Source organism: Psammomys obesus, unplaced genomic scaffold (assembly GCF_907164565.1).
Source record: "Psammomys obesus unplaced genomic scaffold, mPsaObe1.curated_primary_1811, whole genome shotgun sequence".
NCBI classification, from domain to species: Eukaryota; Metazoa; Chordata; class Mammalia; order Rodentia; family Muridae; genus Psammomys; species Psammomys obesus.
The window spans coordinates 13,201,074-13,264,780 of NW_026592118.1; the positions used below are offsets into that span (position 1 = coordinate 13,201,074).

Consider the following 63,707-nt stretch of genomic DNA (forward strand, 5'->3'; position numbering starts at 1 on the left):
AACTAAGTCTAGGTGACCTAGCTGAATTTCCACCCTGTCCAACTAATTTTCCTTCCTTCCTTCCTTCCTTCCTTCCTTCCTTCCTTCCTTCCTTCCTTCCTTCCTTCCCTCCCTCCCTCCCTCCCTCCTTCCTTCCTTCCTTCCTTCCTTTCTTCCTTCTTTCTTTGTGTATGTGTGTGTGAGAGAGAGAGAGAGAGAGAGAGAGTTTCTCTGTGTAACAGCTCTGGCTGTTCTGCAACTTACTCTGTAGACCAGGAAGGCCTTAAACTCAAAAAGATCTTCCTGCCTCTGCCTCTGCCTCCCAACTACTGGGATTAAATGTGTGCACTGATTAAAGGCTTGTCCTAATTTTCTTAAGATTTTCTTTTTTGAGACAGGGTTTCTTTATGTAGTCCTAAAACTTGTTACACTATGTAGAGGAGGCTGGCCACAAACTCATGGGGATCCTCCTGCCTCTGTTCCCCAGACTCTGGGATTAAAGGTAGGCACCACCACGCTTGTTTTATGTTTTGGAATTTTTTGAGACTGGATCTCATGCAGCAAAGCAAGTTCTCCCACCCTCCTTGAAGGAACTCTGAAGCCCACATCTCAGTGTCCTTAGCCTCATGTGGCTCTGTGGAGTGGGGAAGCCTCCTGCTTCAGGACAACTCCTCTGCCTCTTGACAAAGCCAGAGCCTATGGGGGTAATTGAAACCAAAGAAAATAGACCTATTCTTTGGGGTGGAAAAATTCAGATGAGGAGGAGGAAAGTAAGTCCTCTCTTGCAAGACAGGGGTCTTCTGTCCCAGAATAGTCGCAGGGGACAGCATTCTACCCTAAGAGCAGTGTGTCCGTCCACCAACTAGCCCTTGACCCTGCAGCTTCCTTGGGTCAGTGTCCTTGCTGAGAGGCATGGCCAGGTGCACAAATGTCTAACTGAGATGAAGAGAGCCTCCAGAAGCAGCTGGACTAGACAGAACGGCTTGGATGGAGGGCCTGCGGCCAGCAGGAAGGAAGGGCTATTTAGGCAGGGGTGTTATGGTGGTTTCCTGTTGTGGGGAGACGGGCTGACAAGGCTGAAGAGTGTGGTCCCTGAGTAGGAGTCTTAGGGCCACTGGCTCACCACTGTGAAGTTCTCAGGCCCACAAGGCTGGCCACGGTAGCGGCAGTCCAGCAACATGTCCTCAAGGGAGTGGCCGGCTCTGGCGTAGAGTTGTACCATGTCAAAGGTGGGACTGGGCATGAAGCCAGGCGGTGCAGGGGGCTGGCCCAGGGCACGAAGGTAGGCGGCATGTTCCGCAGGGTCCAGGCCCAGAAGCGCTGTTCCGGCCCAGTGTAAGTCATTGGGTGTGAGGCGTGAGCGGCGTAGTGGGTTGATGTTACACAGAGTGACGGCTGGGAAGGTAAGCTGGTGGCTCTCACGCTCATCTAAGGTGGTCTTATGATGAAACTCCCCATAGTAGCGCACCCGCTCGGCCACCTGGTAGAGGAAGGCCGCCAGCGACAGGAGCACAGCTGTGGCCCACATCCCACGGCGCAGGGTCAGGCCTCCAGGGCCAAAGACGTGGCCCAGACCATGCATCGTACAGCTGCTGGCAAACACCCGGATGTCTGAGGCCTGTCGCCTCGGGGCCTCCTCCAGTCCGGAGGGGGGTTTCATAGCTGGAGCCCAGGAAGGGGTCTGCTGACTGGGTACAGGGCTTCCAAGGAGTGACAGGATGTTTTGTAGGGCTAACGGAGGGGGGGAGCTGAGATGGGATTCAGGTGGCTTAGCAGAGGACTAGGGAGGGGAGAAAAGGAGAAGAAAGGTGGAGAGAAGGGAGGAGCCAAGACTGAAAGGTGAAAGTACTGGCCTGGTAGGACAGGATGAGGAGAACTTCGGTCCAGCTCTGCTTTCCCCAGAACAGGCAGGCGTTAGCTTCGTGGGGCTACGGCTCTGCAGTAAAGACCAGGTAGGGCGCAGGAGGTAGTGGCAGGCAGGGGCTGCAGAGCAAGACTGAGCTAAAGCTGCTGCAGAGGATTAGGTTTCAGCATGAGGGGGGCTGGGGGGCCAGCAGAGCAGTCTGGAGGGGCAGGGAAGGTCCCTGGGGCCCCAGGCTGAGCCATTAGTGCAGCATGGGGGGGAGTCACTGCTGTCAGAGACCAGAGGCGCCAGGAGGAAACCACAGCAGTCTAGGGTAGGGCTTGAAGGAAACCCAGATATACATTGGGGTTGGGGATGTCTTTGGGCCCCTTTAGCCCTGAGGGCTACCTGAGGGTCAGCTGCTGAATCTTGATCCAGCCCCTCTCTCCTTTTGCCTCTCCTGCCCTTCCATGAACCCACCTGGCATCATTTGTATTTTTGCAGAGTGGACTTGGCTCTTGACCAAGTTATAGAGTGGTGGGAGGTTTGGCACAGGCAGATTTTCTCTTCCTATGACCCCAGCATCTTAGCAACACTGCATGACTGGGCCTCTCTTCAGGTTCTATATCCAGAGGCCTTCTGCATACTGAGCGTCCTCCTCTGCCTGGGGCCCCAGGCCGCAGCTCATTCTCACACCCTGCTAGTGGTGAGGCTGTCCTCCTTCACAATGACTGTGGACTCTCCCGCCATCCTCAGGGTGTCCAGGGTACCCTGTGACTTTACATCTCCCTCTCTCAATTAACATAGTCTAGGGATCATGACCGCCAGCACCCGAAAAGCTCCCTCATTTCTGAAGGTGGTCCTAGTCCATCATGTGGAGGTGCTGTCCTGTCTTATGTCTTCTCTGATAACCACTGGAGTTTCCAGCCTTGAGCACCTTCACTATCAATGGCAGAGAAACTCCCGGAGACAGTTCCTGGGTTGAGGGCACTGCCTTGCTAATTTGATAGATGTCATCAGATCCCCTACCCCAACCCCAATAGCAGTTATGCCATTTTGCTTTCCCATTAATCTTGACCAGGGAATATGCCTGGAGGGGATCCAGGCCACTGAGTCATCTCCCTGTACCCTACCCTCCTCGGGGCAAAGGCAGCATGCGGTCCGAGGCATGGAGCTACTTCCAGGAATTCAGAAAGGAAGGTAAGGAGAGAGCTTCAGGGTGGGGTGTGTGCTTCCAGAGCTGGAGGAGACAACCTAAAGCTCAGAGCTAGCTGGCTTAGATGAGTGAGTTCAAGGGACTCAGACAAGAAGGGCCAGTAGCCCAAGGACATCTGCACGGGTACCTGGTTCTTGTCACTGTCATGTTCTGTACTGGGTAAACTTTCATTTACCTCATGTATCTAGGAATTGGGCAAAACCTTGTATGCTCAGAAGTAATCAGACATTATTTGATACACTTTTCTAATGTTTATTTATTTATTTATTTATTGGGTATGTGTGTCATGTATACGGAAGTCAGAGGATAACCTTTGGGAGTTTCTCAGGCACCACCTGAGTTTTAGGGGACTGAACTCAGGTTTGCCAGCAGGTGTTCCCACTTGTTGAGCAATTCCACTGACCCCAGGATTGTACTTGTATTCCACGTCCTTGAAAAGCACCGGAGACTGCCAGCTTCATTTGGTGGCTTCTGGCCATGAGTGGTGGGGACATAATTCCACCAACCAATCAGGCACACTGCTGCCTAACTGTATGCACACTGGTCCTCCTAAGCAAGCACTCAGGGCTCACAGTCTCAGAAACTGTCCCAAGCTTAGTGGCACAGGCTAGGCAAGTAACATCTTAGGAAGGATAGCTGAGTAAAAATGGCTTGTGGCCCAGATGGTGACCACTTTCTGGGGCTACTACACTGTGGTTTTTAAGGGCATCGTTACGAAATGCCCCACTTAACTTCCTTGAGAGCAAGTGCAGCCAAACTGCTTTTCTCTGAGGGAAGGGGAAAGCCAGGTGACAGGGTAAACAAAGCTACAGGGTGGGGTCACCAGCCGTTGACCACAGCGTCCCATTCCCTGGTGGGCAGTCATCCTGTAGCCATCGGAGCTGAGAATCTGGTGACTGTGCATGAGGGGCCACTCGGCTGGCTGCTCCGTGAAGATTTTATGTCCCAACTGGACAAAGGGTAAGGCCAAACAGGGGCGTTTCTATGGAAAGCAGAGGCCGTGCCCTAAGTTTCACTTGGCAGGGGGTTGGGGAGGCACTGGCCAGGAAATGCACCCCAGAATTCTGCTTCCTGGACTGTCACTAGACAGCAAACTAGGGCGCTATGGACTAGGGTTCTCGGGTTCCTTGTCCTCATGGCAGTATATGCGGCCCTAAGCACAAGCCCCACCTCAGCTTCTGCACTCAGCTGAACCACCACCTTTCCTACACTGGCTCCAACAGCAACCATTTCTGCACCCTACACCCCTCACTCCTGAAAGACCGTTCTTCTTTGCCACATGAAAAGTACAAAATACTTGTCTGGCTATGGAGTTACAGCACCTCTCCCCTGGCCTGGTTCCTTTGTCTGCACAGAGTCCTACAACCCAGATGTGGCTGGCCAGGGATGGATTCTCAGTGGGAAGTGACCTACAGTACCAAGGCTGGGGCCATGATCCTTTAGGAGTGAGGTAGATCAGCAGCTTAAGAGAAAGTCCTGATGCTCTGAGGCAGCAGTGCAGTGTAGAGGGTCTTTCTTACACCTGAGAAGCCAATGGAGGCCCTGGCTTGCCTCATTTGCAGCTTTGGGGCCACCAACTCAAGCCGCTCAGGCTGTCTGCTTAACCCCTTTAAGACTCCCAGGGTCCTTGTTACTCATGTCAGCCTCATTGTATTTTGTATTGGCCGTGCTTTCTACCTCTGGGACAGCTCTCATGAGGCCAGGCTAGCATCAAACTCTCTATGCAGCCAAGGGTGGTCTCAACTGATCACCCTGCCTCCAGGCCCCATCTGGGCTTACAGGTGTGCACCTCCATGCCGGGTTTGTACTGGCTGGCCCTATGCCTTGCTCTGAGTGTTCTGGTGTACACGTGGCCCAGTCTCAGCCCCTTCAGTGTCTTGTCTTTGGCTCTGCAGTCTCACCAGGTCTGACTGAGGCACACAGGGCACAGCATGGTAGCGGGAGCTTCTTGTACAATGGACCACTACCATTTCATTCTGCCAGAAGCCCGGACTATGGCTGTGTGGAGGATGGGCCAAGAGACACATTTTGGATGCAAGGGTAAGGCTGGCGGTGTATGGGCCTACTTAGGGTGGGACATAGCCTATGTCTGAGGTCCTGGGTTACTCTCCAACCCCGGGTTTTATTTTTCTATTTGCAGTACTAAGCATTGAATCTAGGCCCCAAACATAGCAGGCAAGCACTCTGTACTAAGCTTCAGCCTCAGCCTCTTTCAAAATTTCTTTTATTACATTTATTTAGGTTTTTCTTCTTCTTCTTTTTTTTTTTTTTTTTTTTTTTTTGAGATAGGGTTTTACTATGTAGCCCAGGATGGCCTTGAACTCTTGATCCTCCTACTTCTGTCTCCCAAGTACTGAGATTACAGCCCATTCTACCGGGCCTGTCCAGACCATGAATTTTCAGTGCCCCAGAGTGAGTGTTGGGTAGAGCTGGGTCAGACTGAGAGGGTCAAGCAGAGGTGCTCAGCGACTCTGCCTCACTGTGTACATCCCGGTGACCACAGAACTGAGCCAGCATGGCAGAAGCAGGAGGGAGGAAAGCCACCTTCCTACCCCAGCTGTTGGACTCAGTCCCTTTAACGAAACAGGAGTGTAGGCTACACCCCAGCACACTGGCCCTTCAAGGGCTCTGTCTCTAGCAGGCCTCCAGCCCCAGGCTGATGCCTGGCAGTGACCTGCCCTGGGGGGCCTCTCAGGCTTTCTGTTGGTAGCTCCTGGGGTCTTCAGGCTTCTCTGCAGGTGTGGCTGAGGTCAGCGGGCTATCCAGGGCTTGTCTCCGGATAAGCTCTGCGTAGAGCCCACCTTTTTTAAGGAGTTCTTCGTGGGTCCCAGCCTGGAGACAGAAGGAGGCTCATTTCAACAGAGCTAAACTCAGAGCACCAGCAGGACTGATCTCCATCACCTGGGAGGCTCATAGCCACTTAAGGTGATGTCCCTTCTAGGGACTCTTGACAACTCTGAACTCATTTTACAGGAACTACCTTGGGTACAGCTTTATCAGTCAGTGCCCTCTCCTACTCAGTTGACACTGAGAGGTCTGATGCCTCATCTCCTTCAGCTTGGGGCTGTGGGGTACACATGCATGCACTCTGATTCTGCCCTGACTGCTACTGGAAGAGTCCTTGACACAGTCTCTCTGCAGCTTAGCCCCTGGGTGGCCAGCTCTGCCTCAGTCTCCTCACCAACACCATATACATCCTCTGGTCCTGGGAGCCTGCAGCTCAGCTTTCCCAGAGGCCAGAGGCCAGGGCTTATCCAAGGACAGAAAGACCTTGATCTGCTGGGGTGCCGTTCCCAGAACATGACCTCAAGCACCTGGAACCAGGCCAGGCTCATATAGCTTAGCTATGCTACCTGAGCCACTGCCGATTCCCAGCCCGACTGACCTCATAGACCTGGCCATTGGCCATGACAACGATGCAGTGGGCTGCGCGGACAGTGCTGAGCCGGTGGGCAATGACCAACACAGTGCGACCAGCACTGGCCCGGTCCAGCGCCTCCTGTACTACCCTCTCTGATTCTGCATCGAGTGCACTGGTGGCCTCGTCCAGGATCAACACGGTGGGCTGCTTGATGAGGGCACGTGCAATGGCTAGGCGTTGCTTCTGGCCACCAGACAAGGTTGTGCCCCGCTCACCTAGGGAAAGAGCGCACAAGACAGTGGTCTAAAGGGATCCTTAGCTCCACACTTGGAGGTGGCAGGCAAATGGCACTGGATACTTACAAACTCCCATCAGGCTCCTCTAAGGACCCCACCCCCAGCCCACCCCATGTTCATACTTGTCAGTCTGCCTGCTCCAGCATGATTGTGCACCCAAAACATGTGTCTTGCATGAGTGTCCCTTCCTAGGTGGGTCTCTGAGCTGAATGGGCAGCTCTCACCAGGTGCCTACAGCAACAACTCTCTTTCTGGATCCTGGCCTTGGCTGCAGTAAGACCACTTGGCACCCAAGCATGGGCTGCACAACACAAAGATACTAAACACAGAGCGATTTGAAGCCATAGAGGACAGAAGTGACAACCTGGGAGCCACAAATAACCTCAAGGGACTGCAAAGTGATGTCAGGATCACAGGTCAATAAGGGGAGCAATCCAGGGAAGCCCCAACAAGCAAGAGATACACTGGAATTAAAAGAACAAGGAAGTGGCAAAGGAAAAGATGACAAGGGTCTCCCATCACAACAGCACAGAGGGCTAAGCATGTGAGCACAGCCATGTCAGGACCTGGAGGGACTGCTAAAGACAAGCATAGCCAAGCACTGGGCAGTACGTACTCTGTATATGGTACATACAGCCCCAGAGACAGGCAGAGAGCTATGGGAATGGCTACCAAAGACTTAGGCTGCCATGGGCACAAGCTAGTATGCCATTGTATGGTCCGGTACCCTGAAGACAGGAAAGGCCTGCACAAGACACCTGCCTGTTGTGCTGAGGGATGCCACCAAAGAACAGAACTACAGCTGTCCAGAAACCAGAAGAGCAGGGACAGTTTTGAGAGAAGCCCTGGTTCCTGTCTCGGGCTGTGATAGGCTCCAGAGTGTACAAGTGTGTCGCCAGGGTTCTCTCATTTACCTTTCTTGTATCCCTCATCTCTCAGAGCCCTGCCTAGCCTGTTATGCCTGAGCCATACAGGCTGGTGCTCTTCTGTCTCTGTAAAGCCATCTTTGTCCCCTCAGCCACGGTTTGGTTTTTCCTGGCTTGACTGTCTCCTGGCTGCCCCTCTGGAGAGTCAGCCTGAGTTGCTCCATGCCCATAGAGCTAAGCTCCTAGGCCTTACCACTGCCCTGCTGACCCAGCTGCTTCCCACCAAGGGACCCACCGACCATGGTGCTGTAGCCATCAGGGAATCTGCTGATGAACTCGTGGGCATTGGCTTCTCGCGCAGCTGCATATACCTCTTCATCAGAAGCTCCCACTTTCCCAAATCGGATATTCTCCATGATGGTTGTTCCAAACAGGACTGGCTCCTGCAGGGTTGAGGGGGACGGGGACACAGAGATAGTATCTACAGGCTATACTCTTCAGTCAGCCTCAGAAGTATTACAGGGAAACAGAGGTCCCTCCCACAGAGGACACAGACTACCTCACTACAGGTCATCATGGACAGGCCCTATAAACTGATAGGAGGCCATTTGAGTTTCGGTCTCTTCCTGCATGTGGGTAGCTGCCCCTGCTACAATGGTATGCTGGCTTTATCTCAAATCCACAAAGAAAAAAAATGGCTCCTTGTTGGGCTTGGTGGGTGATGGTCACTGGTAGTCTTAGAACCACTGCTTTGGGATCCTAAGACTGCAGCCCACTGGAGCAGTGTCTATGCCCTGGAGTACAAGGACACAGCTGCAGCTGTCTAGGAGAGGGACATCCTGGACCCAGAGGATGGCTAGGCATCGTGAAGGCCATGGACATCCTCAGAGGAGCAGGGAGGAAAGTGGGGAAGAAAGAAAAGAGGTCCCAGTCTTGCTTTTCAGACCCTCCCCAACCTCTGCCCTTCACCTGGCTGATGAAACCTATAACCTGGCCCCGGAGCCAGGAAGGGTCGAGAGTACGCAGGTCATGCCCATCCAGTGTCACCATGCCAGCTGTGGGGTCATAGAAGCGCTCCAGCAGGGAAGCGACTGTGGTCTTTCCTGGAGCGGCGAGGGGGAGGGGGAGTTGGGGGGAGAAGGAGGGTTTTGGATAATCTCCCAGCAAAGAAACCCCTGTAGAACAGAGAATGCCCCATCCCAGGTAAAAGCAGGAACCACTAATGGCTTGCTATCAGTCCTGCTTCAAGTGGCTACCAAAAACTAAACCAGAGGATGGAAGATGGTGAGCTTCCTCTTACCTCCTCCAGACTGGCCCACAAGAGCCACAATCTTTCCAGGGGGCAGCGTCAGGGTGAAGTCCTTGAGTACTTCGAAGCCAGGGCGGCAGGGATAGCTGAGGGTGGCCAAGAAAGCCCTAGTCAGAGCAGGCTCCCGGCCCTTACTTCCCTAAGTCCCCTCACAGGGGCTTGTTCACAGGGAGCAGTTAGTTAAATGCCACCTGACATGCCCTCATTCTCATTCCCAAAGACCCCTTTTCTCAGCCTACCCACCGATGCTGACCTGAAGCTGACATTCTGGAAGGTGATGGAGCCACGGAGGTCCTTGCTGGGGATGTAGCAGCCCCCCGTCAATGGGATGCAAGGGCTCAGGGCCATGTAATCAAAGACACGGGCACCTGCACTCAGCCCACGAACCACCTGCAGTGGGAATGGAGTTCATGGTCGAGATAAAAACTGGGGCTCCACGGAAGGGGACTTCTGGGTACCGGATAGGGCTGCAGTGTGTCCAGGGCCCTCATGATAGACTGCAGAGTGGAGCCAGACTGTGGTCCTGGGGTTCAAAAACCCTGTTCTTTTCTGCCTCTGCTCATGCCCAACCATAGGCAGTATTCACAGCAGCCAACACACACAAACACAAACACACACACAGACACAGACAAAAACATGCACACCTTCTCTAGTGATGGATGAGACTATCCCAGACGTGGGCACTTACCTGACCAAAGAGGACAGAGAGGCTGGCCATAGACCTACCAGGAGGAAAGAGGGTTAGAATAGGTTAGCAAGAGCTAGAGAGAAGGGAAAATTGTGGTAGGGGAGGCAAGGACACAGGGCTAATGCACAGAAGGCCCCCAGGATCTTATGGCTACAGGAGCCTCAGGACCCTGTGACACCTGTTCTGTCCTCTCTTCAGTTACACAGTACCAGTTGTCTGCTGCCTAAGCTAGGATCTGCTAAGCAGGGGAGAGGGGTCCAGGAGCCAGTGGGTGAGGGGCAAATGCCTGGAACTCAGGGGCAGGCCCACATGTTTTCCAGGCCTCCAGGGGACAGGGTGAAGGCCACCCACAGCATGAGGGAGGACATCGGCCCACCGGAAGGGGCCTAACTGATACCATCTACCTGCTCTAACTGCACAGATGCCTTGACAGAGCTCACAGGGGTAAGGATAGGTCCGAAGTGGGAGGTCAGATCTAATGCTAGACTTCTCGGAAGCAAGGACTTACTTTTAAATTAAGGTGGAAAAAAAGTTAAGCCCTTCTGGACAAAGAACACAGAGACAGGGGGCCTAAAAGGGAAAGCCCTGAGGAGCCCCCAAAGCAAAATTCCCTGATGAAGATTTCACTGTGGGCTTGCCCTAAAGGTGGGTACGTGTAGAAGATGCTATGTGTTTATCTGTCTAGACAGTGGGTCACCTCCCTTGTCTTGGCAGGGCTGGGGCTGGTCGCCTGCTGTGAGCTACGGAGGAAGATGAGTCAACAGCCTTAGTCACCGTCCCCCGTGGCTTAGCCGACCCATGACTTGTGTATGCCACAGTGCGCAATGGGTCATTTCTGAGAAGAGGAAAGACTACCATCCCAGCAAGCTACGGACCAAATCTACTTCTTCCTGTGCTGGGTTAAGCACCCAAAGTTCTCAGGGAAACAGTTACGACAGACTCAGGGCAACAGGCACTTGCCAGGAGTAGGCAGGCTGTGGTGGGAGGACCTAGGTAGATGTGGATGGACCCAGCTCACAGGACACCAGTAATCCATGACAGCCTGGCAAAGGGGCCAGCTGCAACTGAAATCCAAACACACATGACTCATGGGGTTGCCCTGCCCTTGCTCTGAGAGCCGGCACAGTGAGGCCAGCTGTAGAGTATGATGAAGTAAACTGGCCTGGAAAGATTCCCTATCTGGGGACCACACATTCTCTGCCAAAAGGCACCCTTGGCTGGAGCTGTGACGCCCTGCTCATCTCTCCCTTTGGCCCCCAGCTCTGACACATGGGCCCTTGGATACACAGCAAGAACCAGGAAGAAACACAGTAGCTTCCTCAAGGAGACAGTTCCTCCAGGTGGCTAGTGGTGGTGACCTGGTCAGGGGCCTGAGACAGTCCAGGCTGCTCTCTGGGCTGCCCTGCAGTTATAAGCACGGCACTGCTTAGGGCTGAATAGTAGACTGAAAACAGCAGGCATGTAAGAACATGAAAAAGAGAGGTGTGTGCCCAGGTTGCAGAGCCAAGCCGTTCATCTGAGTCCTCAGGACTAGAAAGGACTGGAAAGTCATCAGGGGTTGGAGCCCACGCTGATCAGGGAATTAGGTCAGCATGAGGAATGCAAGGTAGCGGAGGGGACACGGTAATCTCCACCTCTTCTGCAATCAGAGTACCTACATGGAAAAGGCAGGAAGGAACAGCTGCTGAGCCAGAGGACAGATAAGGCTTCTGGGGCCAGAGGTCTGAGGGTCCTTGGTGTGGAGCAGAAGCTCTGGGAACCAGTGCACAGGGGTGTGCTCTGCAGACCCCCGCTGTGGTGGGGATGAGACTGTCCCACCACCCTTGAGTTGGCCTTACTTCACACTGGACAGTGTCAAGCAGACACTGAGCCTCTCCCTAAGAAACTGTGGAGTCACAGCAATGGCAAGATAGGCCTCTGGGCAGGGACCGGGCACCACTGATCGAGTGCCACCTCTGTGGGGAAGGACCAATTTGAGGAGGATGCTTCTTGACACTGTTGGTGCTAATACGTCTTTGCTCTTTATTTATCACAGCATACTCGCTCTTTAATTATTATAACATACATTTATATGTTGTTTTTATTTGCATATTTGCTATGGATGGGGAGAGCAAGGTAGAAAACAATATTAGGAAGTGCTTGGGTTTCGCTGAGGACGAGAAGGGGATTAGATTAGAGGCCTGCCAGGGCAGCCCACTGAGGATACCTTATGGCCAAGGTGGTAGATGAGCTCCAGGTGGCTGCACAGGAAATGAAGGCTACAGGAGTAGCATTTGTGGAGCAGGGGTCTGTGTCTCATTCTAAAAAGTGGTCTGAGGCCAAGACAGCCCTTAAAAAGCCTCTCAAGGAAGGTCTATAAATACCCAGTCCTGACACATGCCACAACATGAAGGGGCTCCCCATTTGTCCCCCCAGCACTGTGCTAGGTGAAACCAGCCAGGCACAAAGGGAAGGATGATGTGTAACTACACTTCCGTGTGGTCAGAGTCACAGAGGCAGAAGGAGGTACCAGAGCTGGGAGGAATGGGGAGCTAGTATTTATTTAATCGGAATGAATTTTATTTATTTATTTATTTATTTATTTATTTATTTATTTATTTATTTATTTTTTTATTCATTTACATCCTTGTTGTAGCCCCATTCCACCTTGCCTCCCAGTCCCACCCCCCTCCCCACAGGAAATGAAATTTTATGTCACTTTTGTAAGAAGACAGACTTCTGGTGATGGTGTCTGTGGTAGCTGAAAACACTGGGACATGCATAACACTACTGAAGCATACACTTTAAAATGGCTAGGGCAGTAAAATTCCCACTGTCTGTTTCACCACAATTAATTTTTTTTTCTTAAAAGCTTCTCAGGGACACTTGAGAGTTGTTGGGAAAGCTAATGGTGCTGACTGCATCCCTGAATGCAGGCCCAGTGGAGCCTGAGGAGGCTCTTGTGGAAGTTTTAGGGGCTCTTCCCTGTTGTGTTTCCCTTGAGGACCAGGGTTAGCGCTAGGCAACAGCCCTGCCCCCGAGTACACTGACATCTCTATTCCCCAAGTAAGCAGGGTTCTGGAAGTATTGAGGGGGTGTGGGAGGGAGAGTCCTGAGAGATGAGAGTATTCCCCACTCACCTCTGTACTGTCTGGGAAGCCACCAGGAAGGACATGAGGTCTCCCCCTTTCAGCTGCTGTCCAGCCACAAGGGAGCCCCCAACGAACAGGGTGCCCAAGACCATACCTACACAGAAAGGGGCCAGGCAGTGAGGCAGGAAGTGGCAAGGGATGAGGGCTGAGTCCCGAGTCTTAACCCTGCTCTGCAACCAGCTGACTCTCAGCCTTGAACTGCAGCCCAGGTACAGCAATATAGGCCTGTAACACTTACTCATGAGGCTGAGGCAGGAGAATCATGAGTTCAAGGCAGCCTGGGATACAGAAGAAGTCTGAAGTCAGCCTGGGTAACTTAGTGAGTCTCTATCTAAAAATAAAAGGGCAGGGATGATGGCTCAGTGGTTACGAGCACATACTGCTCATGCTGAGGACCTGAGTTCAGTTCTCAGCACCCACATCAGGCTGCTCACAACTGCCTCTAACTCCAGCTCTAGGGCCTCTGTGGGCAGACACATCCACATACAGTCACACATGTACACATACATGAAAAAATAAACAAAAACAGAAACAAACAAACAAACAAACAAACAAAAAACGGCTGGAGAAACAGCTCAGTAGTTGGATGCTTTCTTAACATTAAGGTCCCCGTTCTACCCCAGTGGCATGAAAATAAATAGGAGTGAGGCAGGGCAGGAGGACAGCACTCTCCACAAGCTAAGGGATGCTATCACTCATTACCTACAGGTATTGGCAGCTGGGGCACCTCGCCAGTGAAGGTGCTCAACGTTAGAACACCCAGGCAGGTGGAGACTGCCTGCTGCCTGTCTTTGCTCCCAGCTAGCCTATGCCCATGTCCCCTCCCAAGCTCACTCATTCACTCACAGTTGAAAGCGATGTTGGAGAGCCCTTGGAACAAGGCAATGCCCCTGCCCAGCTCTTCTGCCTTACAGCAGCATGACTCCAGTTCTGCTTCATAGCGTCTGGGAAGAAAGACCAGGCTGGGTACTCAGGAAGCAGCTGTGCTGAGGGTCAGGACAGGGGAAGGTGTGTGAGAGAGATGGACCCGCTTTATACTCTGCCTTCTAGGACTTACTCCTCTTCCCTCTGCTCCATAGCAAAGGCCCGCACAGTCCGAACATTGCCGAGGGCCTCGTCTGCTACACCTGTTGCCCTGGCAACCTGCATGAAGACAGGGAAATAGGGAAGAGGTTGTAGACAGGAAGAGGAGTGAGGAGGGTCAAGAAGAATGGGCCAGAGATGCTAGGAAGAAACAAGGGGAACAAGTCAAGAATTCCAGTACCTGCTCCTGACACTGGCGAGACAACTTTCGGAGACCTGAACCCATCATGGTACCCACTCCCATGAGGGCAGGTGTGATGACTGCCAGCAGCAGTGTAAGGCGCGGGGACAGCAAAGACAGGGACACCAGGCTACCAATCACCTGGGTGCAGCTGCGCAGTCCCTGAGTAGAGAGACGAGGGTGGGAGGCAAACAGCGTCGGCACCAGGTGGCCAGTGTCCTGCTGAAGGTGGGCGGGGCACAGCTCTGTACTATGAGGCCCCAGCCACAGGGAGAGGCCCTGGCGGTCAAGGGGCAGTCACTGGTTACCAAATGAAACCCTTTCTTCACCATCCAGGATCTGATCACTGTTGTGAAAGGGATGGGTGAGAATGTCCATGGGCCATACCCTTTTTATTCTAGACAAATCCAAACCTGTGTCCTGCCAAACCTGGGGCCAGGTGCTAGAGGGGCACACAGGGTGGGCTGTCAGTATGCAGTACAGTCATGCATGGGTTTGATGCTGGCTAGCAATCGGCACAAAGGCATTAGGCTGGGTCAAGTGAATTTGCTCCCGCCAGGGTCGCCCATAATTGCCTCAAAATGGCTTTCCAGGGGAGGCAGGGTTTCAGAGCCTGAAACAGCAGCCCGTCCTGACCTTGACACTTTGCCAGTGCTTCCCTTCAGATTCTTTGTTCCCTCTCTCATACCTTCCTCAGGGAGTAGCAAGTCTTGATCTACACTAAGAGCTGGGCAAGGCAATGTCAGGATGTCAAGGCTGGGGCAGGCAAGTCTGGCCTGCTGAATTTGCACAGGGCCCTGACCCACTGACCTGTGAGATGACAAGCTTGAAGGATGACTTGAACTCTTGCACGTCTGTAGTCAAGCGGCTCACTAGCTGCCCTGTCTTTTTGGCATCAAAGAAAGCAATGTCTTGCCTGGTGGTAAACAGGATGACAGCAGGTGGAGGAAGAGAGGGGAGTGTTACTTCAGAGCTGGTGGGAGCCCACAGTTACCCTGGCCCCACCCCCCTGCCGCTGTCAGTACCTGAGCAGGGAGCTGAAGAGGGCTTTCCGCATGTCCATGGCCATGCGCTCACCGATGTGGGACAGCAGCACTAGGTACCCGAAGGTCAGCAGCCCCTGTGGGAGAGACCTGGCATTCAGGGACGCCCCCCGAGGGCGGCTGTGAGCCCCCGACCCTCCCACCTGGCTGTACCTGAACACCATAGAGTAGGAGCAGCTGGGTGCTGAGCCTACTGGACTCAGAAGTGAAGCTCCCCACGCGGTCCCTCATGTACTTGGCCACGATCTCCACCAGCTGGCCGAGGAGCAAGGGGATCTGCACATTCACTAGTGCGGCGCCCAAGGCCAACTGGGATAAGGAGGACATAGGGAACGAACACTTGGAGAGGAGGCCATGTCACCCCCTCCCCAGCTCTGATTTTGGCTTTTCCTCTCCCCTTGCTGAGCCTGGCACTGTGGCTGCTCATGTGGTCACAGAAGTGCCTCTTTGAGAGCTCGAGTCCAGACCTCCAGCCCGTGACTCCTCACAGCCCACAAACTCAGCCTCCTCTTACAGGTCATCCTGATGCCCCAGAGCGTAGGAGAGCCCTTGCCATTTCCACAAGGGGGAAATGCTGTCCCTGTGCAACTTGGGTTTGGAGGCGCCTAGGCCCATCCTAGACTGAGCATGGAGGAGCAGGGAAAGCCTCACCACAATGGCTACCCCCAGGGCCAGCAGGTGGGGGTGAAGGAAATGCCAGAACAGCCTCCAGTTAAAGCGCAGCTCCAGGGCACCGGGTGTGGGGTGGCCAGGAGACCCTTCGGCCTCACATAGTGCTCGAAGGCAGAAACGGGGATGCTGCCACAGCACTGCAGGGACCACCAAGGTCCCCCCAACCCAATACCAGGTAGAGGGGCTCCGGCGGGAAGCTGGTGGGGCTCGAGGGAGTTGAGTCCGGAGCTGTGACCGCAGCCGGGCCACAGCCCGGAGGAGGCATGAGCTGAAACAGTCATCTGAGGACCTGAAAGTAAAAAAAAAAAAAAAAAAAAAAAAAGGCACTGACAACTGTGGCCCTGAGGCCTTCGAATGACTGACTGACCCTCCCATGGGCTGTGGCTGAGCATCTTCTGGAAGAATATTTTATCTGCTGCCTCTCCCAGGTTTTTTTTTTGTTTGTTTGTTTTTTTTCCAAGACAGGGTTTCTCTGTGTTAACAGCCCTGAAACTCGTCTGTAGACCAGGCGGGCCTCAAACTTACAGAGCTTCACCTGCCTCTGCCTCCGGAGTGCTGGGCTTAAACGTATGCGCCACCACCGCCTGGCCCAGGGATGATTTTATTTTATTTTGAGATAAAAAAAAAAATCTTTCAATATTCCCCAGCCTGGCCTTGAACTTTTGCTCTCAAGTGATCCTCCTGGCTCGGCCTTCTGAGTAGCTCTGACTTACAGATATGTGCTACCTCACCCAGAACAAATATCTTAGCACATTCTTAGGCAACTTTGATTTGTAAGACACCTGCCCACTTGTGGAGTGGCTGTGGAATGCAATGCTGTCAGAGCATTATCCTAGAAGCCTCTCCCTTGAGCACTGTCCTCCAGCCAGCAGCAGCCAGCAAGGCCCCCATTTAGCCTCCAGCAACCTAGTCAATGCAGGTCTCCAGCCTGCTAGAGAAGAGACAGACCATGACGGCTTCCTAGAGGAAGGCTCAGAGAGAATCCTGGGGGCAAGCTTCTTCTCCGTGCCTGGGCCTGCTCATGTGCAAGGTCACCAACATGGCAGACATGACCTAGCAATAGTGAGTTGATGGCCCACAGCTCTTGATCCTGGGAGATGCCTGTATTCCCACTTGGTAAGGAGAACTGAGAGGCGGTATAATTTGCTCCCACTGATGAGGTGGTCAAGAAAGAACTTTGTTGTCTCGTTGCAGACTCCAGGCTCATTCTACTGTCCTAATTTTGATATGGCCATGGCTATGTATGGTGGTCAGGGCCAGAGGGTACTTAAATCTTTGGATTTATTTCACCCACTACCCCACCTCCTGTTGGCAGGCCCTGAGTGTGTGATACCTGAAGACAAAGGGCCATATGTTCCTCTGCCACCGCTGACAGTAAACAGAAAGAAAACTGCAAAGGACTGATCTCAGCGTCCTCATGGATGGCCAAGCCCTTTTCCCCTTCAGGTCCCACGTGTAGAAAATGGAAACGCAGATTCAGCTGCTGACAACATCTGTAAACTTACAGCATCACAGACTATGGCACTGACCAAGTCCGGCAAAGTAAGTTCCTTCCCTGGGGTCATGCTAGTTGGCGTGAGGGTAGGTGGGGAAACATAGAGGTCAGAGAGCAGGTGCTGCTGTGTTTGACTGCAGCATCAGAAAAGACATTGGTGAATGAGTGCTGGCCAACTTCAGACTGGGGCACGTAGGAGTTGGGAGGATCAGGCAAGGAAAGCTCTCAGGAGTGTCCTGCAGTAAGAGTTCCAGCAACAATGTAGCTTGTACAGAGCTCAAGGGAAGGGAAAGGAAACAGGTGCCCTGGAAGGGCAGTGACCCCAGTCTCTGAAAAGCACCTAGACAGAAGGCCACCATGCTGGGTTTTCAGAGCCATCTGCAGTTGTTAGCATAAGGTATAATAAAATCAGATTTGTACTTTAGAGGTCATAATAGAGAGGAACCAGAGGGGAAGGACAGGACAGAGGGAACCTGTTTGGAGCAGAAATTATCTGGCCAAAAGTACACAGAGGAATGCTCAAAATAGACTAATGACGAGGAAAGACTTAAAAAAAAAAGGACATATAAGCAGGGCACGGTAGTGCATTCCTGAAATCCCAGCACTTGGAAGGCTGAGGGTAGAAGATTTCAAGTTCAAAGCCAGTCTGTGCTACAAAGTTAGACCTTATCTCAAAATAAAATAAAAGGGGGAAAGGGGGAGTAGGGGGAAGGAGAGGGAGAATGGAGAGATGGCTCAGAGGTTAAAAGGGCTGGCTGCTCTTCCGGAGGTCCTGAGTTCAATTCCCAGCAACCACACGGTGGCTCACAACCATCTATAATGAAATCTGGTGTCCTTTTCTGGTGTGCAGACAGAACACTGTATACATAATAAATAAATCAATCTTTAAAAAAAATAAAATAAACAGGGGCTGGAGAGATGGCTAAGCAGTTAAAAGCATGTGCTGCTCTTATAGAGGGCCTGTTGTGTCGTCAGCATGCTTGTCAGGAAGTCCACAACTGTCTGGAACTGCAGTTCGAGGGGATGCATTCCCTCCGGCTTCCCAAATCCTGTGCTCATGTGCGCACACCCATGCACACACGCATAACTAAAAATAAATAAAAGCCAGAGCGAGGCTTTGCTTGGTCCTTCGTGTCATGGCTTTTCATATTTTCAGACCCTCATTATAGATCTCACTCCCCCCCCCTCTCAGGGAAGCCTGTGCCTGGCCCTGTGCCACCTGCCTGGCTTTTCTTTTCTTGTCCACGATGCCTTATGTCTCTATCTATCTATCTATCTATCTATCTATCTATCTATCTATCTATCTATCCTTAGTTTTAGATAAAACTCACTCTCTTTTCTTCCTGTATCACTGTCCTAATTTTCCATCAGACAGTAACTTACTGAAGGGCAGAGGCATTTTATGCTCTAGAACTTAGGAAATCTCTGGGATGTCTATTGAGCAGATGTTTGTGGAGCTGTGCATGCCCTTGTTAGAGATGCGTGCAGACTGACCTCGCCATACAGATTTACTGTGACTGACACCGTACACTGCAACTTAATACAATGGCCCAGTACAACCCACTACCGTGTGTGTGCGTGCGTGTGTGTGTGTGTGCGTGTGTATGGCTGTGTGCACCAAAGTTGAAATGTCTTCCAAAGTACTACCCTTAATTATGAAATACATATTCTGATAGTTTCTGTTATAGTCCTTTCAAAATGGCCCCATCTGCTAAATTCCTTTCATGAACTGAAACGAACACATTCATCTATTTGGTCTTACCTTGTGTCTCTTTATGATTTAAATATTATCAACACCCTCACTCTTTTCTTTTTTTTTTTTTTTTTTTTAGCTGCAACTCTTTTATTTACCCTCACTCTTTTCTAAAGATTGCTTTCAAACCATTAATAATTTACCATGGCTACTTTCCAGCTTCTCTCATCTCCTCCAAGCCAAGAATCTAAGAAGGCATGGCAATTGCCAACAGCCGGTGGACAACTTCCCAGCACCAGGTCGTCCAGCTTCAGTGCTTGCCCTCCTTCCATCAAGCAGATGGGCTTTCCATACATCGCCCACCCTTAGCAATCTTCTCTTGGACTCCCCCAGGGAAACAGCTGCTTCTGGAAGTATATTTACAATTAAATTCTAGGCTCTGGGGCTGGAGAGATGGCTCAGAGGCTCTTCCTGAATTCGACTCCCAGCAATCACATGGCAGCACTGGCGCCCTCTTCTGGCATTCAGGTGTACATGCAGATAGAACACTCATACAATAAATAAATAAATAAAATCATTAAAAAAAAATCTAGCTTCTGGGTAGCAGAGCACCCCTATAATCCCAGCATTGGAGAGGCAGAGGCAGATGGATCTTTGTGACCTCAAGGTCAGACTGGTCTACTGAGTGAGTTTCAGGCCAGCTAGAACTACACAGTGAAAACCCTTGTCTTAAAACAACAACAACAAAAAGAAAAAATTAGACTTTGGATTCTTGCATGCTTTCAACCCATTTTTCTCTCCGGACCAATATGGGTTAGTTTTCTTTTCTTTTCTTTCTTTCTTTCTTTCTTTCTTTCTTTCTTTCTTTCTTTCTTTCTTTCTTTTTTTTTTTCTTTTTTTTTTTTTATCTTACCAAAAAGGGATTTTAAAAAGTTATTATTTATTTTAGCTTTTTGAGAAAGGGTTTCTCTGTGTAGCCATGATATCCTGGAACTTGTTCTGTAGACCAGGATGGCTTTGAACTCACAGAGAGCCTCTGCCCCTCGAATGCTGGGATTAAATGCTGAACAACTACTGCCTGGCTTGGATTAGATTTTTTTCCACCAAGGGAACTAGGAAATGAGTCTATTGTTCATGTATGGAAAAAAAAATTCTACCACTGAGCCACTGATTCAGCCCTCTTTACTTTAAATATTTATTACAATTTCTTATTTATTTATTTGTGCATGTGTGTGTGTGTGTCTGTCTGTCGAGCCCACCCAAGTGAGTGGAGATCAAAGGACAACTTGCAGAAGTCAGTTCTCTCCTTTCACATCTTGTTGGTGGCACATCTTTACCCACTAAGCCACCTGAATTGTTGTTTTTTACTCTGTTTTGACACAGGATCTTACAAAGTTGTTCAAGTAGGCCTTGAACTTAGAACATATGGTATACATTCCACTGTGTGTTAAATTTAGACTCAGCCTCCTGAGTAAATGGGATTACTGACCAGTACTAGGCCCAGTTCAGATGCCCAGCAAATGCATCTAGCCCTAACAATCAATTCCTTATTTGTTTTGTTCACTCAGAACTCACTATGAAGACTGTGCTGGCTTCAAATTCCCGCCAACCCTCCTGCTTTCCCCTGAATGCTGGTGATATTTCACTATGTAATTCTGTCTGGCTTAGAGCTCTCTATAAACCAGGCTGGCCTTGAATTCACAGGGTCCACTAAACCCAGCTAGGAACTACGTAAGTGTTTTGTTTTGTTTTAAGTGTATGTATTTGCTTATTTAGTGGGTTTGAGGTAGTGGAGGTAAAAAGATAATTTACCAAAACTGCAACTCTCCTACATATGAGTTCTTCGTTTGGTCTTCAGGCTTGGTGGCAAGTGCCTTTACCTGCTGAACTATCTCGATAGCTCAGGAATCACTTTTGATCATTTAAAATTATTTCGACTAATGCCAAGGCACTATCAATAGTATATATCTGCGGGCACCAATTCCAGATACGTGCAGATCTCCAGAGATGAATTACCAGAGAGCGGACGTGGGTTGTGAATGGCGCTCCTTGGTGGGCAAGTGATAACTGGGTGTGCCCAGCGGTCTGAAGTCGGCCGCGTCCAGACCGCTAGGAGATGCAGACGTGAGGAGCCTCCTGCTGGCACCCACACGCGCCATAAATAATTGAGGCCAATTCCCTGGGGAGTGACATTCCACTCCCTCCGTGCTAGCCTACAGCTCCCAGCAAGCCACGCGCGAGCCCAGAACTACACCTCCCGACGGGCCCCGCGCGCTGCCGGCCGGTCAATGGCCCACACTCCAAGTAGCTCTTGTTCTTTTACCTGGTGGCCGAGAACGTCTGGAAGCGCAAGGATTTTAGCGACCATCCTAGGACTGGACCACCCCGGATTCCGACTCGAAATAAGTGTACCAACATGTTGAGGCCCTAAGACAGGAGCAGGCAGCAACAGCAAGCTCACACTCATCCTACCGAGGGCTCCATGTTACCTACGGCCACATCCCGACAACCCCTTCTCCCCTCGGCGGTGATTGGAGAAAAGGCACATCAGTCTTGTCGCAAGCTGTGATTGGATAAAATCTTGGCTGCGGGCGGGACCGAGCAGAAATCTCTTTAGTGGCCTTTTAGTTCAGTGCCCTAGGGTCCGGTGACAGTCGGAGGGCGTGCAAAGTTCAGACTCACGGTCGGGAATGTCCTGACCCCGGGCCGTTTCCCTAGAGACTTCCCAGACATTCTTTGCGTGCCCTGGCATCTTCAGGGAGTGTAGAGTACTGCTTCTGGGAGAAGTAATGAGTGAGTGAGTTAAACAAACAAACCTAAACCCCAACCCATTCCAAACAAACAAACAAGCCGACGAACACGTGACATGCCACCACGTTAGTTTTCAACTCCTGGAGTCTTCAGCCACAGGCATTGAAAAACTCACCTTGTGGTCCTGATACTGACCCCTTAATTGTCATGAATTGTCGTGAAGTTAAAGTGCAACCTAAGATCTGACCTATAGGTTCTCTCCTCATTTGGGTCTGAATCACTGGCCTAAGATACCAGCCCAAAAGCAAACGGTCTGTGCACCAGTTGGGCGCTTACTCTTGCTATAATTATCTCCCACACTACCCCCAACTGAGTCCTGCTCCATAGCCCTGGCTAGCCTCAAACTCTTTATAGGCCAGGCTTATCTTGAACTCTCCATCCTTCCTTCCCAGTGCTGGGATTACAGGCTTGAGTCACCACGCCTTCTCTGTAATTATTTTCTTAACTGCCTCCTCCACTGAGTTGTGGCTTCTTGATGGGCGTGGCTCTGAAACATTCCTGTCTCACGAGAAAAGCATGCTCTTGTTTACTGACCACCAGGGGGCGCTGCTTCGGCCCTGCACTGCTTTCTGGTAATTTACCTGGACGTTTGAACATTGTTTATTAGTATTACTGGCATCATTATTTTAGTTATTTATTATTATTTATTTCTTAGTTATTATATTAGTTATTGGTGCTGCTTCTGAGATACAAATTTGCTTAAGCTGAGGGTGGCAAAGAGATGCTGTGGATATGGGAATTTAGAGTGAAACTAGACAGGACAATGAGCCAGAATTTGTTTGAGGTTGGGTCTGAGATCAGGGTGTATGTAAAGATAGTCTTAAAAAGTATGTACCATGAGAGATGCTCTGTGAATAATGTCAGAGGGAAGTACCAGTTAAAACCTCACTTAACCTATCTCTCTAGAGGTTTAAGAAAGATCTTAGGAATTTCCTGCTCCCCCACCCCATACTATTTTGTCACTTGTAAAAAGCTGTACCTTTACCCAGCCATGAAAGTATGGGAGTTATGAACTATTGTGACAAGTCCTCTGCCTGAAATGAGGAAGAAAAATAAGAAAAGCAAGCAGTCTGGATAAATTTGTGGGAAGTTCCATGAATGTCCTTCATGTTCCTCTCAGAAACATTTTAGAAAGCACAGTGTTCCTCTCCATTTCTGGGATACTGGCCTAAGTCCTGAAGGCCCTGACACCTGCTAGCTAAGTCAGCGTCTCAGACATGGGCTTCAGTAGGGCACTTAGTGACTCAGGACCTTGGGAATGGCGTTGGGCAAGCCATCAGACCAGCCACCTGGGCCTCCTCCCTGGTGAGGCAACAACACGGAACTCAAACTGAGCCAGTTCATCCGCACATACCCAAATTATCCTTCGAAGTCCTGTATCTCTTCCTATCTTCCTTTGCTGATGCCTCTCAGAAGGCCCCTGCCACCAGGTCAGGAGTTAGAGGAGAGTGTTTCAGGGTTCGAGAGGATAAAGAAGACATAATGGAACTCGCAAGGAATCAGGCTTTTCTCCTTTAAGCTCCTTGAATTATTTCTCAAATCCAAGATGGCTAGCATTCCTTCCTTTTACTTCCTTCTTGTTGTTTCCTCCTAGCTGAGTACAAAGTCAAGTGTTCCTCTTCCATTCAGAAAAAATATGCAAAGTTGTCTGTCTGTTTGTTTGTTTGTTTTATAGGGTCAGATGTAACCTGGATGGTTTCAGACTCCTGATCCTGCTGCCCCTGTCTCCTCCCAAGTGCTGGGACATCTGAATGAACCACCGTTTTGGGCAGGTGGTTTTAAATCATTCTCTGTTGATCAGTGCCCAAAGGTGTGGAGGGAAGGGAATATTAACTGTAGGAAATGAAGGTTAACATTCCATCCCCAACACTCTCTAACCCTCTGATAGGATTTTGTTCTTTTGTGCTTATTGTTTTTGTTGCATCTACCTTGTCTTTACTACTTGTGCCCTCAAGGGCTGAAAGCCCAGATCATAGGTGTCTCTTCTAGTCCCAATAACTCTTGAACCCCTGTCTCCCAAACTGGTGTCCCTCCAGGTGTGGAGCCTGGGCCTTGGCCTCAGGTTGCCCTGCAAGGAGTGTGAGTGATCACACAGGTGGCTGAGGGCTGGCATGCCTGAGGCCTGCCCAGCCTGACTCACCTGGTGCTGTTGTTGTCACTGTCCTTGCTGTAGTCTCTGCTCAGCTTCACAGACCTCTGAGGAAACAACAGCAGCCCAGTTCCTTCAACCTCTCTGGAGAAGTTGCCGCCTGATGGTGAGCCGGATGGGGTGGGGGGGGAGCAGGAGGCAGCGGGGGCGGTGGGGAGACTTGGGGCCCAGCTCAGTGCCTCTGCTCCCTCTGGCACTGCCACTGCCTGCTTCTCCATGTCGGGGACTTGGGGGAGGGAGGATCTCTGTCTTCTCTCTGTCCCCTGGCCCTCGTACAAGAAGCTACTCCTCTTCAGTGTTCCCTCCTGCTTCGGGGACCCCCTGCCTGGCAATTCAGGAGGCAGGGGCTTCTCAGCCTCCACACAATGCCTTACCCACCCCAGCCACACCCTCAACACGGGCCCATTCCACAATGACACCCACCTCTGCTTCCCCCACGTGGGGGTCCCACTCCACCCCCGCCCTGTCCTTGGTCACTCCCCCACCCTCCTGCCGGTGCCCCCAGGACCATCCTGGGCTGCGGATAGGCCCTCTGATCCCTGAGCAGGATTATGAACGGCTAGAGGACTGTGACCCTGAGGGGTCGCAAGACTCACCCCTCCATGGGGAGGACCATCAGCCCTTGCTTCATGTGCCTGAAGGACTCCGTGGTAAGTGTTGAGGTGTTTCCATAGAAAAAACTAATCATCAGTGGGATGGTGCCAAGTCCTGACTCTGTTTCTCCGTGCCCAGGCTCCTGGCATCACATCCAGAACCTGGACAGTTTCTTCACCAAGATATCCTTTGTGCCCAGCACACAGAGGGACATGGTGGGGGACTGTGGATCAGGGGAGAGTGGGGAAAATCTCTTCAGGAAGAGTCCACAGGCTTAGATGTATTTCTTGACAAACTTGCCACATTTACAGCTACCACCAGAGGAATGGGTTTGCCTGTATCCTGCTGGAGGATGTCTTCCAGCTGGGGTGAGAAGCCAGTCCTGTCCCTAAGTTCACCCCCCCCCCCAGTTTTTGTTTTTGTTTGTTTTGTTTTTTTCTTTTTGAGCCAGGGTCTGTTTCATGTATCCTAGGCTAGATTTGAATTCCTGTTCCTCCTGCCTCCACCTCCCAAATGCTAGAATTACAGGTGTGTACCACCATACCCAGTTTATGTGATGCTGGAGATGAAATCCAGGATTTCATATGTGCTAGGCAGACACTCTACCAATTGAGCTATTCCCCAACTCTCCTTTTCCATTCTAGTCTTTGGGACTCTGAAGGGTGAGGGGACCATGTAGAGCCTCAGCTTGTCTGGCAACTGGGCTAGGAGTCCAGGCCCTTAGGCCTGATCGTGACCTCTCTTTGCATCCCCTCCTCAGACAGTTCATTTTCATTGTCACCTTCACAACCTTCCTCCTTCGCTGTGTGGATTACAATGTTCTCTTCAACAACCAACCAAAGAACCGTACAAGACCTGGGCCATTCCACAGCAAAGTGACCTTGTCAGATGCCATTCTACCCTCAGCCCAGTGTGCAGAGAAGTAAGTGACAGTCTGGTGGATCCCCTGGACTAAATCTCACAAAAGGATGGGAAGAAAGGAACCTCCCTACACTGGCCTTTGGTCTAGACCAACTCTCAAAGTGTTTGGCATATTTAAAAACATACCCCAAGCTGGCTGAGAATCTCAAAGAGCCTTGGAATATGAGTCACATTTCTATTTACCTTATTAGAAATTAATGGTGAGGACAACTGTTTATTTTTGGTGCTGGGGAGCAAACCCAGGGCTTCTGGCATGCTGGGCAAGCACTGTACCATTCAGCCACATCCCTAGCCCTGAGGACAACTTTAAAAGTTAGGAATGCACAAGTGCCCATCACATGGGCCATGCTGATGTAACATCTTCACTTGTCTTATAGCTTCTGGAAATGAAAGTACAAAGAGCAGAGAGCATGAATGCTGTTTGTGAAAAGTTTTGATTTTGCAGGCACGTTTAAAGGCCTCAGTGAGGACCCCCCCCCCCCAAGCCCCACTGAAACCCACGGGCCTCCACCACTATTTTCTTCCTGTGGGTTTTCCACCTTCTTGTTATCCTTCCTGTCCAACCCCTTGCAGGATCCGTGACAGTCCCCTGCTGGTCTTCCTCCTAGTCTTGGCTGCCGGCTTCTGGCTGTTCCAGCTGCTTCGCTCAGTCTGCAACCTCTTCAGCTACTGGGACATCCAGGTGTTTTACAGGGAGGCTCTGCACATTTCCCCAGTAAGCCTGCTGTGACAGCATGGGCAGAGGACAGGACAGAGTGGGACCATACAGATGGAAGGACCAACTGAGAAGAGCAGAAAGATGGAGGCTGAAAGACACCTGCCCTGGGCCTGGAGTAATGTCAGGAGGAGCCACTGGCTCTTAGCAAGCTTGGCTCTGGCCCTGTGAAGCTTCCTTTACTCAGATGGGTCATGTACAATGACTTACAGTCACATGCTGGTGGTAAAAACAATGGCTGTTTATAGGAAGGACTGTCACTGGGCTTTCTGGAGCAGGAGGCATCCTGATTGGTTGAGGAAGGTCAGGCCAGAGTGAGGGAAGGGCCATTCAAGCCTCTGGGCAGGAAGTGAGGAAAACATGGGTGCCTTCAGGCAGTGGAGATGGACTTGCTTGCCGAGATAGATTTTTCTAGGACACTTGGAGTGAAAGCCTTTCTCTTGGCCTCTTCATTGTCCTCTGGTCATGTCCTTCTAGCTTTGCCCCTAAGTTTATTGTTAAGGGCTCTTCTTCAGTCCCCATCTCTTGCTTCCCTTAGCATGTCATGAACCTGGAGAGTAAGGAGGCACCAGGCACAGCCACTGCCGGGGCAGTTGACCCCATCCTCGTTCCTCCCTCTTGCCTTTCCTTTTCTCTTTCTTCCAGTGGAGGGGGAGATGCAGGGAGGAGTTGTGGAGGCTGGACCTGAGGAAATAGCTGGACTGGGGAGCCTGGGCTGAAGCGAGGCTTGCAGCTCACTGTCTCTCCAAATGAAGTGTGGGAGCAATCTTCTCCCAGACTCAGGCAGGGTTGTGTGAAAGCTAATCAAGTGGCCTGGAGTGGGGTGAGTGCAGCCAGGGTTCGCAAGGTTTGCTGAGGCAGAAAGCAGTGAGAAGGGAGAAGTGTCATTCTTTTTTATGTGGATTTGAAGGGGGCTCACGAAAGAAGCCAGGTCCCAGTCCCTGAAGTTTCCTGAAGAGGTGTCCCCAAGAAGCACAGGACTGACTAATGGCTTCAGAGTGGCAGTGATGAGCAGAACAATTGAGAAGGGGCAGAAAGAATGTAGAAGTGCTTCTGTCCTCAGAAGGGCTAGAAGAAGGCAGAATGCCAAGGTGGGGAGGGAGGCCACCAGAGCTGGAGTTTGCAGACGGCTCACTGAGTCATGGATGTTGCGTCTCTGTGGAGGACAGTGCAGGTCTCTAGGCTCCCCTGTCCCCTCTCCTCAGGAGGAGCTCAGCTCTGTATCCTGGGCCGAGGTGCAGGCCCGCCTCCTGGAGCTGCAGAGGAGTGGTGGGCTGTGTGTTCAGCCGCGGCCGCTGACGGAACTGGACGTCCACCACCGCATCCTACGCTACACCAACTACCAGGTGGCTCTTGCCAACAAGGGTCTGCTGCCCGCCCGCTGCCCGCTGCCCTGGGGGGGCAGCGCAGCCTTCCTCAGTCGCGGCCTGGCGCTCAACGTGGACCTGCTGCTCTTCCGCGGTCCCTTCTCCCTCTTCCGCGGGGGCTGGGAGCTCCCCGAAGCCTACAAGCGCAGCGACCTCCGGGGCGTCCTGGCCGCCCGCTGGCGGCGCACCGTGCTGCTGCTGGCCGCCGTGAACTTGGCGCTGAGCCCGCTGGTGCTGGCCTGGCAGGTGCTGCACGCTTTCTACAGCCACGTGGAGCTGCTGCGGCGCGAGCCCGGCGCCTTCGGGGCGCGCCGCTGGTCCCGCCTGGCCCGCCTGCAGCTGCGCCACTTCAACGAGCTGCCGCATGAGCTGCGCGCCCGCCTGGCCCGCGCCTACCGGCCGGCGACCGCCTTCCTGCGCGCGGCCGAGCCCCCCGCGCCCCTGCGCGCGCTGCTGGCCCGCCAGCTGGTCTTCTTCTCCGGGGCGCTCTTGGCCGCGCTGCTGGTGCTCACGGTCTACGACGAGGACGTGCTGGCCGTGGAGCACGTGCTCACCACCATGACGGTGCTCGGGGTCACAGCCACCGTGGCCAGGTTAGAGGGCAACCCCCCCCCCCCCCCAAGGAGGAGATCCTGGTGTGTGCCCTTTCTTTGACCTAGGCGCAGGGCTTCCTTGCCCTTAGCAGCCCCTTGTGTCACCATCAGCGCCCTGCACCCCCCCTGCAGGTCCTCCTAACCGTATCCCTCACCCCGTCCTGCCCATCAGGTCCTTCATTCCAGAGGAGCAATGCCAGAGTCGGTCCCCTCAGCTCCTGCTGCAGTCGGCCCTGGCACACATGCATTACCTCCCGGAGGAGCCTGGCGCGGCGGGTGCTCGGGCCAGCTCTTACTGGCAGATGGCGCAGCTGCTTCAGTACCGAGCAGTGAGTGCGGGATTGGGGGGGGGGGGAGGTCTGCAGAGGGCCGCCGAGTAGGCCCTATCCAAACGATCCGTCTGGGAGAAGTAGGGGGCCCTGTGGGCGAGGGTGGGGTGTAGGGTTTGTGGAGTGTGTGTGTGTTCAGGGCGAGCGGTTGGAAGCTTCAAACCGCAGAGAGTGTTCCTGGAGGCTTGTGTCCCTGATCACTTGTGCGGCCCTCCCGCTCAGCCTCACCCCTCCCTGCTCCTTAGGTCTCGCTCTTGGAAGAGCTCCTCTCTCCACTCCTCACCCCGCTGTTTCTGCTCTTCTGGTTCCGCCCCCGTGCTCTGGAGATCATTGACTTTTTCCACCATTTCACCGTGGATGTGGCTGGTGTTGGGGACATCTGCTCTTTTGCGTTAATGGATGTGAAGCGCCACGGGCACCCTCAGGTAAGAGCCCTTCCCATGTCCTGCTCCACTGCCCTGCTCCTGGCTGATCTCGAACGAGTCCCCCACTGCGGCCTCGATGTCCCCCATCTGGAAAATGGGGCAGCATTTCCCTGCCTACCTGAGTCTTGGTGTCCCTAACACCAGAAGGACTCCCTTTCTTGCAGTGGCTCTCAGAGGGACAGACGGAGGCCTCACTTTCTCAGCGTGCAGAGGATGGGAAGACCGAGCTCTCCTTAATGCGGTTCTCCCTGGCACATCCACAATGGCAGCCGCCAGGGCACAGCTCTAAGTTCCTTGGACACCTTCGGGGCCGGGTCCAACAAGATGCAGCTGCCTGGGTCGCCCCGGCAACACGAAGCCCTCCCACCCCAGGGGTGCTCAGTGACTGTACGTCCCCTCTGGTGAGTTCTAGGCCTGTCTACTCCTTGCCCTCCCCATCCTCCATCTCTCCCTGGCATTTCTGACTTTGTGTGTTGCCCTGGCAGCCAGGCTCAATCTATCATATCTCTTGCCCTCCTTTGGACCTTCCCTTATCCCTTCCTCCACTCTTTGGTTTCCTCCACGCTTTTGGCTCTCTTTTATTCAGCCAGAAGCCTTCCTGGCCAACCTCTTGGTGAATCCCCGCCCACCCCAGACGGATCTGAGTCCCACAGCAACCTGCCCTGCTGCTGCCACAGCCAGCCTCCTTGCCTCTATTTCAAGAATGGTCCAGGACCCAAGGTGAGGAGGGGTGGAGGCCTAAGGTACAGGGAGTCTGGATTGATGCTGACTCTCCAGGAGAGGATGCTAGGGGACTAAGGGGACTTAGAAGCTAGGGTGCAGCCTGGCCTGCCTCCCTTTGTGAGGGAGATGTCTCTTGACTGGTATATCTCGTTTTAGCTGTGTGTCCCCAGGAGGCACTGGGGGCCAGAAGCTGACACAGCTCCCAGAGCTTGTTTCTGCTGAGATGAGCCTCCACGCCATTTACCTACATCAGGTGTGTAGAGGGAATATAGAAAGAAAGTGAACGAAATGAATACTGGGGGAGGGACCCAAATCTAAAGAGTACCTAACAGGAACTATGGGCTCTCTGTACCTAGCTGAGGAGCTAGGCTTTGCTCTCCACCCCCACGTGTGAGGGAGTCCCTTATTCTTCTTCTTCCATCTAGCTTCATCAACAGCAGCAGCAGGAACTATGGGGAGAGGCTTCAGCCTCTTCCCCATCCAGACCCTGGTCCAGTCCTTCACAGCCAGGCTCACCCAAGGAGGAGAAGCCATCTTGGTCAAGTGATGGTGAGGAGGGTCCAGGATAGGGACAGGATTCTGGTGTTTCCTGAGCATCATGCTCCTGCTCACCCAGTGGCATTGTTCCCAGGTTCCAGCCCTGCTTCTAGCCCAAGACAACAGTGGGGCCCCCAGAGGGCCCGAAATCTATTCCCAAGGGGTTTTCAGGAGGCCACAGACACCCAGAAGGAGCCCCTACCTGGCTCCTTGCACTGACTGAGGACACCTCAGGTTAGTATTGCCCGCATGAGGGTCAAACAAGCAAGAATAAAGAAAGTTTGGGGTCCATTTTGGTGGGATGGTGGGAGTCTCTAAAACCTAGGTGCCTCGAATGCTTGCCGGCAGCTTTTTCTTCCCACAGGTTCTGGCTTTTCCAGCTGCAGGAGATTGGATGGGGTGGCATGGAAGGATGCCCAGAGCCATCTTCTGAACCCCATCCCCACCCCAGATGACAGGCCCAGACTACGTCAGTTGGTCATATCTGGGAGTCAAAGAGGAGCTTGCCCCGAGAACAGAGAAAGAGTAGGAGATGACTGTGAGCTGAGGTAGCTTAAAGACAGGCCCCACAGTAAGGCACTAGCCCCAACTGGTAGCTGTGGAGCAGTCGCCTGGGAAGAACCTCCTCCCCTCCAGTGTCCTCAAGGTGGAAGACAGGGTCCAGGCAGTGGCCACACTCAGGGTTAGGGAGCAGTGAGGCACTTGGCCTGAAAGGCAAGTTCCTGTTGGCCTCCCCTTTGAGTTCCTGTGGGACTAGGGGTGGGGGATATGGAGACTGGTGAGTGGAAAAACCGGAGGGCTGCTGGTTTTGGACTGCAGCAGTCCTGTGACGCCACAGGAAGTGGGTGGGGCTCCCCATCCTGTGTGAAAAAAGTAGCAAAGATTGCTCACGGCTGTGCTGTACATCTTTGCCATGGGAATGTCTAGCATGCCCCACTCCTGGAGGCTGAGGGCTGCACCTGGTCACTCAATCACAGAACTGTCTGTGCTTGAGTTTGATATTCATCTGCTTTGAAACTTTTTCAGAGTACTGGGTCACAGAGAGGTGTCTAGAACTCACTGTCAAAGAATTACTATCCCAACATCTTTACACATTAAAGCATGGAACTGAGTCTTTTTTTCAATCATTGGGATTCACAAGAGTTGGGTTGGGCATCTCACGACATCTGGCATGATCTTTTATGATAAATCTTCAATAAATACCGGAATGACTTTGACATTAAAGGTAAGATACTCCAGAGACGGAAAAAGGGAGTCTACAGTCCACCAGAGCAAATACCACCGCCAGAGGAACTTTCAAGATTTAGGCGAACCCCTCTCCCTGCCCAGATGAACTGGAGAGAGAATTCTTAAATCGGCAGCCTCGCGACTGTAGGCATTCTCCAGAGAGGGTGGCAGGCCTTCGTCAACAGAACGAAGTGACACAATCCCTCTCTCCGGGAACTGGAGGGGAAAGAGCCTGTCAGGAACTTAGGGTTTCTGGGCCGGGCGGGTCGAAGGACCAGGGCACTGCACCCCGCAACTGTCGCTCCTGCAAAGAAAAGCTCTGGGTGCGTATGCGGCTTGTCACCTCCTGGGTGCGCAATGTGAGCCCGAAAATGTCCTCGTGGTAGCGTTGCTGATCCTGCGGGGAGGAAAAGAGTTCAGCGGATCAGAACCTGAACAGGAGCTGGCCCACTCACCCTACCCCGGCCCGGCCTCGCCCCTTCGCACCCGCAGCACGCCGATGACGTCACCGGCTTCCTCCAGCTCCATGTCGCCCTCTGTTGCCAGAATTCGCTGCACCGTTTGCAGGACGCTGGTTGCCATAGTGACATCACCGCAGACAAACATGTGTCCTTGCTCGAGGCACAGCACGCGGTGAACCTCCCCGGCCAGCTCTGTCCTCAGGAGGTCCTGCACATAGGTCTGGGGGCGGGACTTGCTATGACAACAACCAGGCCAGGGGCGTTGCGGGGTGGGGTGGGGTGGGGTGGGGCCGGTGTTGGGAATGGCCCAGGTCTGGTCACGCCATCTCTACACCCGCCCTGGTACCTTGGGACTGCCAGGATCCCTGGAAAAGGCGGTGAGGACTTGGCCAAACACCCCGCGCTGCTGGGCATCCAGTACCTCGTCCCGGTAGAGATGGTCGAGTTGGGAGCATCGGCAGCCAAACACCAAAGTCATGGGGGCAGGCTGCAGCCCTGTGCGCAACCCCGAGGTTTGGGAGGGCCCCTTTCTCTGGAACAGCCCTGGTAACCCCACCTCCAGCCCACTCTTGCCCAGGGTGCCAGCCAGCCTTTTGTGTTGGATTAACCACCATATTGACTGTTCAGCCTCTAGGAGCAAATAGGATGCTTTCTCCTAGACCCCGCCACACTCTGATTTATAGAAGGGAAGATCTACCTGGAGCTGTTTCCTGTTTGAATTCCTGCCCTATCCCCTCCCTTCTCTACCCTCAATCCATTTCAAAACATACTATATGTCAAGGGACCACCAGGAAGACTGACAAACAGGACCCAGCCTTTGCGTTTTCTCCCCTCGTCGTTAAATAAGTTTCTTTCCACCTTTGGTCCTGGTTTCTTTTATGGCCATTTTTCCCCAGCCTCCTTTCTCCTTGGCTCCCTTCTGACTCCAGGTGCACCGTTAGCCCCAGACTCACCTTTGATCTCAATGTCATGTAATCGGTCCTGCCAGAATCCCCGGAAGGGTGCAATACCAGTCCCTGGGCCCACCAGGATGCACGGCAAATTAGGATCAGGTGGCAACCGGAAGGAGGGAGCCCTAGCCAGAGAGAGTCCAGTTAAGACCCCTTTGCTTCACCCGTGACATATCAGCCAACCTATGGCTGTATAGACAGGAAAGTCCAAGGCCCAATGTGTCTCCTTTTTCTTTGTTTTAGTGTTTGTTTGTTTTAGAGGCAGGGTTTCTCTGTGTAGCTCTGACTGTCCTGGAACTCACTCTGTAGACCAGGCTGGCCTCAAGTGTCAAGATCCGCCTAGTTTTGGTTTCTTTAAAATCTCAAGTTATGTTATGTAAATGTGTTTTTGTTTTAACCCCAAGTGTAGGATTTTAGTTGGGCTATGGTTTGTCCATAGCTGTTAAGTTGTCTCTTGTGTGGCTTTTGCCAGCTGGTAATGACCTGCCTCTTGTGTCCTGGAGAGGGGCGTGGTCTAGGCCTCTGGAGGATATAAATTGAGAGCCAAAAAAGAGAAGGTGTGCTGTGGTGGCATGTGGTGGGTAGCAGCTTGGAGAGACCAGAGAGATAGACAATGTGGCGGTTTGGAGAGGACAGATGGGGAGCAATGCTTTGGGGCGCAGAGGCTTGAAGGAGACCGCTGACTGTGTCTGAAGTTGACAGAGATTGGTATAGTCCCCAAAGACCCTTTGACCCTGAACAGCTGGGAGAAATAAAGGGGCCCTCTCTCCCCACTAACCTTCTCTCTCCTACATAGGGTTGGGAGGTTGGAAGGGAGGTTGAGGCCTAAAGTAGAGTTCTTGATGTATTAATAGGCTTTCCATGCTTCCAGTAATTACCAGCTAATCCTGTGTGATATCCCTCACCACCACCATCACGTCCTTTCCTCACTTGTCCCTGGCCAGCATGTAGCACTGTCTTACCCTTGCCTGGGCATAGACAATCTCCTCTAGTTGCTACCCCAGAGGCCTCACTTACCCCCTGATAAAGCAGGGTACCAGGTCTCCTGCCTTGAGTTGGCTCAGCCATGTGGAACAGACACCATAGTGCAGAGGGCCCAGCCCATCTAGGGGTTAGGAGGGGAAGTCATTCAGAGGTCTGTCTTAGTCTTGCCAACACCAGGCTTTTCCAGCTCCCAGCCTCACCCTGGGTTCTGTATGCCAGCACAGCTACGGTGAGGTGGATCTCTCCTGGGTGGGCGCTGGGCGCTGAGCTGACAGAGTAGTACCGGGGCTGGAGCAGGGGCAGCTGGGTGAGGAGCAGTGGGGCAGGCAGTGCCACTGACGGGAACTGCTCCAGCACCTCTAGCAATGTGGGACAGCGGAACCACTTCCACTCTTCATAGCGCCGAGGGTCCTGGGGGAAGATGTGCTGAGCTGAGAGCCCCACAGTCCTCAGAGTGAGCCTCTTTAGATTCATCCATGTTCAGGTCAGGCCAGCACACCCTCCTCTTGAAGTCCCTCCACACCCAGAGATGAATCAGCCCGGAAACAGATCTTAAAGCACCAGTGCATGTGGCCAGGAGAAGCATGTCCAGAGGATCTGGCACGCACAGGGGACTTCCTGCCACTGAATGTCTCCCAACTTATCCTCCTTTAGTCTAGCCCCGGGGCTCCCCACAGCATGGCCCGCACCTGGCTGAGGGCCTCTAGCTCCTGCTGTTCGCTGGACTCTTCTGCCAGGGTGCTGAGCAGCCGAAGGAGGCGAGGGCTGGGCGGGGAAGTGATGTCCAAGAAGAAGGTGAGAGCCTGACGCAGCGTACATGGGGGCAGCCGGGGGTCCCGCACCCAGCCGGGGGGAGGGCCACCTGGGGGGCAGTGGACAGGGAGCTCTGAGCAAGGGGCCCACTGGGACTGGATGGGCTGAGCTGACATTCACTTTGCAGGGACCGACCATGTGTCAGTGTGTCTTACTGGAAAATTTGTCCCTGAATGGTAGCATGGGCTTGTCTGTGCAGCCCCAGTGTGTTTGGGAACCCTGGCTGGACTAGGTTGGTCTGATCTCCTCTGTCCTTAACCCCATCAAGTTATCTTAACTCCAGGCCAACTACAGAGAAATTAGACTGTGGGGAGGTGGTGGCTATGGGAGGAGGTTTTTAGGGTGCTTGGTGGGTTCTGGGAAAGGACCACACGCTGGAGTGGCAGTTAGGTCCAGGTAATCCCGGGTGTGAGGCAGAGTGGCACCACTGTGAACCTGAGCACTGTGGGGTCCTGTGCCAGGGCTTCAGCAGAATCTTACTCTCCCAGCCCAGCCCACAATCCTCACCAGGGCTGCCCTTCTCCAGTTGCTCCACAGCCACAGGCTCTGTGGATGGTGGAGGGTCCTCCACTCGGCTCAGCAGCGCCTCCACTAGGCCAGGCCGATTGGGTGGGCACACACCTATGTGGTCCCCTGGCTGGTACTGCAGTCCCTCCTGGCCTCCAGTGTCCAGACGCACCAGGATTGTGGCTCGGCTAGGGGTATGGAGGGAGGCGGTTAGAGGTCAGATAACAGTAAGGAAGAAGGAAGAGTGTGGGAGAAAGAGGGTGCTAGGTTCTGATGAAGAGGGACCCTATTAGTAAGGAGGGGTGAGCCATATTCCTCACGTAGATTTGCTGCTCTGTAGGTTTTCCACAGAAAGGATTGTAGCCTGGAACATCTTCCGCCTGTGCACATGGGTCAGCCCTAGGGAGCAAGAGGATAAAGGAGCCTGAGCCAGTGGGTTGGGTCCTGGCCTGTGAGGGAGAATCCTGGGACTCCCATTCAGCAGGGTTGGTTGAGGTCAGGGCTGTACCTGGTACTAACTGCAGGCTCTCAGCCTGGGTACTCAGCCGGTACCTCTGGCGCTTCCAGCTGCGTTTGGGGCTGAAGATGTCTCGAGCAGCAGCTTTGGCGTCTTCTCCCACACAGAAGGTCTCACAGGCGGCCTGAGGGATGAGTAGGTGAGGATCTAAGGCTGCTTGCCATCAGGGAGCCTCAGTGAGGAGTGGGGGAGGGGTGTGTCGTGGGAGGTAGGGCTGGACCCGCCAGCTGCCTGGCAGCCTCGTTTCAGCCAGGGCAGCCTGAGTTCCCAAGCTGTGGGGTTGATGCCCTCACTGGTGGAGAAGGAGGATGAAGCTGTAACAGTCCAAGGCTCAGGCTGCTGCTGACTATTGCACCTTATTTTCTAGCTCACTTGGCTGCTATCACAGGGACACTGACTTGTTGCACCTGCTGGTTGCCTGTCTGATGAGTACTTGATTGCATGTCCCTGGGAGCACAGTTGTGCATATAGCAGCTCAGTGAAGGCAGCTATGAGCCCAGACCTGCATCTGGATTCTTTCGGTACTTAGCATCTTATGTGCCTCAATTTCTCATCTTGATCCCTCATAAGATTCCAGAAAAGATTTAAATAAAATACTTCTAATCCTCCTGTCTCCGTCTCACAAGTGGTGAGCACTACTCTTGTGTTCTTGTGTTTTGTAGTACCAAGGGCTGAGCCCAGGTCTTAGTGCATGCTGGGTAAGCAAGCATTTACCACTTGAACTGCACGCTCGTCGCTGTTGGAGATGCTTAGGCAAAACCCGTAGCACAGTGTGCGCAAGAGGGCCAATGCTGTCTCATTGAGGGAGGTATAGAGAGCCTGCTCTGTCAGCTTTGGTTACGGATAAGCAAACTTGCAACTTGATGTCCCAGCCTTGAGATGCAGGGCTCCCCCTGATGGGCTGGGTTTTTATCTCCAGGCTGATAATGTTTCTTTTCTAGCGTATGCAGCCTTATATCTCTTCCTTCCTTCCTTCCTTGGCCTGAGATGGGCTGGGTCCTATCTCCAGCTGTTATTATTTCTTTTCTAGTGTGTGCAGCGTATATCTCTTCCTTCCTTCCTTGGCCCTCTCCCTTCCTTCCGATCCCTTTTGCTACAGTGAGCCCATCCTCCTGCTAGCTCTCAGATGCTTCATCTGTCTGCATCACCACAGTTGGAAGACCTCATGTTGTGGTCTCACCCTGCTCAGAAACTTCCAGCATCTCCATTTGTCCATATGCTCTGGCTCTTATTCTCTGTTTCTCTTTTCCCAATCTCGACCTTCTCCATCTAAGCAAACCCTCCGGTTCTCTCTCCTCCAAAGAATCCCTGCTCCTTGCCTTGGGTGCTGACTGGCTAAAACTGAGTTCCAAATGGGTGGACAGATGTGGGGGCTTCCTGCACTGAGCAAGAAGTATCAGTGTGAGAGGGGTGCCCTGAAGAAGTTCCCTGGGATACTTCTGTGTCCAGAACCAGTCCTCTAGGCCAGGCACCTGGGCTGGTCGCTAGCCTCACTGGAGTTCCTGCTGGCCTCAGCTCCAGCTCTGACCTCTGACTGACCCTCTGGGTCCCACCATTCTTCCATCCTTCCTGCCTTGGGTAAGGACCCTGATGCCTTGACCTCACTGCTCTGTGCTCCTACTCTTAGCCCCAGCTGATGATGGCCTGGGGAACCCTTCTGCAGACCCTGCCTCTTTCTCTTTTGCTCTGTTTCTGGCTTGGTGTGGCATCACCTATTGTCCACTACTTGGGGCTGATCCCACAAGCGTTGGCTATGGAGTGTCAAAATGAGGGCAAATCCCAGAGAACCAGACTAGGAAGTAAGTGAGCCTCCAGCCTCAGCATTTCGGGTTTCAACCATGAAAGCCTGGAGGAGGTATCTCAGGTTGGTTGGAGGCAGAACAGAGGGCTGACCCAGGTCAGATCCAGGGTGCAGGGGGGCTCACCTGGAAGGCTGCCTGGGCCCAGCCCCGGAAAGCCTCCTCCTGGCCACAGAGCTCATCACCTTGGCCCAGCTGCAGCAGCCGTTCCCCGCCCAGCTCCTCCAGTCTTGTGTCCACCGCACGAGCGAAGGCACAGAAGTGAGGGTATGCTCGAGAGCCCAGCCCAAACACACAGAACCTGTGGTACAGGAAGCCGTCGCTGGAGCCCCCATCCAGCCCATGTCTACCTGGGTGGTTTGTCTCTCGTGCACCCCCCTTAGTGAGGACCCCCAACCTGAGGGTGCCCAGGGCCCCCGCACTGTCTGTGTTACTGGACTCCTTCCTCTTGCGCCGCCAAGAGGACACCAGCGGGTCTGAGCAGGAGACACTGTTGAACCGGATTTTGTAACTCCTGGCAAGAGAGGAAAAAGACAGGGTGTCACAAGGAACTGGAAACTTGGCCCAGGCCCAGCCAGGGAATAGTTTGAGGGTTTCTGTTCCTGGGGTGAGAAGGGTTATGGTGGTAGAGGGCTCTGCTCTGCCTCTCCTCCTCCTGGAGGGGAATCAGGATTGAATCCTGGGCCCAGAAGTGATCAGGTCCCCAGAGAAGGGGGGCCCTTGGTGCTCCGTCTGGTAGCCAGGCCCCACACTCTGTCTTCTCACTTGTTGAGAAAGAGTTGAGAGACCAAGATACAGTCCTCTTCAGTGTCTCCAAATGCCTCTTGTCCCGTGGTTCCCAAGCCTACTCACTTGTGCTGCTCAGGCCGAGGGGAGCTGTTGTAGGGGCCTGACATCTCCATCAGTGCTGCTGCGAAACTCTGCACAAGGAAGAGTTTGCATCGTGGTTAGTTTTACTCTATACTATATAGGAATCTAAAGCCAGGCTGGCTGGCCCTTTATTACTCTTTATTAGTAACTTCTGTTTTGAAAATTCAAAGGCTTGGCTTTTTGAAAAACTACACTACAGAGGTGTATAAAGTAAAAGAGAAAGAAAGCCTTATTCTCGCGTGGGATTTAACCCTGTGTATATGTGCACTACTGACAGGTGGAAACATCCTAGCCCTGGATCAATGAGCATTTTCGCTTTGACTTACAGTGGGGTTACATCCCAACACGCCCACTGTAAGCTGGAAAGGCTTTACAGGGCCTCAGCATGCCCTTCACCCCTCTCTCCCACATCTAAACCCATCAAGGAAGGGCACCAGCGTGTCAGGTGTTCCCCTGAGACTGGATGGCTAACAGAAAGCGGCTCAACAACCCAAACTTGGGATCCCACTCTAGGCCTCTAGTCAGGGCACAGATCCAAGTTCAAGGCTTGAAACACAGTTTCTAATGGACTCTTACTGCTTTCCCACTATCATAAGTAAAAAGTCACAACTGAAACAGAAACACAGACTAAATTGGTGCTGTTGGTACTTAAATATGTGCATATAGCTTTTTTTTTAACAGAAACATGAAATTCTTGCTTGGTCTTTGTTTGTTTGAGACAGGGTTTCTTTGCATAGCCCTGGCTATCCTGGAATTTGCTCTGTAGACTAGGCTGGCCTTGAACTCACAGAGATCCTGTGCCCCTGCCTCCTAAGTGCTGGGATTAAAGACATGAGCTGCAGCCACCACCGAACTCTTGCTTACTTTTTGTCAGTGAGCTATTGTGGACATCCTTCTGGGCCAACAGCTCGAGCTTGGCCTCATTTTCTGTTTCGAGATTTGTTTATTTTATGCATGTGAGTATTTGGCTTCCATGTATGTCTGTGTATCATGTGTGTGCCTGGTAACCATGGAGGCAAGAAGAGAGTGTCAGATCCTCTGGAACTGGAGTTACATGGTTGTGAGCCTCCGTGTGGGTGCTGGGAATCAAACTAGGGTCCTCCGGAAGAGCAGAGTCTCAACTGCTAAGACATCTCTCCAGCCCCTTAACCTCACTCTTTACAATGGCTACATCCTAGTCCTTCACTTGCTGGCATGGTGGTCCCTGTGACAGAAGGACACTATGAACAGTTAGTCTGTGAACAGTTCCCCAACATCCTAACATACATGCCACCTGTCTTTGTATGGCTCACTCAGGTAGTCCTCAGAGGTGGGGTGGCTGAATGAAGGGCTTTAAGAACTGGTGGTCCTGCCAGCGGTAGTGGTACATCCTCTAATACCAGCAGGTAGCTCTGTTTGAGTTTGAGGCCAGCATGGTCTACATAGTGAGCCAAAACTACATCGTGAGACCCTATCTCAAACAAAACAAAACAAAAGTGGGTGCCTGGTGAGAGGGCTCAGCCAGTAAAGTTGCCTGCTGTGCAAGGTGGGGACTTGAGTTTCATCCCTGGAGCCCATGTAAAAGTGGAAGGAGAGAACCAACTTCACAAAGGTCCTCTGACCTCCCCATGCATATCATAGTGTAACACACACACACACACACACACACACACACACACACACACACAGTCAGAAATGGAAGGGTGTCCTGCTTGAGTGGCAGATGGAAGGCAGCTCATTCTTGTCCACATCAAGGCTGGACGTGAGCAGCCAGTTTAGCCAGTTTGGGAATGCACAGAGCTTAGGAGCCTGATGCAGTGTCCTGCCTCCAAGGGCATTATTTAAGTGGTCCACTGGGAAGACTGTTTCACATTTTGGTGCCACCGTGGAAACACATTCCATATCATATAAAACACAGCTTCTAAAGACTCACAGTAGATCAGCTGGGTGGCTTTTCTATGGGGTTACCGTAGTCAGCACATGAGAACCTCAGGATTTTTTTTTTTGAGGGGGTCTCATGTAACTCAGGTTGGATTGTAATTTGCTAAATAGCCAAGACGACCTTGAACTTCTAACCCTCTTGCCTCCAACTCCGGAGTGCTGAGATTACATACATGCCACCGAAGTCACCCTTGTGCCTCACACGGTTCTTCTGCTCGAGCTAACCCCTGGCTTCGAGCTGCCTTGTTCTGAATTTGAGAAGTGTGCCCTACCACCATGTGTGTTCACTGCCTGCTTTCACTCTTCATCTGTATCGTATATTGTAACTTGTTCACACTGCTATATCGCATGTGAGTTTATCACTGTTTATCCAGTCTACTGTCGATTCACAGTTGAATTGTTTCCAGTCTGACTGTTATGAGCAATGTTGCTATAAATATTCTTGTTCATATCTTTGGTGTATATACCCCGTTTTCTATGGGTTATATTCCTGCATTTCTTCTTTTAGAAAATTGGGGGTTAAGATTGAAATACTCGTATCGCAAAAGCATAGTTCAATCTGACCATTTGATGTCTTTTTTTTTTTTTTAAAGGACAAAAAAGTTAAACTTTCATCTTCCTGTTACCCAACAATTCCACTCCTGGGTATTTATCCAAGAGAAATGAAAACATAAGCCCACAAAAGCCTGCTACAAGAATATTCTTAACAGTTTTATTCGTAATAGCCCCAAACTGGAAGCAGCCCAAGTGTCTATCAACAGAAGAATGGATAAACAAGCCTGGGCTGCTCACACAAAGTGAACACCACTCAGCAGGAGAAAGAAAGCCCTGACTCATGGGCCGGGCAAGCCTCGAAAACAGCCTGAGTACTTGTGCTTCCACTTATGTGACGTTCTTGAGCACAAGATGGGGAAAGCCGTCTTGGAGACTGACTTGGAGAAACTGGTGAGCTTTCTAAAGACTGATGAAATGTTCTGTGTCTTATTAGGACTGTAGGTCACACGCACCACTTTTATGCTAAAAAGCTAAACCATGGTGCCATTTGTGGCTTGTGTTAACAACATTTGGAGGCCAGATCTTCGGACAGCACTGGGTTAAGAGGGCTCGCTGCCCGTGAGTGGTTTAATCCACTCATGGATTAATGGATTAATGGGCTGTATTGGGAAGCCCTGTTATAAAAGCAGCCCTCTCGGGAGCATTCCCACTCTCTCACCCGCCATGTGATGCTCTCTGCATGCAGGTCGTGACGCACAGGGAGGCCCTGCCAGATACTGAGCAGATGCTGAGAGGGGTGTCTAGGGCTTTTTGTTTATTTTTAATTTTTCATTGCTTTTATCTTTTACCTTGTTTGTGCATGTGCCCATGGGCATGCTTTTGTATGTGCCTGTGTAGAGGCCAGGGGAAAATTTTCAGGACTTGGTTCCGTCCTTCTATTATCTAGACCCTAAAGATTGGTCTTCAGGCATGGCAGCAAGTGCCTTTTCCTGCTGAGCCTTTCCTCCCCACCTGGTCCAGTTTTTGTTAGTTTGTTGTTGAGACAGGCTAGCCTGAGCTTCTGAGATCCCTAATCGGGAGATTAAAGACATTCCTGTTTTGGGTTTCCTGAAGCCCAGACTGGCCTTAAACTCACAGTAAAGCTGTTAGATGATCTTGAACTTTGGATCCTCCTGCCTGTACCTTTCAAGTGCTGGATTATAGATGATAGCACACCTGATTCAGGCTGGGTTTTTTGTTTGCTTGTTTCTAAAGCAGGTCAGAAGTAGGGTTCTGCCAGAATTCAAGCTTGCTGTGGACATTTAACTTTGGTTGCTAGAGCAGGGACTCAGCACTCACAAGGGACCTGACGCCTGAAGCTGGAACACATGAACAGCTAGAAAGGCATCAAACTTAGGGCATAGAGGCAGACCATGGGGAGATAATGCTTAACTGGAAGGCATTTGATGGATTCAGCTTTTGTCTCTGTTTAAGACATGTTGAACAAGAGAAGCTATTTAATCTAGGCTGGCATCCAGAGAGTTCGGATGTTTCTTTTCAAAAAAAGAAAAGGGAAAGTTAAAATACTGAGTGAGCAGGGAATCCTTGTTTTTCTTTGTTGTCAAGACCTGGAGGCACTCTGGTCAGCCAGTGCCTTCCCTATATGAAAGAGCTGCACTGATAACAAGAGATGGCTGGGGACACGGGGGTCAAGGTGTCCAGTAGCCAGTTCACATTCCTGTCAGGAAGTGGGGCTGCTTCAGCATATTCATTTTCCATCCTGGTGTCTATGAGTGTGTGTGCGTGTGTGTGAGTGTGTATGTGTGCCTGCATCTGCCTGTCCAGCTGTTCCTGTTTCGAGTCGTTTCTCATTCTCCCCCTCCGGAAAGCCTTACCTCTCCATTCTCTGGGGGATCTCCATTCCCAAATGTGCTGGTCACCACCAACACCAGGGCCTCATGCTCTAGGGACACCACATCGTACTCGTCCATGCACAGGACCTGTGGGGAGGGAGAAATAGATGTTAGGCCCTGTCTTCCTGCTGTCCCTGTCCTTCTCACTTAGGCCACCTTGGCAAGACAAGGCCTGATTGGATCCTGAATCCTTGGAGGTTGTAGCTTCCTTTGTGAACCCTGACTTATTTTTTGAGACAGGGTCTCATGTAGCCCAGGTTAGCCTTAAATTCATTATGTAGCCAAGGATGACCCTGAACCCTTGATCCTTTTGACTCTACTGCCCAAGTTTTGGGGTTACAGGGATGCACCACCTTGCTGGACTTGATATGAACCCGTACTTTAGCCCTTTTGTCCTCTAGGCACCTCTGAAGAAGTAGACAGAGGCTTTCGTCTTTCCAACCCCCTGCCTCTCAGGCCTCAGTCCTACCCGGGGATCAAACGCCTTCCGGAAGAGCCTCCCCAGCTGCTGTGCGTAGCTCTGGGCCCGGCCAGTCTCAGAGCCATACAGGATAGTGGCCTTCACTCGCTTCGCCATCACTGTACCCATGAGCGAGGCAGAGATCTTCACCGCACTGCAGGCAAGGGTGGGGTGAGGGCATCCTAGGTGCACAGAGGCCAGACCTCCCACAGAGGGGTCCAGACTTCTGCATCACTGCAGTCATTGCTGCCAAGTTTTGGGGTACCACTACTGGGCTGATTCCCCCAGAGTATGGAGAAGGGACACAGTCCCAGGGTACCCACTTGGCTACTTCCTTAAAGGTCTTCTTTCTGGTGATACCCGCGCCCTTTGCCGCACTTCCCTTCCAGGGGTCTGGCTGCCAAAAAGAGTTGAGGTGGGGAGGGCAGGAGCATGGAAGACAGAAGTTAGCAGTTTCTGTGGGCTGCTTAGAGCTTTGCTAGGTGGGCGGGAGCCAGTTGGGTTGGGTACCTGGTAGCGGAAGGCAGGGGACAGGAAATAGTTGACCATCTCTTGATGAAAGACAGGAGTGAGGCTGCCTGAGATGGGAGGCACGATCCAGGCCCAGTCAGCAGGGCAGCCCCCTCTGGCCTTCTGCTCATTCTCCAAGTGCTTCATGAAGGAGGCTGTGGCGGCATGGTGGTCCACAATGGTCACTTTGGCCAGCTGAGGTGAGGTAGGAAGAGGCTGGGCTCAGAAACGCCCTCTAGATCCCACTGTCTCCATCATGGTCAACGCAGCCTATTCTGTGCCTCGGGTTACTGTAAATGGCATAGTCTGTGTCCCCTCAAATCTCCAGCCGATTACACGATCATACTCCTAGTTTAACTGGTGAAAGCAGCTCTGATTTCTAGTGTCTGTGTGCCTTGTCACCGGCGCTGGGTGCTGAGAGAGAACGTGGGGCCTCACTTACCACGGGACCACATTCTTAAGACCTTTCTTAACTCTTTCAGACTCCACAGAGGTTTCACCAGGCACTGTTTTCCAACAAGCACACCCCACCACACACACACACACACACACACACACACACACACACACACACACACTGTATAACAACACTCCTGTACCCAGCATGTTTTCTACTCAGTATTAGAGATTCCAGATGCCAGTGGGTCCCACAATATGCCCTGGGACCAACTACTGAGCAAGGTTGTTGGCAGGCACTTAGGTAGCGCACTGTAGCACCCAGGCAGCACATGTGGGTTAGAGCGCATCTCGGCTCTGCTCAGTGTCTGCTCCTATCCCCACAGCTGAGCCCCTGTACCTGGTAGCTGTGCAGTACGGCCACATTGATTTCCACAGCTGCCTTGTCTTTCCACAGTGATGAGGTGGTCCGGGTGTCTAGATCCATGCAGACAGCCACATCCTGGGGCAAGTTGAACAGGGCAGGGACAGAAGCAGCAGGGAGTGGGTAGGAGGAGGGGTGAGAGGAAAACTGGGTTGGGTCAGCATTTTGCCCACAAAGGTACAATAGAGCAGAGAGAACAAGTCCCTTCTCAGCCCCAGCCCTTCATTTCTCATCTCTGAAATGGACTGTAAACCTTTTCTAAGACAAGGTCTCCTTTGAGCCAGTCGTGGTGGGTCAAGGCTATTATTCTAGTGCTTGGGGTACCGAGGCAGGAAGATTACCGTGAATTCAGGGCTAGCCTGGCAACACGCACACAAACACACATGCACACACTCACAAAAGCACACAGCATGCACGCACGTACGTACGTGCACACACACTTACACATACATGAGCACACGAGCACACACACATGAGCACACACACATGCACACGCACGCTCTCTCTCTCTCCTTTGAGAATCTGATGAAAGCAATCCTTCACGCACTTTCTTGCTTAATGTCTCTCCTTCCCAGCTTTGTGGCTCTGGCGCTCACATCCTTGGACCTGACCCGGTTCACACTTTCCCACGGCCTGCACTCTGGGTAGGGGTAGGAGTGGCACACAGCTTCATGTCCGCTTTCCTCAGCATCTCCTCACCTCAAGGATGTTGTAGCGGTGAGGATCACACAGGTCCCTCATGCCAATCTCTGAGCTCATGTACCAGCCGCTGAATGGGGCAGCAGGGAACTCCAGGCCCCCAATTTCTAACAGCATGTTGGACACAGCTGGGAGGGCATACCAGCGCAGGCCAAGGGCAGCGAACCACTGTAACCTAAGGGTATTGGGTTTGAATTAGCTTCTGTGTAGAGTTGCCAGGTGCCCCTCCCAGCCCCTCCTCAAAGGGCTCTGGGTCGCCTCACTCCCACCCTTGACCTTTCGTGCTCACGTGGGGTGCTCCAGAGGGACCTCAAGGACCAGCTCTGGGGGCAGAGTGAAGAGTTCTGGGGGCTCATCAGGAGCCTGGAGTAGCAGGGGCAGCACATCAAAGCGGCCATTTCCTGGGGTCCAGCCATGTTGGATACAGAGCTGTGATAAGGAGACAGAGGTGGGTTTAAGGGCTCTGACCCCTGACCTCAACAGGAATCCTCACCATTAGCCATTCCCTGCTTTTTACCTCAGGGACTCCTTAGTGCCTGGATATCCATACCCACCGGAGGACCCTGTTCTTGCAGTCAAGACTTGCCTTGAACTCCTGACCCTCCTGGCTTTGACTTTCAAGTCAGGGATTATAGGAGTGCACCACCATGCCTGGTTTCCTATCTTTTATCTTAAGAAAGGTCCCCTCCTCTTCTCATTGACCTCTTCTCTGTATTCCCATGTAGTTTTCCTGGTTTCCCTATCCTCGAAAGCTTTGGTTCCCACCTGTGATGACTACTCTTGGCCACCTGGGAAGAGGAAACTTCAACTGAAGAATAGCCTCCATCACCAGATTGGCCTGCAGCCTTGTCTATGGAGGACTTTCATTGATTGCTGATGGATGGAGGGGGCCAAGCCCACTGTGGGCAGTGCCATCCCATATAGCTGGCTGGGCCTGAGTTATCTATGGAAGGTAGCTGAGCCAGCCAGTAAACAGTATTCCATGGTCTCTCCAGGTTCCTATCTTGAGTTCCTGTCCTGGCTTCCTTCAGTAATGGAGGAAAGAAAGATTACTTTTGGTCAGGGTTTTACCACAGCAATAGAAAACAATGTGGCACACACCTCAGTGATCTCCACATTAGCAGGGTCCCCTCGGACAGAGCCATCCTGCTGCCTGTAGCCCGCATAGCGCACCAGCTGGCTGTTCCAGATCCGGAAGTCCCCTCTGCCAGGGCAGCGCTGGGGGAACACTGTGATGGCTGAACTGACGTGGGGAAAGGAAGCCGGTTAGAGCCCTGTACTGCCATCCGGGGTGGGCTTGAGCCTGGGGTGGGGCCACTCACCGAAGATTGCCTCGATTTGTTGCATACTTAATGTGGTTACAGATGTAGGTGAACATCTCCTGTGCAGTCCTGCAGTCCCGAGCATCGAATACCTGGGCCCAAAGGGGGATGATGGGTCAAGGATGTAGGAGAGAGACGAGGTTTTGAGTGTCTGTGGAGGAGTGCTGGCGTGGGGCTTGCTGGGAAGGAGGCGGGGTCTGGAGGAACTACTCACTATCCATGTGACCAGTGCTCTCAACATTTACGCCCTACTGACCCTCTTCTGTCTGACAGGGTCGCTTGCCTAGAACAGCCTGAGTTTCCCAGGACACACCTCCCCATTCCCCTCAGGGAAGTCTCGAAAAGCAGCACGGAGGGACCCTCGCTCACTGCTGAGTTGATGCAAGGGAAAGGTTCCTAGTTGATCAGGGACCACACCTAGGTGTATTGGTATTGAGTTGCTCATTGGTATTGAGTGCTCATGTCAAGGCAGGGGACCATCCAGCTTCCTTGATCCAGCACAGTGATGGGAAGAGGTGACTGTAGATGGCTCTAGGGACCCTGCCAGTGGCATCGTGATATCAGAAGGCTGGGGTGGGGTGGGGTCCTATCCTGCCTGAGGGAGGAGGAAACTTGTGACAGGGTAAGGGGTGGCAGTGGTTGGCCAGTGGCCAAGGGAGGGACATAGTAGCAAGTGGAACCTATTACGGAAGCTTGACCAGTTCAAAGTTGAACTAAAAAGCTTTGAACCACTTAAAGCGACAGGCAAGTGGCAGATAGTTTGCTCTTATTTTATTGGAGATGCCTTTGACATCATGGAGCATGTGGCTTTTTCCCATGTTCTTTGGCGTCCACTTACAGATCAGGAGACCAAGGTCGTGGATTCAGTTTCCCTGCGGGTCCTCGGCTTCTCTTAGTGCCAAGGCTCTTCTCGTAACCCAGGCTAGTTCTGTGGCATGTACTTGCCTGAATCAGGGTGTGGGACGGAGGCTACAGGGGGCCTCAGGGGAGGTAAGTATGAGGTGAATTCGGGCCTGATAACCATGTTTTAGCTACTAGGGTGAGGACTATCCAGTGGTACCAAGCAGAGAGCCTTTATCTCTAAAGGCAACGGGCAGAGATTTTTTCCACTGCCTCAAACCCACCCCCGGGAAACCTTGGGAGCTTCCTGCATCGCTCTTCTCCCTGCTCAGTCCCATGGTACCCGTCCTGGCCATGTGCCAGCTGGTTATACCTGCAGCTTTCCCCACTGGATCCGGCCCACACAGCGGGGAGCATTGCGCCAGGCCTGCTTGGCCCCAAACACCAGCTCACTCTCCCGGAGCTGGTAGGTGCCAGTGGCTGCTACCTCAGCCTCCACCTCCTGAAGTCGCTGCTCATGAGCCTGGGAACCACTCCTGGGAGAAGGGAGGGCCACAAGAGTGGAAGGGATGGGGAAGAAGGTGTGAGTGGCGATCAGGTGGCTTCGCCACTCAGTGGTAGGGTGCTTGGGTTCAGGGGAGGCCCACCTTTTGATGGAGTTGTAGTACTGATTGATGAAGTCCCGGGCTTGACCTGATAGCTGCTCAGTGGGTGAAGGGCCCTGGGTGGGCCGGCTCTGTAACTTCCTTGGAAATACCAGGGATCCCAAGCACCGTCTTGGGGTACAGGGCCCATCCTGGGCCAGAAGAACAGAGCACACAAGGCCAGGGTCAACCCAGAGCACAGGATGAGCTGTGGTTAGCAGCGCTGAGGCAGATGTGAGCAGAGGGAGGGAGGTTTGGGAAAGTATAGGCTTAGATGACAGCTAAGACTGGAAATGGGATGAGGTCAGGTTGGCATAGTGTAGCGTAGTGTAGCGCTTGGGGCTCAGGGCCAAAGGGCTGCTAAAATCCTTGCAATGTCCTTTGATCCCTTTGGTCCGTCCCAGTTTTCACTACACTCTGCAGATAGGGGTCAAGTCTAAACAAAGTGAAGCTTCCTCATTTGGGCCCCCACCTGGGACCAGGTCTAGAAACGTGGGCAGGGCCTTGCTTACCTGCTGAGCCTGTGCACTGAGGGTGTCATAGGTGATGCTCCCCACCTCCCAGTTCTTCACTCGAGGAAACTTGGGTCCTTCTGGAGGCCGGGTTAGTGGGGGACTGTTGGGAACCAGGGTTGCATAGAGTCATGGGAGAGAAGTTTGTTTCCTTCTGTAGTTCAGGGCATCATCGCACAGTATCAATAACTCCACAGGGGCTGGGCGCAGTGGCACAGGCTTGTAATCTCAGCACCCGGGGAGGTGTTTGAGGCCAGCCTGGTCTACAAAGCCAGTCCAGGACAGCCAGTGCTACACAGAGAAACCCTGTCTCTAACCTGCCTCTCCCCCCAAACAAAGAAACAAACAAACAAACAAACAAAAGTAAAATAACGAGTCATTGCCCACCATCAGCTTTCTGATTTTCTGTAAGTTCTCATATCAGCCTTAGGAGGTGGGTCGTGCCTTCCATACCCTTACTTAAGAAGGCCTCAGGGCTTGGACAAATTAAGTCTCTAGCCAGAGGACATGCAAATGGAAGCTATGCTCTGAGCCAGTGTCTTGCTTCCCAGTGCTCAGCCACCCCTGACCACTCTCTTGGCTTGGAGTGCTGGCCCAGACTGGTCCTCGCTCCCTGCATGGCACCTAGTTTGTCTAGTTTGCATCTGAGGTTCTTTCAGTTTAAGTGTATTCCTAGCTTTACAACTTGGTGATTTGGGAGGTGATAGAGTGGAGAGGTAAAGACCCCTGCACTTGTAGACTAACTACCGGGTTCTAGCAGAGTGCCTTTATTGTTTTTTGTTTTTGTTTTAAAAAGCTGTTTGGCCTGCCTGCTTGGCCCAGGTGCTCACTAAGGGGTACAGCCAAGGGTCCTGCTTCTACCTCCCAGCTGCTGGGATAGTCGTCATATGCCACCAAGTTGGCTTCATGTTACCCCGTCTTAAGGATCGCATTTTGGCAGCTGGAAATGGGGCCTACATGAGGGGCCTGGGCTTGGGGGAAGCCCCCCGTAGGGATTCCTCTGCTCTGATTTTGCTCCCGATCACACCCCTCGATCACACCCCTCGTGACAGCAGTCATCGTGTGAAGGGAAGCCTGAGGCCTTATCACTTCCTCCCAGAACAGCCTGCCTGCGCAGGAGGAAGGGAGGGACTTGAGGCCCGGTGTCCCGGAGCAGCAGCAATAGACCCTCAGGCTTGGCAGGAGCCCCTTGGCCTGACACCCCGCTGACATTTTTCATTTTCCTCTCTTCAGAGACCTCAGGCCCAGGGAAGGGTTTTTGAGGCTAGGGCTGCAGGGCCATCTGTGGTTAAGGGCTGTGAGGAGGGAGTCCTGAGGCAGGGAAAGGGCCTAGCAGCTTTGCCTTTGCTCCCATGCCGAGTGTTTGGATCACAGACCCCAGCTCTCCCCTGTTCTGTGAAACTCCACACCTAGAATGCCCCTCCCCTGCTCCGGCTGAGTGACCACTGCTACTGTTTATAGAAGGTTTCCTATGAACTAAAAACTTACAGATGCAAGAGGTAAGTGTGGCTGAGTCCACCTTTTATCCACCCGGAGGCTCAGAGAGCTTAAGAAACTGGTTTGAGGTCAGACGGTTCTTGACCTTGGAGCAACACTTAAACTCTGGCCCAATTCTGCAGCAGGACTACTGATTTCCAACTCTTACCTCCTACCTGATGGCCTTGCTCCTGGCCTCTTCTCAGTCACACCGTACAGCCTGGTTCTCTTCTAATCACACTAGTAGCTTTTTGCATTGTGAGCCTGATCCTTCTGGCTTTTCCCAGCTCTAGGCCTATGTCCTCTGTACAACGCCTTTGCTCTCAGATCTTACTTACTCATAGCCATGTGGCTCTCACCTGTGGTCTGGTGCTGGTGGGGTCGGAGTCAGGGATGCTGGTGCCTGGCTAGGCTCCGATCCTGGAGAGGCTGGGCCCTGCTTGCCACACAGCCCTAGGCCCAGCCCAAGCCCCAGGCCACAGGGTGGCCCAGGCTCCTGGCCCACACTCTTCAGGTTGCCCATGCCAGCTGCACCTCGACTCTGCTGGCTGCTCAGTAGAGTCCCGGCCTTTTCCTAAGGAAGCAGGGAGGGGGTGGTGGGAGGGGGCTCTCAGATGCTGGCCCTCGCCCCGCCCCTGTCCCACACACAATGGGACAGGAACAAGGTCGGCAGGGAGGCTCTAAAACCTCGGCTTCATGCCCGCTGGTTCAGAGGGTGGGGGCCTGAACGCCTGGGTTCCGCCTTGAGGGCTAGAACTGATAAGTGTGAAACCAGGTGTCCATCAGAGGCCTAGGGCTGAGTACAGGGACTGGTCTTGGAACGGTAGTCTGGAGCAACTGGAGGGTGAGAACGATGCTTTGATGGTATGAGGCCACAGTGGGAGGGCTTTGAGCACTGAGTAGTAGCAGGCCAATGGAATAGCATACTCCTAGTGACCACAGGCATCTCTAGGGCATCCTGGCTCTCTTTACCCTTCCTATCTCAGAGTCCTTTGGGGGCTTAGGGACACAGGTTCAGCAAGGAAGCAGTGACATTTTGTCCTTATGGCTGGCATTAAGGTATCTTTCCCCCTCCCATCTCAATTTCCTGAAACCCCCACACCCCATGACTCAAGTGGGGGACACAAAAGGGCAGGAAGCTGCCATCCAGGGCCTCCACCCCCCAATCCTGTTGTCCAATGACGCACGTTTCCCTGGAGCAGCAGGTCCGTGGAGAGACCTAGCCGGCAGGGCAGAGGCAGATGGCCCACAGCGGAGAGTTGGGCGGCAGGGGAGGGGCTGGGGAGCTAGGTAAACTACAATTCCCAGAATGCAGGGAAGACATACACCAGCACCTTTTGGGCACCTTAAGCAGAAATGCGTCTTGGGAGTTGGTAGTTCTGTGCTAACTACAGCTGGCAGAAAGCTAAGAGCTGAATGTTTAGGTGCACAAGAGTACCAGCCTTGTGAGTTTGAGACCTCAGAGGCAAAAAAAAAAAAAAAAAAAAAAACCCAAAAACTCAAAACAAAACAGAAACTTAGAGACAGGGAGAGGCAGAGACTGGGAGACGCAGACAGGCAGACAAACAAACATGTGGATTTATGTTGGCTGGACTCTTAAAAAGCAGCAGAGGATAAGATTGGGGTGGGCCTGGGTGGGGGGCTGGCAGGATCAGCGGAAGGAATGGGCTGTGCTGATCTTTGGGGTCACTAAGAAGGTGGGGTCCACTAGTTTGGGGCAGGGAAGTTGGAGGTGAAGGGTCCTCACAGACTGACAGACCCTGTTCCTGGATGTGAGTGCTCTGGCCGCCCTGGGTGACTGGTGGGTGCTGGGGGCAGAGGGTCAGGAGGTGGTGCCTACTCAAGCCCAGCTTGCTTTTCAGTCCCTGGCTTTGAGACCCCTGCCTGTCTCTATTGACTTACATCCTCAGAGAGGCAGGAGCTCAGCTCTCCTGGATATTTCATCTCCACGGAACCTTGGCTAGAGCATCTTCACCTGGCTCCCATGTGCAGCTATAACTCTGACTCCTCAAGAGTCAAGGATTCCGCTTCCTGTTAAGGAAGCTGTGGCTGGTCTCAGTGTCAAGGCTCTAACCAGCATGAGCATCAGACACCTTTGCGACTTCTTGACTGTACCACAGCCGTAGCCCTTGATGCAGGGCTTCTGCCGCCAAGTCTCCAGATGCATCCCATCTTTCCCACTATGGATAGGTTCTTCTCAAAGTCTGTCTCATACTTTGCCTTCACTTGAAAGCATCAGATAAAGCTAGGGCCAAGGCTACTCTAACATGATGGCCTATCCCATCTCTCCAGTTTATTGCTCACAAGATAAGCTAGCTTTCTCAAACATTCCTGTGCTTTTGTGCTTCCTGGCCTCTGTTTAGAGGATCCTTGCTGTTGCTCTCAGGCCAGAGAAATCCTTCCCCTGACTCCCCCTGGGCCAGTCTTGGCCTTGGAGACGTCATTTCATCTGCCTTTTAGAGAACAAGGAATGTTCTCTAAAGGTGGCTGCTGTCTTCTGGATGTGTTGCCTGTGGAATCTGCCTGGTGTCCAGTCCAAGTCTTTGTGTTTCCCCCAGAAGCTTCAGACAGCCCATAAGCCTGGGAAGGTATGTCCATTCATTCCTGCCCCCAACCCCCTCCCCATGGCTGGCTTAATGCCAGCATTCCCTGGTGGGCAGTTGAGCTTCTTAGTACTCACTGAGGTCCTTCTCAGCTACAATGACTTTCCTAGTCTTATATGTCAGACTCATATCTTGTTCTATAGCCTTCTCCTGTCCCTGTTGCTTTCCTTCCTAGTCTCTCCCAGGTATCACCCTGGTAATTCTCCTAAACTTCCTATGCCCTGGGGCCTGCTTCCCATCCTGACCACCATACAGCCCCAGGAGGCTTCTGCCTTCTCTAGCACCTCTCTTACTTACCCTCAGGGCTCTTTGTTACCCTGACCCAGCTCTGGGAGCATCTCCTTTATTGGGTCCTTGGAATTGTGGTTATCTATCTATCTATCTATCTATCTATCTATCTATCTATCTAATTTCACGTGTAAGAGCTTTTGCCTGCACTTATGTGTATATGTGCCACATACGTGCAGGACCTGGAGGGAGGCCAGAAGAGGGTGTTGGGTCTCCTAGACCTGGTTGTGAGCCACTGTGTGGGTGCTGAGAACTGATCCTGGGTTCTCTACAGCAAGTACATTAAACTACCGAGCCATCTCTCCAGCCCTCGGGTGTGGATGCTAGGCAGCTTGTTCTGTGTGGCAGCAGCTTCTGCTTTTTGGGCTCCCCTGCTGGGTTTGGACCCCTCTGCACGGTAAGTGCGCACACAGTGAGAAAATGAATTTTGCTGCAGATGTGTGCAGCCATCAGGCACTCAGGGCCTTGTTTTGGAGGCCCAGGGGATAAGCTCTCAGGATAGGTGTGGCTGAGGTAAATGGCTGGATGAAGGGACAGGCTTGAGAGGGAGCACTGTTCAGTCACAGGTGTAGACAGGCTCTATGTGGGGCAGGACACACAGGAAAAATATATCTCCCAAAAGTCAGAGGCAGAGCCTCCCAATGGGTGAGGAGGCACTTCCAGTCTGTCCTGATTTCACTGAGATACTTTTGTTAGGATTAGTGCAGGCCAGCAGGATAGAGGCAAGGAAAAGGCTGGGCAAGATACAAAGTTTTCTTTACAGAGGACCAATGGTAATTCCTGATTTTCTAATGCAGAGAATGATAATGACAAATTACCCCAAATGTTAACAACTAGAGAAGAAAGGGTTTCAGATAGTCTTGTTTTTACCGTAAATGATGATAAATGTTTGAGAAGATAGATACAGTTCAGATTTTGCTGTGTAGCCAAGGGTGATCTTGAACTCCTGGGCCTCCTGCTTCTACTTCCCAAGTACTGCGATTACAGGCATGTTCCACTGTGTCTGTAATCTCAGCCGCTGTGATTTTTCTAGTCCTATATGTCAGAGTCAAAACTTGTTCTAGATCCTTCCTTGTTTCCTGTTGCTTTTCTTCCTAGTACCTCCCAGGCTCACCTTAATTTCAGCGTGGCACAGGTATTTATCTATTCATAATCACCGAGAGCTCACCCTGTATGTATACGTATAGTTTCACTCATCAATTAAAAACCAAACCAAGGCTGGGTATGGTAGTGTGCACACTCTTAATCTTAGCATTAGAAAGGTAGGCAGGTTCCTGTGAGTTTGAGGCCAGCCTGGATTACATAGGCCAGCCAGAGCTACCTAGCAAGACTGTCTCAAAACAAAAACAAAACAAAACAAAAAAATCAACCCCCAAACCAAACCAAAAACACAAACTCACCCCCCCCCCCGCAAACAAAACAAAAAACCCAAAGCAAGTCAAAGACCAGTGGCCCCTTTGTCAGCTGCTGATCCTTCCATTTCTAGGATGGCTCTGTCTGTCTGTCTCTGTCTCTCTTGCTCCCTCCCTACCAGGCCATTAGAGCTTCTGTTGCTGCCATTTGCCTGCAGTCCTGTGGGAACCTCACTAATGCTTTACATCTTAAAGACTGATTGTCTGCTTAGATGGGCAACTCTATTGCATTTGTTTAATAACTGCATTTTAAAGAGTAATATCTGGGAGAGATTTTGAAGGTTTCAGAAGTGTATCACCATTGAAAGGAAACCACAGATTTAAGTGATTTAAGTTGTAGGCTATCAAGCTAGATGGACTCTCCTGATAGGGCTAGTCAGGAGCACAGGCATCTCTGAGAGTGGCAGTGTCGTAGCTAGTGGGAAGGTTAACCCACATCTCAGTCATCACTGGTCCTAGTAGATAGGGTGACAGGCTTCTGTGGGTGCGTAGGGGCCCCTTCCTGGAACAGCTAGGTCTCTGGTACCACTTGTACCCCACAGACTCCAGTCTTGCCTTCTAGCTTAGATTAGATGTCTATGCAAGTCTGGGAGGGGAGCGATTGCTCTGGTCTTGGGTTTCTATGTTGGGAAAGTCCAGAGAGTCCAAGAGTGTATGTGTGTAGGAACTTGCGGGAGGGGGGGGGGAGGGCTAAGGAGGATGGTGGGCGGCAGGAGCAGAAGGCTCTGACTCCTTCTAGCCCAACCCTAAGTTGTTCAGTGTGAGCTGGAAGTGCCCCACCCTCCTCACTATGAGCAACTTCCTTCCTGCTTGCTGGCAAGGACTGGGTGGGGGAGCAGAGGGAAAAGGAGGGAAGGGAGGAGGGTCTGCCAGCCTGGAGGCCTCCTTTATTCTCAGGCTGTAACTCATGATGTGTGTGGGGAGAGGTCTGCTCTGCTTCCAGATTGCAAGGTGGGGCTGGCCCTTTGGAGGACTTTGGGGTAAGAGCCAAGGAAATGCAGGTGCCTGCTGCAGGCATGGAAGGGGTTTTTTGGTTGTCTGAAAAGGGAGGCTTTGTTGGCCTTGGGCGCCCTCTAGCTGCCTTTGCGATTCCTGAGATAGCCACATGAGGGAAGCAGAGAGCCAAAGAGAAATGATCTGTGCTAGTAAGTCTTGGGGTCAGACTCCAAACATCCAACTGCCTTGGGTCTCTGATTTAATGGTGTGCCCACAGTGGCTTTTTGGGGGTCCTGAAATGGCTCATTTGGCCAAACCTCCCACTGGTGACTCTCTCTGAAGCCCATTTTCAAAGGAAGGGAGCAAGGGTCTCTTTTGAGGGTAAACCATTTGTGTCCCACTTCTTGCACAAACCCTACAGGGCCTGGCAAGCCAGAGGCACAGGGAGCCATGTAAACCACAGCTAGAAGAGTGAAGTATCAGATAGCATGATTCCTATAAAAGGAGGCAGTTTCTACAGCCTGGGGAGCCAGGGAATGAACCCTCAACCCCCCCCCCCCCGGGCCAATCCCCATCCCACTGGTGGGCTCCCACGGGCAAACCCTGGTGAGTTTCCTGTTCTCTCCCAATATGCTCTGGAACCACATCTGTCTGCAGGCTCTCAGCCTCATGACAGTCTTGTGACGGAAGCTCTTGGAATCCTCTGTACCTGTCTTGGCAGTAACCGACAGCTAGGGGGCCTCTGGCAGTCTTTTTCATAGAGAATAATTATGCTCAGAAGGGTTCTACATGGTCCAATCACCACCCAGAGAACCTGCTTCCTTTCTTTCTTTTTTGGGGGGGACAAGATTTTACTTTGTAACTACAGGTTAGCCATAGCACAGGCTGGCCTTGAACTTGAGATCTTTCTGCCCCAGTTTCCTGGGTGTCATGGTTACCGGTATGCACCAGCAGTCCCAGCTAAGATTCCACACTAGGAATCGGGATCTCAGAACAGAACTTTGATGGTAGTGGTGAAGGACAAAAGTGTGTGTGTGTGTGTGTGTGCATATGTGTGTGTATACATGTGTGTCTATGTATGTATGTATGCATGTGTGTGTGTGTATGTATGTATGTGTGTGTGATTGGGGGATGTAATATGTATGCAAACACATATATGTGCCATGACCAGTATGTTCTGGGGCTCTCTCACTGACCTATCTCATTATCTGGTTCCTCTGCTTCCAAAGCTTATTTGGACCAAAAGACATGACTGTGGCTGTGAATGTGAAAGTTTTAACATCCGTAGGGACCTAAAAATACAATTCATTTTTTGGTGCCTGGTGTGAGTATGAGTGTTTAGGGTCAGGCTGATATCTCCTGAGTGATGACAGGATCTCTGAATCAGGCCTTGGAGACTCTGCATGGAACTCTGTATCACTTGCCAGTGCAAGGCTCTGCGATAAACCCAGACCTGAAAAAGACAGCTGTCAGGGACCTGCCCAAGAGCCCTGCACTTTCTCCCCTCCTCTTCCCTGCAGTCCCTCAGGCTGGCCCAGTTTCCTGGTGTGGTTGCTGTGGTGCTGGGTCCCTTGGGAACCAGGGTTTTCAGCATCAAGTATGCCAAGCATGGAAATTCCGTAGCAACCAGCCCTGGAGATCAGCCGGGGTGGGGGTGCTTCCTGAGAGTCCTGGGTGCCCCAGGGAGGAGCTGTATCCCCTCTTCATACTAAGGAGGGAGGATCAGCCCTTAGAGCCCTGCAGATGTGAAGATGGGGCATTGTGACCACAAACGGGGGGAGGGGGCTTCTGATCATCCTGAAGTAGCTGTCTTTAGTTTTTAGGGGAAAGGTCTATTTGGGCACATGGTTTTGGAGGTTCCAGCCCAATGTTAGTTGGTTTGTTGCTTTCTGCTGGTGGCCAGTGAGCAAATCACAGATATGATGTAATAAAGCTGCTCACTTCACAGTGGCTGAGAAATGAGGCATTGTGGGCTTTTCTTTCTGTCCTTCCAGGCAAACTCCTGGTTCCCAGTCGAAAACCAGTGAGCCAGGCAGTTCTGATGTGTTTGCTGCTGATAGTCGGAGTCTTCTGGGGAATTCTCATTTGAGCTGTGATTTCCTAAACCCTGGCTGATGCTGCTTTAGGTGATGGTGGCCCCTTTCTAGAGGAACCTAAAATAAATAGGGTATGCCCCATGGATCCAGAAGGCAGAATGCCCTGGGCCTTTTCTTTTTCAGGGTAACCACACTGTGAATGGTTTCTACTGTCACCTCCCTATCCTCACTGGCTGTGCTCACTGGTGATTTCCAAGAGGAAAGAGACGAAGTCCTGACTCCAGTTTTCAGCCCCACCAGGTGGGGACTATGCAACCTCTCTTGCCAGAAGGCATTTGTATTTTGTTCCCACAGTATTGTCTTCATGTATGAACATCCTTTCTTCATAACTGACTGCAACTTTTCAAAGTCAGGGGATGGACTATAGACCTCATGTTTCAACGGGTGAATTGCATGACACAGCATACATAGAAAGCAATGGGCGTGCTGCTGAAGGCGCTCGCTGCCAGGCCTGGTGACCAGAGTCTGAGCTGGTGACACAAAGGGCTTCGGCAGACTGTTCTCCAGCCCCTACATGTGGGCAGTAACATTCAAATCCACACACTAATAGGTAAATGAGTGTAACAGTATTTTTGGAAGTGATAGGTAATTGTGAGTAGTTCAGGAGATGACAGGGTCAGACGTTATCAAATTGGGTCTTAAATCTTTTCTACGGTCCTTAGCATTTGCTGCTTAGTGATCCATGGAGAAAGCATGGTTCCCCTCAGAACACAGAGCTAGGGGTGGATTAGTATCCTCACTCTCTTGCTCCTCCCACCCCAGACTGGCTCTGAATTTTGCCTGATTCTGGTCACCTCTGACATGGCCATCTCTATAGTTCATATTCATATTCTCATCCCCCCCATCTCCCTCTCTCCTTGAATTCCCTATTTTCCTAGCTCTTGATACACACACACACACACACACACACACACACACACACACACGAATATTCGATAGCCTACCCTGTTATGGTGGTTGAATCAGTTGACTTAGGACCAGGAGCCCCAGCTCCATTGCTAACTCATTGCTACTTTGCGTCCCTGACACCTAGACTAAGAAAGTGTTTGCTTCTCGCTCTAATGTTTCCTAACGTGTCAGGCCCCAACCCCCAGTGGAACAAGAGAATTTTATGCATAAAATCCAGGGCAGGGTGACACTGTTCTGTGGCATTGGTTGGGGAGGGTGAGAGAGGTAGGAAAGTTCTGGGTACACATGAGACCTGGGCTTTTCAGCCATCCTGGAAAACCAGGTCTTACTGTGTCCTATGGAGCCAGGGCAGCTCCAGAAGGATTTTTCTGGCTTGGGGAAGCTGTTGAGTTCACAGTGTCCAGAAGAGGGCCCTCATCTTGGTCACCTGGGTTGCCCTTCTGGCTTCCTGCAGAGCCTGGCACGAAGAGCTTTCAGCACCTCGGACAGAGGCACAGTTCCTGTCAAGCCGAGGTTCTGCCGCTCAGAGGGCTAGGAATCTTGTTTCCCTAGCAGGCAGTTTAAACATGGTGCATTCTTTAATTTTTTTTTTTTCAGTCCTCTGAGGTCACTCCAATATAAACTCCAATTCAATGTCGAAGCAGTACTTGTTTGTCAAACTCTGAGGGCATTATTGAAATGATAACAAAAGCCTAGTTGCTTTACCCATCATCCTGTGCTTGGGAGGCTGAGGCAGGAGGCTAGCAATTTCAAGGCTAGTGTGGGCTACATAGTGAAACTTGATTCAAAGGACAACCAAACCAAACAACAAATCTCTCAAATTACCAAACCAAAGCAGACAACAAAGACTACCCTATTTTTTAAAATGTGTAAGGTAGGTTCTGGATACTGTATATATAGTTTTACAGAAATATATTCAAGTGCAGTCTCCAGGCAAATGTCCAGCCCCTTCATTATGAGAGCTCCCACCCACCCACGACCCTGGCCAACCACCTTCTGTGGTCATGCCAGCCTAGCTCTACCCACCGAGTTCTAGAGTCCTCTCCGAGCCCCTTCTGTGTGTGGGGGAGCCCAGTCCCTGATTCAAAGGGACAGATGGCCTACAGGTTCTCAGCTAGAGGAATCACGCTAGCAGTTTCACTTCCTCATTTGGAACAAGAATAAATTGGTGAGACGACCCACACCTGAGTCCCAATGGCATCTGGCTTCAGGAAGCTGTTAACCATCTTTCTGTGTGCCTGGGAGAATCCTTACCAACTGGCAGGGCCCAGCTTTCCCAGGAAGCCCTCTTGGCTGCCCACCCACACAAAGCACTCCCTGCTTTGAGCTCCTTTTCATGTATATATAGCCAGAAGCACCAAATCCCTTCATGACATCTATGTACCTTGCTAGATGATGAGCTATTTCCTATGTTTACTTGTTCGGGTATCAGTTTACAGTGATACCCCCTCTAAGTGTTGGGACTGGTGAATCTCAAAGGCTTCTCACCTACCCATTTCCCTCTCTACTTTAAATCTGAAGCAGCTATGTGAAGTGGCTTATGATGCTGTCTGTGGAACAGCCATTGGTTTCAGGGCACTCAGGATAAGAGAGCAGAGGCAGAAGGTGCAGCGAGGTAGCCACCCAGAGAAATAAAGGGGCTGCTTGGCAGTGGGGATTGCAGGGTGGTTGGAACTTTAAGGCCATCCAGGGCTATAGGTTGTGTAGAATTAAGGAATCACTTGATGCCAGCGTTGGAGATGGTCCCGGAGACCAGCTTGTTTAGTCTCATTTTACAGGTAAGGAAAATGAGATTTAACGATGCTTCTAAAGTTACACAGTAATGGGCTCCTTGCCATCATTTCTGATCTGTCCTAAGTCTTTCCCTTCGGCTACTGGGTAGCTTCACTTAGCAGGTTATACCTTTCCAAAGTGGTCACGCCAATGTGTCCCATTGCACACACCTTTCTTCGTACATGGCAGGACATTCTTTCATTGAGAACTGGGGTCAAACTGGGGCCACGACCCATGGGCCGTGCTGATGCGAGAGTTGTTGGTGTGACTTTCAAAATTTAGTCATTACGTTTGTCCTCGCAACCCAGCAGCTATGCTGCAAGGAAGCCAGGCAGCCATGTAGAAGGGCTTTATGGACTATCAGTCTGACCTGAGGTCCTAATGACAGCCAGTCTCCACCATCAAACATAATTGCCTTTTGGTCCCTAGTCTTAAGTGTGTGCAACAGTCATTTGGTCCTGGCTGAGTCTGTTGGTCCAAAACAAATACTATCATTGGTTTGGGAGATGGCCATTAGGCAGCAGCCTGATTTCCTTGTAAAATTTCCTTGTATCTACCTTAGTTTCTCCATTTTGTTAATTCAACAAACTTTTATTGGATATGTAAGTGTGTGCATCTCAGCTGCTACTAGAGTTCCTTTAGTGGGTACAGACTAAAAGAGCAGCCTTAGAGCTCCGGAAATGGGGCCAGTCCCCATACATGTTTTGTCCTAGACCAGATTCCCATGATCCAGTCTTTATACCTCGGCTCATGTCCCTTCCACCTGCAACCCTTCTTCCTTGCCCACTTCAACCTTCAAGGATCTGTTCCAAAGCCTCTTCCCCTCCCTAGACCCTTCACATCTCCTCCAGCAGAAATGAACTGGCATCTTGGAATCCCACAGCACTCATTACAGATTACAGTTCGGTCGGCCCACCACCTCTCTCAGACACCACTAGACCATGAATCCCTGGAGGAGGAAGCCTGGCTTAGCCCTCCCGTTTCCTAACCCCCCAGCCCCCAGCATCTGGCGCAAGGCCTAGAACAAAAGAGGGCCTCAGGAAACATTTATTGATAGACTGGTAGCAGTAGAATCGGAAGGCGGTCTTCTGGATCGCAGCCTCCAGCACTTTACTCACCCTCTAAGCCACCGAGTGAGGAACGTATGCCTTCAAGGGTAAGTATGGGGTTGGTAGGAAAAGACCTCGGGATGGGCTGGGGGTGGCAAGATTGCTTCCTAAGGAACTGCAGGTGGCGGTGAGTCAGGGAGCCCTGCTTCTCGCTATAGGATAAGGTGTGCCCTCCTCTGTCGAGTCAACCCTGGCTTCCCTCTCTCACTTTTCCTTCTCTCAATAGTTCCTAAGTACCTGCCCCTGGTGGGAAGACATGCTGCCCCTGGCTTGTCTCCTCCAACTCCAGGTCACACCCTCTAACACCGCTATTCTGAAAACCCAGTTGTACAGAAAAAGTTTCCGATTGTCCCACTCCCTCACCCCCAATTCAGTTGCCCTTGAAACCGGGGGATTGCTGTTGCTCTTCTTCCTCCCATGGGGCTTCCAAAGAGCTCATCCTCCTTCAGCTATCTCTGAAGTCTGTTCAGCTGGAACTGCTTGCCAGTCCCCTGTGAGTGTCACTTACTCTCCTGGGTCTGATTTTGGCTGTGTCTTTCCTGGCTTGATCCTTGGGGAAATACCAGCAAAGGCGGCTTCCATATCTCCCCCCGCTCCCTGGAAGTCCTCACTCCTCTCCCCCAGGTTGAGCAGGAGCAGGGAGTGGGGTGGGTAGGATGCTTTCTGCAGACTTTTCTCCCTAATCGGCTCTTTCTGGGAGCTGGGTGGAGCCTATGTGTGTGTCTCTGTAAATGCAGCCTCTCCCTTCCCTCATTCACAGGAAGGGTGGGGGAGAGCGCTTCCCAGGAATGACCCTTGGGGCCTGTTGTCGGGGTGGGGGTATGGATGTTCCGGGATTAGGTTTGCCTGCACCTTCAAGTGGGAGGTTGGTGCAATATAGAGCAGAGGGACCTCTGTATGAGGTAGTCTCTGAATGCCTGGTACCAGCAACCCCAGAATGAGGCCTTGAGAGTGACTCTGGCTCAGGGCTTCATCTTCATCTCTGTGGGCCTGCCTTCAGGAAGGCCCCTGAGCTTCCTAGGAAGTTAGAAATCTGCAATTGGCTTTGACACACACCTTTCTCTATGTGTTGCCTGATGGTGTGTGTGTGTGTGTGTGTGTGTGTGTGTGTGTAGGGAGGGAGAGAGAGAGAAACATATTAGTCTGAGGAAGCAAACAGCTCTTTCAGAGTTTTAGGAGAGCTACCCCTCACTGGCATGATAAAGAGTCTCAGCAATGCCCTGTCTTCTTCTCTCTGGGATAAGACCAAAAGGCTTTCTCAGCAGGTGGCTCCCTGTCATGACCTGCTGGCCAGGTCAGGTGAGGAGTCCTGTCCTTTTGTGGCCTGGCTTTCCTGAAGCCTTGGTCTGGGAGGAAGGGGCCAGAGGTTTCTTTCTCCGCATCTTCCTCTCCCTGCCATTCCCAGCCTTTCCTCACTTTCAGTCCCCAGGCTTGGAAAGGAGAACCCTCCACTCACACAGGCCAGGTGGGGAGCAAAAGCCAGACCAATCACAAGCCCAGATGCACTGATGCCTCTCATGCCATATTACCAGTTGGGGAAGGCCCTGGACATCCTGTGTGCGATTGAGGAAGCCGCTGGAGGTAGAAAGGGTCTGAGGGATGACTGTGCAGGCAGGAGCCTCTGGACTTTTTTAGCATCAGCTGGTAGAGCCACCTCCTTCTCTCCCACCGGCTGCCTCCCTGAGTCACTGCCCACCCACCAGCAAATAAAAGAGTGTCATCTCCTGGCCAGTGGCCCTGTTTGGCCTTAGTGTTTGCAGGTTTCTGCTTCCAGAGTGAAGACGAGAGTCTGGCCGGGGTGGTCTCATGGCGACCTTTCTTTCTCTGCCTCCCTCCTCCCAGTCGGCTTCTTCATCCTTTGTTCCTCCCTTCCCCCCCACATCCCATGACGGTTCTCGTTGGTGACAAGACCCAGCCCCTTTCTCCAAGGACAGAGGCAGCTGCAAGCCCTCAGGAGCCCCCACATGGCCCCATCCATCTAGACAGGCCTGTGATCCGGGTTGAAGGCAGGGGAGGGGATTCAAGGCCGCCTCAACTCCAGCTGCCGGCTCCTCCCCACAGCCGGCCTGCTCAGCTGTCAACACTCGCCTCTCGGCCTTGCCCTGCCCTGGGCGTTGCTTAGCTGCTCAAACCGAGGACACCTCAGCCTGCCGAAGACCCCTACTCAGGCCCCAACAGGCGGTGGGCAGGCGGCGGGCAGACACCCTTCCTGCCCTTGAGCATCCTCGGACCTCCTTGCCTAAATAAGGGAGCTGCAGCTGGAGCGAGCCAGCTGGCAGGGGGAGGGGCCTGAGGCTAGGCCAGGGTTTTCCGAGGGGCTGGGCTGCCCCGGCCGCCTCAGGGCCCCAAGCCCTTCTATTGGGCCTGTGAGGCTGGTCCCGCACTACAGAGGGAGGGCAGGCCTCTAGCACAAGGGGATCCCCGGGCTGGGACCTCGCGCTCCCTTCTTTGATCTCACAGCGAGAAGGCCGCAACTCTTGTCAGTGTGCGTCTCTGAGCGTGTCATCCGCGAAGAGAATCGAATAACCCCTGAGAGGACCTTGTCAGTGTGTATGCTGGAGAGAGGGGCGACTTGGGGGGGGGGCGTGACTCTGCTACAGCTCACCCACACTTGTCTCAAATTTTTACAGCTCCCACATTGCCGGCTCTTCCCGTTTCCCGGGTCTCCCCTGGTCCTGGGGCCCATCTTCTCAGAGCCTAGGCCTCACTCAGCCCGGTCACCCACACCAGATTCTGCCAGCGAGCTGCGTGTCCCCAACCTGTCCCGGGCGCAGTAGGGGAGCTGGGGATAAAGGGATGGCCCTGTCCCATCAAATCCGGTCCTCAGTCCCGAGTCTGGGAGG

The 63,707-nt window shown here is 52.2% G+C and overlaps 4 protein-coding genes across 7 annotated transcripts in view; 1 reads left to right on the plus strand and 3 right to left on the minus strand.

Annotated features, from left to right (window-relative positions):
* Asic3 (acid sensing ion channel subunit 3) overlaps positions 1 to 1,639 on the minus strand; it is a 4,395-nt gene extending 2,756 nt beyond the window's left edge. For both annotated transcript variants that reach the window (XM_055612801.1, XM_055612800.1), the window contains exon 1: positions 1,103 to 1,639. In XM_055612801.1, the coding sequence (XP_055468776.1) occupies positions 1,103 to 1,639 (537 nt within the window). The remainder of the gene's footprint in view (positions 1 to 1,102) is intronic.
* Positions 1,640 to 5,228: 3,589 nt separating this feature from the next.
* Abcb8 (ATP binding cassette subfamily B member 8) lies at positions 5,229 to 21,380 on the minus strand. Of its 2 annotated transcripts, XM_055612896.1 has the most exons (16): positions 21,180 to 21,380; positions 15,648 to 15,957; positions 15,150 to 15,305; positions 14,979 to 15,073; positions 14,764 to 14,869; positions 13,954 to 14,115; positions 13,747 to 13,832; positions 13,536 to 13,633; positions 12,678 to 12,783; positions 9,559 to 9,592; positions 9,124 to 9,260; positions 8,862 to 8,956; positions 8,531 to 8,664; positions 7,857 to 8,004; positions 6,424 to 6,674; positions 5,229 to 5,870 (listed from the first exon to the last, which is right to left on the minus strand). In XM_055612896.1, exons 1-16 carry the CDS (start codon positions 21,272 to 21,274, stop codon positions 5,730 to 5,732), a joined length of 2,154 nt encoding a protein of 717 aa, XP_055468871.1. In that variant the 5' UTR covers positions 21,275 to 21,380; the 3' UTR covers positions 5,229 to 5,729. The 2 variants fall into 2 exon arrangements, with proteins under 2 accessions (XP_055468871.1, XP_055468872.1); XM_055612897.1 differs by lacking the exon at positions 15,648 to 15,957 and having other exon boundaries at positions 21,180 to 21,253.
* A 2,665-nt stretch (positions 21,381 to 24,045) lies between these two features.
* Positions 24,046 to 31,120, plus strand: Atg9b (autophagy related 9B). Its single transcript, XM_055612900.1, has 14 exons — positions 24,046 to 24,466; positions 24,549 to 24,592; positions 24,714 to 24,778; positions 25,171 to 25,332; positions 25,905 to 26,013; positions 27,252 to 28,006; positions 28,179 to 28,335; positions 28,581 to 28,760; positions 28,925 to 29,161; positions 29,347 to 29,480; positions 29,640 to 29,736; positions 29,909 to 30,032; positions 30,115 to 30,254; positions 30,385 to 31,120. The coding sequence occupies exons 1-13, from the start codon at positions 24,229 to 24,231 to the stop codon at positions 30,237 to 30,239; spliced, it is 2,427 nt and encodes an 808-aa protein (XP_055468875.1). The 5' UTR covers positions 24,046 to 24,228; the 3' UTR covers positions 30,240 to 30,254; positions 30,385 to 31,120.
* A 65-nt stretch (positions 31,121 to 31,185) lies between these two features.
* Positions 31,186 to 50,271, minus strand: Nos3 (nitric oxide synthase 3). Of its 2 annotated transcripts, XM_055612898.1 has the most exons (26): positions 50,098 to 50,271; positions 48,263 to 48,365; positions 47,754 to 47,902; positions 47,480 to 47,642; positions 46,267 to 46,358; positions 46,046 to 46,187; positions 45,234 to 45,373; positions 44,945 to 45,119; positions 44,222 to 44,323; positions 43,426 to 43,620; positions 43,239 to 43,312; positions 42,925 to 43,069; positions 42,438 to 42,542; positions 38,131 to 38,198; positions 37,676 to 37,792; positions 37,405 to 37,579; positions 35,471 to 35,603; positions 35,283 to 35,361; positions 34,963 to 35,150; positions 34,332 to 34,504; positions 33,843 to 34,053; positions 33,676 to 33,763; positions 32,662 to 32,783; positions 32,055 to 32,203; positions 31,734 to 31,928; positions 31,186 to 31,644 (listed from the first exon to the last, which is right to left on the minus strand). In XM_055612898.1, the coding sequence occupies exons 1-26, from the start codon at positions 50,259 to 50,261 to the stop codon at positions 31,483 to 31,485; spliced, it is 3,609 nt and encodes a 1,202-aa protein (XP_055468873.1). In that variant the 5' UTR covers positions 50,262 to 50,271; the 3' UTR covers positions 31,186 to 31,482. The 2 variants fall into 2 exon arrangements, with proteins under 2 accessions (XP_055468873.1, XP_055468874.1); XM_055612899.1 differs by lacking the exons at positions 31,186 to 31,644; positions 31,734 to 31,928; positions 32,055 to 32,203; positions 32,662 to 32,783; positions 33,676 to 33,763 and having other exon boundaries at positions 33,978 to 34,053; positions 34,332 to 34,407.
* Positions 50,272 to 63,707: the final 13,436 nt, after the last annotated feature.

Bases quoted from the DNA above. Each gene is read 5' to 3' on its own strand.
- Abcb8 (XM_055612896.1), bottom strand. From the start codon at position 21,274: ATGTTGGTACACTTATTTCGAGTCGGAATCCGGGGTGGTCCAGTCCTA. The intron at 15,306-15,647 runs GTGAGGCTTTCC...TCCTTATCCCAG, and splicing joins CCCTGGGGGTAGCCATTGTG to TTGGCCTTGGGCGCCGCACT. The intron at 14,870-14,978 runs GTACTGACAGCG...GTTTACCACCAG, and splicing joins CTCTTCAGCTCCCTGCTCAG to GCAAGACATTGCTTTCTTTG.
- Atg9b (XM_055612900.1), top strand. From the start codon at position 24,229: ATGACACCCACCTCTGCTTCCCCCACGTGGGGGTCCCACTCCACCCCC. The intron at 26,014-27,251 runs GTGTTTTACAGG...CCCTCTCCTCAG, and splicing joins TCAGCTACTGGGACATCCAG to GAGGAGCTCAGCTCTGTATC. The intron at 29,737-29,908 runs GTGTGTAGAGGG...TCTTCCATCTAG, and splicing joins ACGCCATTTACCTACATCAG to CTTCATCAACAGCAGCAGCA.
- Nos3 (XM_055612898.1), bottom strand. From the start codon at position 50,261: ATGGGCAACCTGAAGAGTGTGGGCCAGGAGCCTGGGCCACCCTGTGGC. The intron at 46,188-46,266 runs GTGAGTGGCCCC...TCCCCACGTCAG, and splicing joins ACAAATCGAGGCAATCTTCG to TTCAGCCATCACAGTGTTCC. The intron at 45,374-46,045 runs GTGTGTGCCACA...TCCTTATCACAG, and splicing joins CTAATGTGGAGATCACTGAG to CTCTGTATCCAACATGGCTG.